The 70,506-nt window shown below is 37.5% G+C and overlaps 5 protein-coding genes, 3 long non-coding RNA genes and 1 pseudogene across 18 annotated transcripts in view; 6 read left to right on the top strand and 3 right to left on the bottom strand.

Annotated features, from left to right (window-relative positions):
• The window catches only part of LOC140805777 (uncharacterized), a 3,389-nt gene extending 1,144 nt beyond the window's left edge, over positions 1-2,245 (top strand). For 2 of the 5 annotated variants that reach the window (XR_012112332.1, XR_012112331.1), the window contains exon 4: positions 1,100-2,245. Coding sequence is in view for 3 of the 5 variants with exons in the window: in XM_073162082.1 (XP_073018183.1) it covers positions 162-306; positions 1,100-1,359 (405 nt within the window). In the remaining 2 variants the exon portion in view is untranslated. Of the gene's footprint in view, positions 1-161; positions 307-1,099 lie in introns of all 5 variants that reach the window. The other 3 variants (XM_073162083.1, XM_073162082.1, XM_073162084.1) reach the window with 3 other exon arrangements.
• Positions 2,246-4,149: 1,904 nt separating this feature from the next.
• LOC140805778 (uncharacterized) lies at positions 4,150-5,696 on the top strand. 2 transcript variants are annotated; one of them, XM_073162086.1, is made up of 4 exons: positions 4,150-4,307; positions 4,552-4,650; positions 4,740-5,169; positions 5,489-5,696. In XM_073162086.1, exons 3-4 carry the CDS (start codon positions 4,771-4,773, stop codon positions 5,600-5,602), a joined length of 513 nt encoding a protein of 170 aa, XP_073018187.1. In that variant the 5' UTR covers positions 4,150-4,307; positions 4,552-4,650; positions 4,740-4,770; the 3' UTR covers positions 5,603-5,696. The 2 variants fall into 2 exon arrangements, with proteins under 2 accessions (XP_073018187.1, XP_073018186.1); XM_073162085.1 differs by having other exon boundaries at positions 5,480-5,602.
• An 8,484-nt stretch (positions 5,697-14,180) lies between these two features.
• LOC140805780 (uncharacterized) lies at positions 14,181-15,923 on the top strand. 2 transcript variants are annotated; one of them, XR_012112333.1, is made up of 3 exons: positions 14,181-14,382; positions 14,760-15,343; positions 15,526-15,923. It is a non-coding gene; the product is annotated as an uncharacterized lncRNA (long non-coding RNA). The 2 variants fall into 2 exon arrangements; XR_012112334.1 differs by having other exon boundaries at positions 14,362-14,480.
• Positions 15,924-36,702: 20,779 nt separating this feature from the next.
• Positions 36,703-39,787, top strand: LOC140805776 (glyceraldehyde-3-phosphate dehydrogenase, cytosolic-like). The gene is made up of 12 exons (XM_073162081.1): positions 36,703-36,798; positions 36,911-36,934; positions 37,022-37,122; positions 37,493-37,608; positions 37,701-37,800; positions 38,186-38,332; positions 38,422-38,482; positions 38,558-38,655; positions 38,786-38,928; positions 39,050-39,133; positions 39,273-39,362; positions 39,478-39,787. Exons 1-12 carry the CDS (start codon positions 36,795-36,797, stop codon positions 39,521-39,523), a joined length of 1,014 nt encoding a protein of 337 aa, XP_073018182.1. The 5' UTR covers positions 36,703-36,794; the 3' UTR covers positions 39,524-39,787.
• Positions 39,788-43,635: 3,848 nt separating this feature from the next.
• Positions 43,636-45,150, top strand: LOC140806113 (uncharacterized). Its single transcript, XR_012112450.1, has 2 exons — positions 43,636-44,963; positions 45,077-45,150. It is a non-coding gene; the product is annotated as an uncharacterized lncRNA (long non-coding RNA).
• A 2,513-nt stretch (positions 45,151-47,663) lies between these two features.
• Positions 47,664-50,406, bottom strand: LOC140804801 (uncharacterized). 2 transcript variants are annotated; one of them, XR_012112205.1, is made up of 4 exons: positions 49,986-50,406; positions 48,824-49,608; positions 48,599-48,740; positions 47,664-48,236 (listed from the first exon to the last, which is right to left on the bottom strand). It is a non-coding gene; the product is annotated as an uncharacterized lncRNA (long non-coding RNA). The 2 variants fall into 2 exon arrangements; XR_012112204.1 differs by having other exon boundaries at positions 48,599-49,608.
• A 357-nt stretch (positions 50,407-50,763) lies between these two features.
• Positions 50,764-56,399, top strand: LOC140805774 (uncharacterized). 4 transcript variants are annotated; one of them, XM_073162078.1, is made up of 8 exons: positions 50,764-51,516; positions 53,355-53,507; positions 53,723-53,830; positions 53,964-54,065; positions 54,180-54,296; positions 55,105-55,224; positions 55,316-55,648; positions 56,106-56,399. In XM_073162078.1, the coding sequence occupies exons 1-8, from the start codon at positions 50,989-50,991 to the stop codon at positions 56,352-56,354; spliced, it is 1,710 nt and encodes a 569-aa protein (XP_073018179.1). In that variant the 5' UTR covers positions 50,764-50,988; the 3' UTR covers positions 56,355-56,399. The 4 variants fall into 4 exon arrangements, with proteins under 4 accessions (XP_073018179.1, XP_073018177.1, XP_073018178.1 ...); XM_073162076.1 differs by having other exon boundaries at positions 50,765-51,516; positions 55,087-55,224; XM_073162077.1 differs by having other exon boundaries at positions 50,766-51,516; positions 53,732-53,830; positions 55,087-55,224.
• A 2,394-nt stretch (positions 56,400-58,793) lies between these two features.
• Positions 58,794-64,139, bottom strand: LOC140805773 (transcription factor GTE8-like). The gene is made up of 10 exons (XM_073162075.1): positions 62,286-64,139; positions 62,001-62,049; positions 61,770-61,892; positions 60,331-60,404; positions 60,110-60,170; positions 59,953-60,027; positions 59,759-59,874; positions 59,598-59,664; positions 59,336-59,466; positions 58,794-59,247 (listed from the first exon to the last, which is right to left on the bottom strand). The coding sequence occupies exons 1-10, from the start codon at positions 63,537-63,539 to the stop codon at positions 58,978-58,980; spliced, it is 2,220 nt and encodes a 739-aa protein (XP_073018176.1). The 5' UTR covers positions 63,540-64,139; the 3' UTR covers positions 58,794-58,977.
• A 1,807-nt stretch (positions 64,140-65,946) lies between these two features.
• LOC140805775 (mitochondrial pyruvate carrier 1-like) lies at positions 65,947-70,306 on the bottom strand (annotated as a pseudogene).
• Between the last annotated feature and the right edge of the window lie 200 nt (positions 70,307-70,506).

Raw genomic sequence — 70,506 nt, 5'->3', positions numbered from 1 at the left:
TTTTCTGACTGGAAATTTAACCCACAGTTAAAACTGCCTTGTCAGTCGTCAAGTTTGAATATGCTCGACCTGCATTATCTCTCTTCTAGATTTCTGTTATACTTCATTTTGCTATGATGTGGCTTTAGTCGATCTCCAAAAGATATTGTGATTTCATATAGACGTGGCTTCCAATTGGCTGGCATGCTTCCCGACTTCTACAAGGAAACACTCATATGATGTATTTTTTGTTAACGGCTGTGCTGCTGAGGTGGTTCCTTTTATACAGCAGATTGGAATTGGTAGTCATGATTCAAATGCTGAGAGGTGATAAGTTAAAAATTTATTTGAATTACAACATTTCTAATCTTTTGATGTTATAGTTGTTCACATTTTATTGTGCTTTGCACATTTCTTTTCTTCCTTGCTTTTCTTAGCTTAAAATCATCAAACAAGTTTTACAAGAACTTCTTTCTATTTTATATGACTCTAATCCAAACTTACGAGTATTGAAGTCATTAATTTTTTTTGCAGATTCCTACTGGATTCTGTCTATTAATTGAGTTACCCTAATAAATTTCTTTTTTGTTGATTGAGGAAATTATGGATTAAGATTAGATTGTTTTGATATTTATATAATGTCTTTCTGTGGTGTGTGTGGTTGATATACTCACTCACTTGAGCAATTATATTTGGATGGTTAATAAATTGAGTGATTATGATCCAAATTCCATCATTGATCTTATGTGGATCTTGGGCAGCCGATTTAGTTAAAACTATTTACCTAATTTCTATGCTCAATTGAGCATTTGTTGCATAGGGCTTTTAATTTTACTGGGTATAGTATGGTTCACAACTTTGATGTGTGACACATAAATCATAATTTTTCTAGCTGTTTGTTTAGAAGGGCTGAACGGCAATTTTTGTCGTATTAAAGAGCAATTATGTTGGGGTGGGTTTTTGTTTCACCTTGTTTGTATATTAGCTACCAGTTATGTATGTCTTACATGTGTAGATTACTCCACATTACTCGTTTTTATTCCTTCACGAGTATGTTTGGGTGATGGAATTCTCTCTAGAAAGCATATACAGATACTCTTGCTCACATATTGTGAAATAGATTGCTTGTTGTTTGCTTGCTGGAGATTAATGGGGTGCTTCAGATGGTTAGAGATTTCTGTGGTGGTTGTCGATTTGAAGATCTTGGCCAAGATCAACTCAAGCAGGTTATTTCTAGGGTCTCCCAGCTTATTACATCTAGATCTTATAAAGCAAGACAAAGGTGCTCCAACTTCACTTTCAACTCGGTATCCTCGTCGTTACAAACTTAAGACGGCTTCATGTTTGTTTATCCACAAAATGTGTCCTGTGTTCACATAGACTGAAGTTTGCTTTCATGAGTAGAGATTTTGAGATTTTTTTTTGGATGAAGCACATGGAACATGTGTCTGCATTGTGCTACACCTATAATTGAGGATCACTTTAGACCTTTGATTTTGTTCACTAGGGAAAATCACTTACTTGTTAGAAAGGAGCATGAGAACACCTGAACGTCTATGATAAATCTTTAGTTTTTGCTGCCCTTGCAATTCTCATTAAACTTTGAGTGGTGGCAGTCAGTGGTGGAACATAAATAAGAATACAAATTTTAGACTTCTTAAATGGATTTAGACTTCTTAAATGGATAATTTCGTATCTTCATGACTATATAGTAATTTGTCCATGCTCTTCTTGTTCTTTTTTATCCTTTACTTGAGATTCCAGTTTGTTCTTTAAAAGAATCACGACCCACCTTTTCCATGGAATGGTGGAATGGGATGATAAGTTAGTTGAGGTGTCGTATTTTGCAAATGACATCCAGAAGAATAGTGGTATTCTTTTTGTTGGAGAAGCAATTGCCCGTATTTGTCGTAGAGGGTATACTGGTATTTTGAAACTAGATTGGGGAAGTTAAAAATAATATGGAATGCTTAGGCTCGTTAAATTGCAAATTTTTACACTTTTCAGGTGAGCTATTACGTTATGTTATTCCATTGATCCTTGGAGATATTCGAATTGTCTTAAAATCAAGCTCTGGGGTGGCCATCGATGAGTTTTTTGCGTCAAAACCAGGTGTCCGTTTCTGGTTGAAACTCATGGAGGCAGTGAACGATTCCCATTCTGTTGAAAGAATAGCCGAAGAACTCTTGCATCAGTTAGCTGTTCAAAATGTCAACAATGTCGAGGGTTATTGGTTTTTGTGGATACTTTTTGGTCGGGTCTATAAGTGTCACGCCCCGATACCGGGGTTAGTCGACACCGGCGTTGTTCAACAATCACATAATCGTCAAACAACAAGTCTCGTAGTTCAGTATAAACCAAAACCAGTCTATTTCATAAATAACTCAAAATAATCTTGTCTTACAGTAATAAATCCAAAACGAAATAAAATGTGCGGAAGCAGTGTACAACTTGAATCGAAACTTAGGAAGAACATAAGCGAGAAATCTTCATATCTCCAAACTTTTTCACCAACTCCAAAGCATGTCTTATTTCATCCCCGTCTACTTGATCTTCATTCTTATCTGAGGAGAAATGTAAGGGGTGAGTGTTCCACTCAGCAAGTGGGGGCCGATCGATTACCACAAATACATATAAATATAATTTAAAACCCATATTGCAAACCGATTTTTCAAAACATAGTGTCTTATAGCATATCAAATCGGAATCGAAATCGAAATGTGAAACAGAGATTATCACACAATTCAGTACAGAACGAATCAGAACAAACGAAAACACTGTTATTCATCTCGTTTTCCATGGTCAAATTGTCCCAATATGTTAGTTCTCTAAGAGGTGAGGCCAAAACACAGTTTTATACCCACTGATGGAGGCCGGAACACAATTTTATACCCACTGATGGGGGCCGAAACACAGTTTTATACCCACTGATGGGGGCCATATAAATTTACAATTGTCGTTCCATATCTCACTCGAATCATAACAGTGCACTACAGAATCAGATGTATCAAACAACACTTATCGGAATTTTTGAATGAACTCAGCAGAATCAAAGAACATCGGAAATAGAAGAACATATTGTACATCGATCGAGATTTTATAAAATATAGCATTTTCCGAAAATGATTTGACACGCATAGACGCATGTCATGAAATACTTATACAAAATTTAAGTTACAAAGAAATACATAGCAAAAGCCCACTTACCTTATTTCGTTTGGATTAAGGTGCTAGAAAGACATGCTAAAAGAACTTCGTTCGAACAAGGTTGCGGTAGATATTCGACTAGGCTGCTACAATTGCTAAATTTCGAATTCTTGAAGTTATGGGGAGGGAGTTTGCTTCTTATATATGCTTGAATAATCGACTATAAAGGTAAGCGCGTATCACTCCAAGAATGTCGCTGATTGCTTAATCAACGTGATGATTGCACTTTTCTCTCCCGAATGAACGTGGCCTCTTCTTGATTCAAGATACACACCCGAGATTCATGAGTGATTTTGGTCTTCTTTAAGTGCAAATGGAGAGTGATTTTGGCTTCATGAATCTCTTCCAAGATTGATGCACTTCCATATAGTGATAAATGGTCAGTAATGAAGGGACAATGATTATTCATATTTTCATGATTATGATTGTATGGAACTACAAAAATGTTGTGCCAAAAATGAGCTGAAATTTCCTGTGACATTTATAGATTTTCTCGTTGCAAGATTTTGGGTCTTCACAATAAGAGCCCACCTTCAGTCAGGTAATAAAGATTTATATGGCTTGCAGGATCCTTGTAAATACGAAGTCTGTTTCTGTCTTTCTCCGATGATTTCTCACGTTAAATACTGACTTCAAGGAACCAAGGAAAGATAAATTACTAACTGTGTTAACATTACTCTTACAAAACCTGAATGAAATTTGGACGATCTTGACTGAGAAACAAGTTTTACTTTCTCTTGTTTTGAGCTGATCATGGTGAATGTGCAAGGGCATGCTTTAACATCAATCATGCAGCTCAATATTAAAATTTGGATGTGGATAGTTTTCATTTTTCCGGTGACTCGTGATTTATGCTTATCCACGAAGGTGTGATGATATTTCTACCTTTTGCTGCTCTCAGGGTTGCTTTTCGAGAGAAGTTCTTAATCTGGAAAGTTATTCCTACCTGTTGCTTAGGATGGATTCTTCACTTTGCTGTACTTGAATGCGCCCCGCCCCCGATAATGCTTTATCAATAAAATCTCTTAATACTCGGGTTCTCTCAGAGATAGTGCAGCGCCTTGTGGCAGCATGGTCAAAAAGTGGGTTTGTGCAATCAGCTCCAATTGAGCGACAAGTCTGTATCCTTATAATCTATTATTGACTAATAACCAAAAGGGTGATCGTTGTGGAGTCTGCAATTTGTAAAAACCAGACTTCTTCATAAAATCAGCCACTCTATCTTCAGTTCAAGACCCACTTTGATAGTTGGATCATTGAATTGCACGTGCTTCGGTGACATTTTCTTCTAAACGATGTTAAAGAGTGTACTTTTTATTTACTGTCATGACATTGTTCATATTACTTCCTTAACATGAGATACAGATGTAACTACTGCTTTAGGCCTTTGCCTGGAGAAGATGGGTAAAGAAGATCTGGATACTACAAAGGATGAACTGCCAACAATTCTACAGTGGATCAGCTGTAGGTTTTGGGTCTTTTCTCTCGATTGGAATGCTTGTGAATGGGTGACCTATTGTGATCCTACTAAAATTCATGTTGCTGCCAGGTAGGCTGGAGAGCCCTGAGTATTTGGTTCGTAAAATGGCGAGCAGTATTGCTTTTGTCTTTTCTAAGGTTGTAGACCCCAAAAATCCTCTGTATCTTGACGATAGTTGCTGGGAAGAGACCATAGATTGGGAGTTTCGGATAGCAACCCCAATCAAAGGGCCTTCAACCGCAATAGTGCTCGAAGTGAATGAAAATTCTGACAGAGTCCAATTTAATTTAGTTGACCCTGATGAAGTAATTTATCCGGCGACATTAATTGATGATTCAGCCTTTGATGAAGATGACGGTGACAATGGAAGTGAGGATTCTGGTACCTCATGTGACTCACTGAAACCATATGACTTAACAGACGATGACGCTGATTTAACAAGAAAGTTCTCGCAGTTGGCTGATGTGATCGTAACGCTAAGAAAATCAGATGATTCAGAGGGTGTAAGTTCAAGGATATTTTTAACATCCCGACGTGCTTTATTTTTACAGTACATCACTTTATAGTTTTCTGTCAACATAATTATGGTTGTGCTGTTAGTTGTCACACAAAAGAGCAAAAAGTATTTCAACATGTGTTACTACTGTCTTTTATTTTGTTACTAATGTTCACCCCTGATGCACCAAGAACTGGTCTATTATTTGGAGTAGTCTGATGTGTATTATTCCAAGTATCTTATATAATTATTTATGGGGTTAATTGTGAAGTGCTCCATAAGCACATTCCTTAATGAGGAATTTTACCCATATGCAGGTTGAGAAGGCCCTTAATGTTGCTGAGAAGCTAGTCAGAGCATCACCAGACGAGCTAAAATATGTGGCTGGTGATTTGGCTAGAACACTTCTAATGGTTCGTTGCTCTGACTTGACTATGTAAGGAGAAGAAGCATCAGTTGAAGAAAAACGACAAAGGGCACTGGTTGCATTGATGGTCACCTGTCCTCATGAATCTCTTGATAGTCTAAACAAGCTACTGTATTCGCCTAATGTAGACATTGGTCAGCGGAGTATCATCTTGGATGTCATGTCAGATGCTGCCCAAGAACTTGCAAGTGCAAGAATCCTGAAATCTGAACAGCCGAAGTCCCTTATAACACAAACTTCAGATCAACCATGATATGTACCAAGAAATGGAGGTCCTCAAAAAGCAGGGTCCTGGAAGGAAATCTCATCCGCAGGAACTCCATTAAACTGGTCTTACTTCCATCCAAAGCAGGTCAGATCAAGAGAGGGAAGACCCGCCGCCGGAGCCTTCGATCAGCAGTTCAAGATAACCAGACAGAGCTCGCGGATAACAGGTTTCCACAATATGCATCTGCATTTATGCTTCCAGCTATGCAGGGCTATGACAAAAAGAGCCACGGTATCTATTTATTGGGGAGGGATTTTATTGTCTGGGGGAAATTCATCCACTTGCTTGGTGTATGTATGAAGTGTGCAGCAATGCATCCAGAAGCTTCTGTTTGGCATCCCCTCTCTTGGATATGTTACGATACAGGTATTGACATTTAACAAATGTCGTGAGTATGGCCGTTGTGTTTATTTGGGTGGAAAATTTTTCACGATGTTATTATTATTTTTAAAAGAATTTGGCAATTTCATTTTTTATCAAATTATTTAAATCGACAATTTTCTGGGTGGATGCTTATGATTCAGACCTCTGGCTTACTTTAAACTGTTAGCCAATATCGAGAGGATCGGATCACAAAAATTAATTTCTCGTGATTTCAATCTTCTCCTTTTTCACATGATCGATTGTTCTACGTATTTAACACGAATTGATTAATTACAACACACAAGAATTTAGAGATTACCCTTGAAGCGTGTTAACGATCTTCCTCTGCACTGGATCTACGCTTCAAACCTCCAAGCCTTCTCTGTTGTTCTCTCAAACTCTAAACGTAGGATTGTGTTGTGTGTGGTCACAAGTTACAATATCACATATATATAAAATATATTTGTGATATCTTGTAACAAAAAGATAATGACAGTATCTTTTTAATTATAAATTTAAATGGACAGAATATATTATACCATATCTAGAAGATTATATGATAAACTTCAATGTGATATTTTGTCCAGATAAATTTATCCCACATATACCATAAATTATAACTCATATAATTTATCCGAGTTTATATTAGAGCCACCAAAGGGACCTGGTCGGATTCAATTAATTTAAGCTCCAATAAATTAATTTGATCCAATCAACTCATGATTTATCAAAACAATTTATTAATCTTATTCTACTCCACTAAAAGGATAAAATTGCACTCTCAAATTAATTGATATTACTGAAGCGAAAAATCAATAATTACATCCTCTGATTTATCGACCCAACATATCACCCCTGTCGATCAATCAGAACATCTAAAACATGGTATCCAGACCATATAACCCATATTAGATATTCATAGCTTCTCAACCCTCATCTTCTCTTTGACAGTCCCATGTGATCACATCACATAATTAATTCAACAAGAATGTTGAACTACTGAGCTCAGATTTTACTGTCTTCTAGAAGAACTTGTGAGTTTATGATCATACCTATTGACTAGGTGACAGATTCCATATTACGAATATATGTTCTTTGTTATTTCGCTTTGATTCCCAAAACATCGAGATATTGACCAATAGTTTGGTCTCACTCATTGATGCATCAAAGAACTTCAAGTTAGTAATCAAAGTTCATTATCCGCTCAGGATTAAGGTGTTATGTACGACAATCAAGTGATTTTGAATTAGTATGGTCAAATCAAATTCAAATCTCACGTGGTCCAGTCCAATACAACAAAATGTATCCTTAATTTTATTACCAAACCAAAGATAGGCTTCAATAAAATTGAGACGATCTTATCAAAATAATTTGTCCTTATTTATTTACCGATCGTGGACAATAATACTTGAATCTTTCTGTGTTTAACAGCTTAAACACTCAAATTATAATTATACAACAATCCAATGGACATATGCATTGCTCAAAAATAAATTTATTTAAACAAATAAATGAACATTATTCTAATTTCAAAATGTCATCAACATATAACAAAAGTACTCAATGGGCATCATACTATCGAACATCCTCCCACTTGCCCTAGAGTAAATGAGTCATGTCTAGTATACCCATATTTTGAATATGTTCCTCAAAAGCTCTAGCAGTTAAGCTTTTGGTGAAACGATCAACAAGATTTTCAGCAGATGCTATCTTGCACACTGTCATGTCTCCTCTTTGAACAATATCCCTCAGTAGGTGATATTTTCGTTCAATATGTTTTCCACGCTGATGGTTTCTTGGTTCTTTTGCATTTGCCACCGCACCACTGTTATCACAATATAAAGTAATGGCATTTGATGCAGCAGGAACAACCTCAAGGCTTAGCAAAAACTTTTTCAGCCAAACGGCTTCTTTTGCTGCTTCACAAGCCGCTACATACTCCGCTTCCATTGTGGAATCAGCAATACATGATTGCTTGTTATTCCTCCAAACAACGGCACCACCACCCAATGTGAACACAGATCCTGATGTGGATTTACGAGAATCTCTATCAGCTTGAAAATCAGAATCAGTATAACCCACAGGTGCCAACTCTGAAGCCGAGTAAACCAACATATACCCCCTAGTTCTGCGAAGATACTTGAGAATATGCTTTCAGCAATCCAGTGCTCTGGTCCTGGGTTTGACTGATAGATACTAACAATCCCAACAGCATAACAAATATCTGGTCGAGTGCATAGCATAGCATACATAAGACTTCCTACAGCCGAAGCATAGGGAACTTTTTTCATGTATTCCACTTCACTTGGATTCTTTGGATTGTGGTCCTTTGACAAGTGAATTCCATGTCTAAAAGGTGTTTGACCTCTCTTGGAATTTTGCATTGCATACCTCACCAATATTTTATCAATATATGAAGATTGAGATAAAGCAATCCGTTTGTTCTTCCTATCCCGAAGGATTTGGATACCTAGAACATAACTTGCTTCTCCCAAGTCTTTCATGTCAAACTGTTGAGACAACCAATTTTTGGTAGATGTCATCACCCCTACATTATTCCCAATAAGTAGGATGTCATCCACATAGAGCACAAGAAAAATCACCTTGTCATCCAAAATTTTCTTATAGACACAAGGCTCATCAAGATTTTGATCGAAACCATAATCTTTCACAGATTGATCAAATTTGATGTTCCAAGACCTTGACGCCTGCTTAAGTCCATAAATAGACTTTTTCAGTTTGCATACTTTATGCTCTTGACCGTTGTGAATAAAACCGTCTGGTTGTACCATATAAATGGTTTCGTCAAGATTTCCATTAAGAAATGCTGTATTGACATCCATTTGCCACACCTCATAATCAAAATGAGCTGCAATGGATAAGAGGATCCGAATAGACTTTATCATAGCCACAGGTGAGAAGGTTTCATCGTAATCGATTCCTTCTCTTTGGCTAAAACCTTTGGCTACCAATCTAGCCTTAAAGGTCTCTATTTTTCCGTCTATTCCTCTCTTTCTCTTGTAGACCCACTTACACCCTATATGTCTCACACATTCAGGAATGTCTACAAGAACCCAGACGGAGTTAGTGTACATGGATCTCATTTCTGATTCCATGGCACTCCTCCATTGGTCAGCGTCAACATCCTCCATAGCTTCTTTGTACGTGATGGGATCCTCCTCTTGTTCAATGGGAACCGCATCAAACGATTCTCCATAGAGCAAGTATCTAGAAGGTTGTCGAATGACCCTCCCACTACGTCTAAGTTGTGGAGGTTCTTGATTGATTGGAATTGATTGTCGTTGTCTTAAGTTCTCTTCTTGATCGTCTCCTTCATTCTCCATTTGGATATGATGGGGTGACCGATCATTGGAACCAATGTTTTCTACCACTTCATTTGTTTGGAACCCAGTGGTTAATGGTGGTAGAAATGTGAATTCAAACTGAGTAGGTTCAGTGCGGATCTCTGGAGTAGAAGATTCAGTAATCTCTTCCAAAAGAACCTTACTCTTTGATTTACTCTCTTCTATGTGCTTGTCCTCTAAGAAGGTTGCATTTGTACTAACAAATACCTTCTTGTCTTGAGGACTATAGAAGTAATATCCTCTTGTTCCCTTAGGATATCCAACAAACATGCATAATTCTGATCTAGGTTCCATTTTATCCATCTTTCTCTTTAGCACATAAGCATGACATCCCCATATCCGAATATGTCTTAGATTAGGCACGCGCCCATTCCACAATTCAAGAGGTGTTTTAGAGACAAACTTAGAAGGAACCATGTTCAATAAGTATATTGCAGTTTGGATAGCATATCCCCAAAAAGATGTACTGAGCTTAGAGAAACTTAGCATAGACCTGACCATGTCCAACAAGGTCCTATTTCTCCTTTCAGAGACACCATTCTGCTGAGGTGTAGCTGGTGCGCTTAATTGGGATATTATCCCATTATCTGATAAGTATGTTCTAAAGTCACTGGATAGATACTCCCCACCTCTGTCTGATCGAAGTGTTTTTATGCTCTTACCTAATTGTTTTTCCACTTCATTTCTGAATTCCTTGAACTTTTCAAAAGATTCAGATTTGTGGGACATTAGGTAAACATAACCGTATCTAGAGTAATCATCAGTGAAGGTGATGAAATACTCAAATCCACCTTTAGCTTGTACACTAATTGGTCCACATACATCAGTGTGCACTAATTCCAAAACTTCATTGGCTCTATGTCCTTTAGATTTAAAAGACCTCTTAGTCATTTTACCTTCTAAACAGAATTCACATACAGGCAAGGATTCCACCTTTAAATTACTTAAAGGACCATCATTTACCAACCGTTGAATTCTATTAAGGTTGATATGACCAAGTCTCAAGTGCCACAAATAAGTTTCATTAGTGGGAGACAATTTAATTCGTTTGTTGGAATCAATGTGATGCAAAGAGCTGTCATCATGTTTTAAGACATATAAATCGTTATTCAAATGTCCCTTGCAAATAAGAGCTTTATTCAAGGTAATATCAACCACCATTTGTGAAAAATGGACATAATATCCTTGTCTAAACAATAAAGCAACAGAAATCAAATTTCTAGTAATATCCGGAACATAATAACAATGTCTTAAAACCAAATGTTTATTATTCGAAAAATAAAGATAAACAATTCCAACAGCTTTTGCAGACACCACTGCCTCTGTGCCAACTCTTAGAGTATGCTCCCCTTCATTGAGTTTTCTGGTTACTTGGAACCCCTGCAAAGTATTGCATATATGATTAGTGGCTCCAGAATCTACAATCCAAGTATAAGTAGAATCAACCACAAAACAAGACTCAATAAAAGATAACTCACCACTAGCTTGCTTCTTGGAAGCTAGGTATTCTTGGTAGTTTCTTTTCCAATGACCCTTTTCTCCACAGTGGAAACATTTTCCCTTAGGCTTGCCATCCACCTTGACCTTCTTTTCATTTTGTTGTGGACCTTTCTTGTTGGGCTTCTTCCTCTTATTCCCATTTTTACCTTTCGGCTTGGAATAAGACGGCCCAGCAGAAGCAACAACAAATGCATCACCAGTTTTAGTCTTAAGAACACTTTCAGCATTTTGGAGTTCCTTCATCAGCTCAGTCAGGGACATGTTTAGCTTATTCATGTTATAGCTAACCTTAAACTGTGAGAACATCTCAGGGAGAGTCTCAAGTGCCATGTCAACCTGAGTCTCTGATTTGATTTCAGCCCCTAACACCTCAGCCACGTTAAACTGAGCGATCAATGCAAGCATATGATCTCTCACGGGCGTCCCAAGTTTCATGCGCATGTTCATAATGGTTCTAATGGCTGCTTGTCGTGCCTGACGTCCTTGATGCTCAAACATTTCTTGGAGGCTTTCCATGATTTTTGTAGCAGTGTCCATGTTCTGATGTTTCTGTTGCAGCACATTTGAGATGGATCCCAAAATGTAGCAACGGGCCATCTCATCAGAACTGATCCACTTATCATAAGCCTGCTTTTGAGCTACTGTGGACTCCGTCGTAGGCACCGATGGACAGGGTTCATGGAGCACAAACTTGTGTTTCTTCGCAATTAAGACAATCAATAAATTATGTTTCCAATCAATGTAATTTTCTCCGACTAGTTGGTTGTTGTTTAATATCATAGGCAGTGAATTTCCAGATATTTTTCTGAAATTAAAATAAATTTAAATGAGCAATGCAATAAAATTACGTGTTATGCATGAAATGCATTTGTAGATCCCAAAAACTACTACAACACAGCAATTTACCTAAAACTCCAAAATACATAATTTTTTCTTTAGGAAAAAACATGTTATTTATAGCTAGGCTGGGACCCTCCCACTAAATTCAATATATCTAGCAACTCATGCAATATTAATTTAGTATTGCTTGATTTTGGCCATCAAAAGATATTGTAAAAATATTTTATAGGAAATTCTCACAATATCATTACTTAAGTGTATACCCTTAAATTAATTATTTATCAAGTATCAAATTAATTATGTCACATATAGGGTGGTCACAATTAATTTTACTATAAAATAATTATGGGTCCAATCAAGTAACCAAAACAATGTTGCCCTCCTATAGGGAGACTAATAAAATTGGCACGAGGCATACATATATTCTTACTAATGGACTAATAAGGGAGACCGTGGGTTTATTTAAAATATACTCTCTCACACTTAATATTTAAATTTAATTTTTGGGTTTTATCCGATTAATAAAATCATGACTATTTTAACTCTTAAAATAGTTTAATTATTAATCAAAATATTTATTCTCTAAAAATAGAATAAATAAAATTTTATGCATTACAATATGTTACCTAAAGCGGTGTTTACATGGCATGATCATGAATGACAATTAATTTCGTAATTAAAGCAATAATTGACCAAGAACAAATTTATGGCCCATCCTAGACACAATAAAATTAAAGATCTAATTAAGCTCAAAAATGGCCCATTACTTCAATAAAAATTCCAGCCCAAGTAGTAAGCCCAGCAATCTGGTTTGGCCCATGGATAATTTTTCTGATCCGACCCGAACCCGCGAACCATCATCAACCCGACAGAAAAATCGCAGCCGCCGCCCCGCCGCTGGAATCGCCGGGAACCTGCGAACATGAAATTTTTCGCCGCGCCGGTCACTGGGAAACCATCGTGACACCATATCTATTTTGAAAACGAAAATCGGTGCTCGATTTTTCCAGATCCAGCGCCTAAAATCGTGGTGATTTTCGCACCTCTTCCGCGCCGCTCCACCGTGAAGAACGACGCGTGAGAAGGACCGGAAATCACCTTCACATTCATCCCTCATCCTCGCGGCCGCGGCGCTCTAGATTTCTCGATCCAGATTTGCATTCCATGGTGGTTTTCGGAAATTACAGAACAGGTCCCTGACGAATTGAAGAAGGTGCACTCCGGTCCCTGGAACCCTTTGGAAGAAAGGTCCTTGTAGTTTTAATTGAATTGCATCCGGCCCTCCAGTTCTTTAAACAGTAACAGAAAAGCCCAAATCCAAAAAAAAAAAAAATACAACAAAATTGCACGAAAATAACAAGGGGAAACATGGAGTCGTAATCCAACCCCTTGGTTACAGACTCGAAAATACGAAATACAATTTCACCAAAAAACTAAGGCCATAAACTGTTCAAAAATTAAATAAATCCATCCATTCAAACCATAATCACATAAATCTAACACCGCTTTAAACTAAAACATTCATAAATAATTAATTAATTCGAAATACGCAAAACAATATCAAAACCCGTGGCTTTGATACCTTATGTTAGCCAATATCGAGAGGATCGGATCACAAAAATTAATTTCTTGTGATTTCAATCTTCTCTTTTTTCACAGGATCGATTGTTCTACGTATTTAACACGAATTGATTAATTACAACACACAAGAATTTAGATATTATCCTTGAAGCGTGTTAACGATCTTCCTCTGCACTGGATCTACGCTTCAAACCTCCAAGCCTTCTCTGGTGTTCTCTCAAACTCTAAACGTAGGCTTGTGTTGTGTGTGGTCACAAGTTACAATATCACATATATATAAAATATATTGTGATATCTTGTAACAAAAAGATAATGACAGTATCTTTTTAATTATAAATTTAAATGGACAGAATATATTGTACCATATCTAGAAGATTATATGATAAACTTCAATGTGATATTTTGTCCAGATAAATTTATCTCACATATACCATAAATTATAACTCATATAATTTATCCGAGTTTATATTAGAGCCACCAAAAAGACCTGGTCGGATTCAATTAATTTAAGCTCCAATAAATTAATTTGATCCAATCAACTCATGATTTATCAAAATAATTTATTAATCTTATTCTACTCCACTGAAAGGATAAGATTACACTCTCAAATTAATTGATATCACTGAAGCACAAAATCAATAATTACATCCTCTGATTTATCGACCCAACATAAACATGGAGGTATCACATCATGCAGAATCGTACATGAGGAGATCTGTCCTGTTACTGCTTTGTGTGTATTGTTGGCCTTGCATCCATCATTTGTTGCATCTGCCCTGGTTGATGGAAATATTGAGATCTCTGAAGAGCTTGAGTGGGTTCGGACATGGGCCAGTGCAGGTGGCTGAATCAGACACAGACAAAGATTGCTACACGGTATGCGAAAAAGACTGTTTCCTAGAAGCTGAAGTTTCGTATCCTCATTCTTCCCATCTATCTTCTGTGCTCAGTTAGACTAGTGCAATCATGAGATGGTCTTGTTAATCCTTACAATTTTTACTTCACAAAAAAATGTTGTTGATTGTTCTAATGGATTTTCTTGAAGCTTGTTTTTTGTATTTTTAACTGATCTGGGTCCATTTTCATCCCATAATCCCTATCAGGTTTTTTGATTGTTTCCTTTGTTAAGACCTTCAATCTCTTTTACGGTCAACTTAGTTTTCTAGGATTTGATCTGAACGTGGCTGCCTGAATTGGATAAAAAATTTTGTCCCTTTAGTGTATATAATCATATTTTTGGCTTTAAACTGCAGCTCGCTATGGTGTGTCTGCAACTCCATGCAGAGATGGCACTGCAAGCTTCTCGAGCTCTTGAATCCACAAAATATACATCAAAACCGAAGAGCATTAGTATATTCCCTACTGTGTCGAATGGATCAATCAAACTCCCTTTTTAGATTCCGGAGATCAGTGTTTTGCCACTCCTGTACATTATTTTCAGATGTAGCCAGTTATCTTTTCGAGAGACTCGACACAGGTAGCCATGTGGTCTATTGTTTTTCCATGCGTGTATGTGCTTGCACTCTTCTGTTTATAATACAGATATTGTGGTGCAAATCCTATGATACACTTGTTCGATTTCTTAGCATCCAAAGAGGAATTCATCATATGCACAATTGTATTAAAAGATGGATACAAAATTAATATTTGAAGTGCAATTAAATTGAATCGCGTTAATGATCACTGTGGATTCCTTATGGATTTTAAATGAGGATTCTGGAAATATGGCTGCTGCGTGTATGGGAACTCGAGTTGCTAACGAGATGTTTAATTTGGACCAAGGTGCTTGACTTGATGCATGCCAGAATCAAGGAGAATAGAAAAAGCTTGATGAAAAGTAAGATGCGTCCTGCATATTTTGAGTTTACTTTTCAGCATTCGCTTGAGTTTCTGTGGGTGGCATTATGAGATTTGTGTGATTTAAGGATTTATCGATTCGAGACCACATTAGATGCTTTTGGTATTGTGTTATGTTTTACCCTACACAATGGTTTATTCACTTCTTGAATCATACTGCAGGGTGCAGTAAATGTTATAGAAGTTAAGACTCTTTAGAGCTGCAGAAATCAGTGATAAAAGCTTGGAGTACCCATTTGACCATAAGCTCGTGCAAGTCATTGGTCCTAGTTACCGAGTGTGGGTCGATTGAGGTTAATGAAGTTTGGTTCGGACAACGGTTAAAGGGCAGTGACTCTTTCTACTCTCTGGAATGGAACAGTTTCGGGAAAGCTGGATCGGGGAATCAACAGCAGGGCAATGGCTAGATAAACCAGAAACCACAAGTTGGACTGTGTCCTTTTGATTTTGCATTGATGATTCTTTGATCAAACTTTATTTGATGGAAAGTTCAAACGATCTTGCTTGTCTGATATTCAAATGCAAGGTATTGTATGGGCTATAGAAGATTTCAAGAGATCTTTCTTGATACCCCTAGTAGGATCCGGGTCATAGTCAGGGTCGATTTCAGGAGTATCCGGGTATAACTCCTCTTCCCGGATGGTATAACTCCTCTTCCCGGATGGATTGGTGTTGTACGCAATTCTTTATTATTTACCCGGGCCCTCATAGAGTTGGTCGGGTGCTTCTCCCCTGACCGGGTAGTGTTTCCCAGTTGCATATCCACTTTGGCAACCTCGAAAATAGCGTTACCTCGACAAGTGAGCCACACTTGAGTATAATCATTACATGCCATCTAATCTGCCAGAGCAACTTGGGTTTGGAGTGTCCGAGAAGTCATCAGAAGCTAGGATGGTAAACCGACTTAGTAGATGTCACGGAAATCGAGGTAACTACCCATTCCTCCCCTATAAATAGCCGGTATTAAATTCATTTAAAAGGAGAGAGACTCTTTGAACTAAAAAGTATTGTTCACATATATTCGCATATATATTGCTTAATTTCTTCTTTGCCTGCTGATTTAAGCATCGGAGTGGTCACGTCGGACACCCCTCCGGCGCCCATTCACGAGTTCATCTTCTTGTTTGCAGGTCAAGACTGAAGCCATATACCTTGTTCATTTTCCTAAACAACACTACAAATACTTGATTCGATCCGGTGGAGCACCCGACCCTGCTCATCTATTTCGCCTGGATCGCATCATTGGCGCCGTCTGTGGGAAATATACTGAATTCAAGACGTTGATATGGCTCGTACAAGAAGAACCGATCAGGGTGATCCTCATGCCCAGGGGGATGGGGGACAGACTTCGAGACAAGCCAATGTCAATAATACTGGGCCAAACATTACCCTGACCCCTGAGGAGTTAAAAAGAATGATGGCTGATGCCGTCGCGTTATATGCAGCTGGAAAGGAGGTCTCTCGACCTGTTACACCACCCGGTGATAAACAAGGTGATAAACAAGGACATGAAGAGGAGCAAGAACAGGAGAGAAGGGAAAAAGAAGTAACAGGGGAAGATGAGGAGTCCAGCGCCGGATCCAAATCTCCTACCATGGCAGAGGAATTGTCAAATTTACGGCAGAAGATGAAGGTCCTCGAAGGACAGTTGGAAGAACGAAGCGTTGCCCGAACAATCTTGAGAGGATGTCCGTTCGCAGACATCATAGTCCGGGAACCTCTTCCCGGGAATTTCAAGTCCGCCAAAGTAAAAGATTATGATGGCAACGCTGACCCAGAGGAACACTTGGCCAGATTTGAAAATACGGCCATGTTGCATTGCTACACTGACCGAATTAAGTGTAAAGTATTCCTAACGACGTTGGTGGATTCAGCTCAGAGGTGGTTCGAAGGCCTGGCATCCCAGAGTATTAACTCCTTTCAGGATTTCCAGAGGGTGTTTTTACACCATTTCAGTAGCAGCAAGAAGTACAAAAAGACTGCTTTTAGTCTTTTTGAGGTGAAGCAGAGTCCCGAGGAGAGTTTGCGGGCTTACATCAAAAGGTTCAACAGAGTGGCTCTAGACGTCCCATCTTGTGCCACCGAGACCAAGACTACTGCCTTCACCCAGGGTCTGAGAGAGGGTGAATTCTTTAAATCGCTAACCAAAAAAGTGCCCGGGGATTTTGAGGACCTGTTATCCCGGGCAGAGAAGTACATAAATATGGAGGAAGCCCAGAAACAGAAGAGGGAAGCAGTGAGGAAAGAAAGGGGAGACCGGGTATCCAAACCCGAGGAGAGGGGACAGAAGAGGGGCAATCCAGGGCATTTCTCTCATCATGTGCCTCTGAAGATTGTCCGAGAGAGGGAGGTGCAGGAGTGTAGTAGGGATTTAGCTCCGGATCATCAACTGGCTCGGCCAGAGAAGACAGGATTTTGTGCGCTTCACAAATTAGGCTATCATAATACTGAGGATTGCAAAGTTCTAAAGGGAAATTATGTTGCGCCTTCCTTCCCAAAGCCCACTATCAATACTCAGATGTCTAGGGTGCCGCCGTGGACATCCCGACAGCCCGGATCTAGTTCTCAGAGAGGAGGTGTGAGAAACAACTCTAGAACCGAGCCCGGAAGAAGAAGGGGGCCTGAACCTGAGCAGAGAAAGAAGTCACCCCCCGTTGTAGGGACAATTAAAATGATATCCGGAGGCTCTACTGACGGAGACTCCAATCGGGCAAGGAAGTCAAGAAGTAGGAAAGAGTGCTTGGAGGTGGAAGGAATGAGGGGCAATGAGGCAGTCATCAGTTTCGGCCCGGAATACCTGAAAGGGGTGAATCTACCCCACAACGATGCCTTGGTGATCCAAGCCCGGGTGGCGAATTATGACATTCTGCGGGTTTTCGTAGATTCAGGCAGTTCTGTGAATGTAATTTTCCAAGATGCTTTTGAGCAGATGGATTTACAGGGCTATCACCTGGAAACAGTGGAAACTGCTCTTTTTGGTTTCGCCGGACACATGGTTTATCCAGAGGGGGAGATTATTTTGCCGCTGACTCTGGGCTCTCACGATCTAAAGAAAACAGTGATGACTTCTTTCACTGTGGTGAACTCCCCGTCATCATATAACATTATCCTGGGGAGGCCGGCTATGAATGAGTTAAGGGCTGTAGCGTCTACCTACCACCAGAAAATAAAATTTCCTGTGGGAGCAAGGGTAGGAGAAGTTCGGGGAGATCAACCCTCTTCTCGAAAGTGTTATGTAGAAGCGGTCCGGGCGGATCGGAGCAGATTTAAGAGGGAGGGGAAGAGGGTTAGGACAGGAGAAAGAATAGTGGAGGAAGGGGAGATCCACTTTGTGGCAGAAGAAGAGCAGGAGGCGGTGGAAGTGGGGCCGGGACAGCAAATCCGGGTGGCTCGGGATCTCAGCATGACCACCCGGGTAAGTTTAATTAAGTGTTTAAAAACTAACATTCATGTATTTGCCTGGTCCCAGCAGGAGCTTACGGGGATTTCTCCCCTTATATCGGAGCATCATTTGAACATCATCCCGGGATCTCACCCCGTGAAACAAAAAAAGAGGCATTTTGGTCCTGAAAAGGACAGGGTCATATCCGAACAAATAAAGGAGCTCCTGAAGGCAGGGCACATTCGGGAGATTCAATTCCCTACATGGCTTTCCAATGTGGTTTTAGTACCTAAATCCACTGGCAAATGGCGCATGTGCGTAGATTTTCGTGATCTAAACAAAGCATGCCCCAAAGATCATTATCCACTGCCCCGGATTGACCAGCTGGTAGATTCCACTTCTGGTTATGAGCTGCTGAGCTTTATGGATGCGTACCAGAGGTATCATCAAATTCCCCTGGCCAAAAAAGATCAAGATAAGGCCAGTTTCGTCACCTCGGGAGGTACATTTTGTTATGTTGTAATGCCTTTCGGGTTGAAAAATGCAGGGGCCACCTATCAGCGTCTTATGGATAAAGTATTCGAGAAGCAGCTGGGGCGGAACGTAGAGGTCTATGTGGATGATATCTTAAGCAAGACCCGGGAGGTCACTACTTTTATTGATGATCTGGAGGAAACTTTTGCCACCCTCATGCAATATGGGATCAAGCTTAACCCGGCCAAATGTATTTTTGGCGTAAAGAGTGGCAAATTCTTGGGATTCATGGTCACAGATCGGGGAATTGAGGTAAATCCAGAGAAGGTGAAGTCTGTCTTATGTATGCCTTCCCCCCAATCTGTAAAAGAAGTACAAAAACTGACAGGAAGGATTGCTTCCCTTTCTCGATTTATATCCCGATCAGCACACCGAAGTTATCCTTTCTTTCAAATCTTGAGAAAGGCCCAGCAATTCGGGTGGAACGATAAATGTGAACAAGCCTTCCAGGACTTGAAAGCCCATCTTGCAGAGCTCCCGGTATTAGTAAAGCCCGAGCCCGGGGAAAAATTATTCCTATATTTATCCTCTACAGAGCATGCTGTCAGTTCATTGTTGATCAAAGAGGAAGGCTCTGATCAGAAGCCTATTTATTACGTCAGCCACGCTCTAAGAGGGCCCGAACTCCGGTATACAGAGGTAGAGAAGATTGCATTGGCTTTAATCGTAACTTCCCGGAAGCTAAGACCGTACTTCTTATCACATCAAATAGTGGTTCTTACCAACAGCCCTCTTGGTAAAATCATGACTCATGCTGAGGTATCTGGGCGAATGATTAAGTGGACTGTGGAATTGGGGGAGTACGATATCGAATATAAACCACGAGTGGCTATCAAGGCACAAGCTTTGTCAGACTTCTTGTCTGAGATGATCCAGCCCAGTGAAGAGGAAGTGTGGAGAGTTTTTGTAGATGGGGCGTCTAGCCTGGCAGGGTGCGGAGTAGGAGTCGTGATGATATCTCCCCCGGGAGAAAAAATCAAATTGGCAATAAGGATTGATTCCCGAGTAACTAATAATGAGGCCGAGTACGAGGCTGTGCTAGCTGGAATTCGAGCTGCTCGGGAAGTCGGGGCTTCCCGAATAATTATATATTCTGATTCACAGCTTGTCACTCAGCAGATAAGGGGTGTCTACGAAGCCAAAGATGACAGGATGCTGAAATATTTACAGCTTATCAAAACACGAGCGGAGGGCTTTTCGGATTGGAGTATCGAACAGATACCCCGAGAGGAGAACAGCGAGGCGGATATTCTGGCAAAAATGGCTGCCTCCCTAAGTGAAGTAAGTACCCGAGAAGTGTTGCACGTCTCCCGTTTGATCCTCTCGACCGACGAAGGAAGAGCCCCCGATCCAGAAAACTCTTGGATGACGCCCTTAATCAGATTTATTGAAAAGGGTGCACTACCCGAGGACAGAGGTCAAGCCCAGAAGATTAAGAGACAGGCTTCCAGGTTTGTTTTCTTAAACTCAATCTTGTATAAAAGATCATTCCAGGGGCCTCTCTTAAAATGCTTACCTGAAGAGGAGGTAGATTATGTACTCCGGGAGATTCATGAAGGATGCTGCGCAGAGCACCTTGGAGGAATGTCTCTAGCTCGAAAAACCATGCTTGCCGGGTTTTGGTGGCCAACTCTTAACCGAGATGCCACCCGGATAGTTCAAGCTTGTCAGAGCTGTCAACATCACGCAAATTTTAAGCACAGCCCGGCCGCTCTCATGAAGCCCATCTGGGCATCTTGCCCTTTCGATCAATGGGGTATGGATATTGTGGGTCCCTTCCCAACTGCTCGGGCTCAGAAGAAATTTTTATTAGTAGCAGTGGATTACTTTTCCAAGTGGGTTGAAGCCGAGCCCTTAGCCCGAATTACCGAGCAGGAAGTGTTGAAATTTCTGTGGAAGAATATTGTATGTCGATTTGGGGTGCCCAGAAGACTAATCTCGGACAATGGCAGACAATTCCAGGGCAAAGAAATTATGTTGTGGTGCCAGGAAACGAAGATTATTCAATCTTTTACCTCTGTTGCATATCCACAAGCTAACGGTCAAACAGAGGTTGTCAATAGAATCATTGTGCAAGCACTAAAGACCAGATTACAAGGTAAAGGAAAAGATTGGGTGGAAGAATTGCCTAGTGTTCTCTGGGCTTATCGGACTACTCCCCGGGCACCTACTCAAGAAACTCCTTTCAGCTTAGTGTATGGTTCTGAGGCAGTCCTTCCCGTAGAGATCGGAATGACTTCTTCTCGGGTAGAAGCTTACCCAAGCAGCAATGATCAGGCCAGGGCTATGGAATTGGATCTGATAGAAGAAAAGAGAGATCGAGCATGCATCCGAATGGAAGCATATAAGAATCGGATTATGAAATCATATAACAAAAGGGTCCGGATCCGAAATTTCCAAATAGGAGATCTCGTCATGAAAAAGGTCAATCCTGCTGGGGAAGTCGGAAAGTTAGAAGCCAGGTGGGAAGGACCTTACAAGATTACTCGAAAAGTCAGTTCGGGATCTTTCTATTTAGAAGATGCACAAGGGCGTTCCCTCAAGAGACCTTGGAATGTATTTAATTTAAAACAGTATTATGCTTAAATGGATGTATTGATTGAAGATATAATGGAAGATATATTTTTCTCAGAAGTGTTCTATTATTTCTTGCATCTTAAGTTCGACGAGTACTAATCTTAAAAGCTCAGGGCACTACACCCTGGCTCGGGGCTACACACCTCGACCATTCCAAGTCCCGGGACATGCTCCCCGGCCCAAGGCTCCGCACCTTGGTTCTTAAAAGCCCAGGGCACTACACCCTGGCTCGGGGCTACACACCTCGACCATTCCATGTCCCGGGACATGCTCCCCGGCCCAAGGCTCCGCACCTTGGTTCTTAAAAGCCCAGGGCACTACACCCTGGCTCGGGGCTACACACCTCGACCATTCCAAGTCCCGGGACATGCTCCCCGGCCCAAGGCTCCGCACCTTGGTTCTAAAAAGCCCAGGGCACTACACCCTGGCTCGGGTCTACACACCTCGACCATTCAAAGTCCCGGGACATGCTCCCCGGCCCAAGGCTCCGCACCTTGGTTCTTAAAAGCCCAGGGCACTACACCCTGGCTCGGGGCTACACACCTCGACCATTCCAAGTCCCGGGACATGCTCCCCGGCCCAAGGCTCCGCACCTTGGTTCTTAAAAGCCCAGGGCACTACACCCTGGCTCGGGGCTACACACCTCGACCATTCCAAGTCCCGGGACATGCTCCCCGGCCCAAGGCTCCGCACCTTGGTTCTTAAAAGCCCAGGGCACTACACCCTGGCTCGGGGCTACACACCTCGACCATTCTAAGTCCCGGGACATGCTCCCCGGCCCAAGGCTCCGAACTTTGGCTCTTAAAAAGCCCAAATGACCATGAGGACCGGGTCTGGGAATACATATGTATTTCACATATCATTTAGTCACAAGGAAGAAAAGAAAGTTCTTCATTAAAGGGCTCGAAGGCCGGAAATTACAAAGAAAAAAGAGAGAAGGTAAACAATCCTACTCTAAAGGTGCAGTTTGATCCCCGGACTCCCCAGCCTCTTGGTCAGCATCACCATCTTTAGGAAGGGAGTTAATGGCTTTGTCAATATCCGGGAAGCCTTCTTTGTTAGCCGGGATTAAGTTTTCCTCTTCAAACTGTTCCCGGCATTTCTCAAAACCGACTTTGAAGTAGTTGTATGATCTATCTTCAACAGCCGCTTGGAAATCTGAGGATTGAAGGAAAATAGTCTTCCATTCCTCTTGAGTAAGCTGTAAGGATTTAAGCTTATCCTCAGCAGCCACGACTCGATGTTGTTGGCAAGTAGCTTCTTCCTCAAGGTAGCGGGTCCGGGATTCCAAGAAAGCAATCTGCCTTTGAGAGGCCTCTTCTCGGATTAAACTTTCATCCCGAGCACGCTGAGCGGAAGCCAAATGCTGGTTGGCCATTTCCAGGGAGGCCAGGAGACCGGTGACTTTCTCCTCATGCAGCTTGGTAGCCCGGGCAATATCTTCTCGAAGTTGATCATGAATTTCTTGAGCCGCCCGGGCTTGCCTATTCGTCTTGGTGGCTACTGCAGCCACCTCCTCAAAAGCAGACATTATCATTTGAGCAGCCTGAGCAAAAACAAAGAGCAAAAGTCATAAAGAATGTGTCAAAATATAAGTGTAATAAGGAGAAAAACTTACGGAATAGAGGCGGTTCGATCCTTCCAGAAATCTATTGCAGGCCGGAACACTTTTTAGAAAGGCCGCCTCAGAAAGACTGAGCATCTGCTTAAAGCGTTTCGCGCCACTAGAAGTAGGCCCTTCGAAAAAAATGTTAGTCGAAGGAAATTCGGAGCTGGAGGCTTCCTTGAACTGCGGAGGAGGAAGGGATTCGTGGGAACCAGAAGGACCCTGATCACCTGCAGGAGGATTATCCAAGATAATCAGTTCGGGCTCGACAGCCAAGATCCTTTGCCTTTTACTAAGAGGAACCAGATCTTCGGCCTCCTGTGAGGTCTCAACCACTACCCGAGGAGTATCATCCCGGGAAGGATTCTCTCGAGTAATTTCGATTCCCCGGGGCGTTTCCTCCATAGCACGTTGTTTTTCTGCTTCGGCCATTGCCCGGTTTGTTGCGAGTTCCTTTTCCCGGGCCGCCTTTTCGACTGCCCGTCTTTTAGCGAAAGCTGCTTGCATCTCGGAGTTATCTGGACAGAGGAGAAGTAAGTGTTGAGTAAATCAAGGAAAGAACAAGGGAGGGGGTGGCAAGAAAGAAGGGTGAATTACCGGGTTGAGGGCCCGAGCCCGCCACCTCATCAATCATGCGATCTTCGGGATCCTCACCCCGGGGACTCAACCCATATGTGATCAAATTATCATCAGAAATTAATGTGGAAGATGAGTATTTGCGCCCTTCCACCAAATCCTGGCTCACGATGAAGGGTTCTTCAAATTTATAGGTACCGGGAAGCGAAGGTTGTGTAGGCAGAGAAGAGAGAAAGCCAGACAAGCAGGGAAGATCTCCCGGAAGTCGAATAAAAAAGTATCTTCCTTTCCACCCTTTTTGAGAAGAGGGAATATCATCAAGGAAGCGAGCGTTATGCCGGGCAGTCAGGGATAAGGCATTATCCCCAAACCGGCAAGAAAAGTAATAGTGAAGAATGAGGGGGTTAATAAGAAAATTATTCATGTTAAAGAGGACATAAGTGGCAGCCATTATCCTAAAAGAATTAGGGTGAAATTGGTTAATGGGTACGCCAAAAAATTTGGCAACTGCAATGAAAAAGGGGTGAATCGGAAATCTAAGACCATTCTTAATTTGGTCCCGGAAAAAAGTAGTGTACCCTTGAGGGGGGTTTTTTGCCCTATCAGAGGACTCGGGTATTAAAATAGAAAGATTGGAAGGAATACTACCCAAGGTCCTAAGTTCTTCATCCGCCCCTGGGCGCAGGGTGCTACTCAAAGAGGAGAACCAGGGAAATCCAGGGGCCTCGACAGGAGGAGGGCTCACGGCCCGAGTTTTGCCCTTACCTTTTCTTTGGGCAAGAGTTCGGGAGGAATTAGGAATGGAGGGTTTAGAAGAAGATGGTTTAATTAAAGAGGCTACTGGTCTCTTAGCAGGTTGGGTGATAGAGCGTTGGGGTGGGGGAGATTGAGAAGCATCGGAGCGTAACGCAGCAGATTCGTCGCTAGGAGAGCCTCGCGCATTGGCTCCCGACGTTGAAGAAGTAGAGTTTGACATGATAAAAATAGAGAACTTACAGGTTTTGAAGAAGAGCTTCGGAAGTGGGTGATTTTTTGCACGGAAGAGCTTCGAGGAGCAATTTAAGCAGGGCTTCGCCGGAGATTCGAATTTGAAAGTGATATTTTCAAAATAATTTAGGCGCTACTTATAAGGAGAAGGACTCGATCTCTACCCTTGATTTACATCTGATCGGATGGACGAGATGATCCTTGGGAATCGGTAAGGACACGCGTAATCATTATGGTGTCAGACTTATCAACGCCTCGAAATTCGAAACGTTGATAACCGTTGAAGCAAGAAAGGTACGTACTATCACAGTACCTTTTGAATTACCCAGTTTTTGGTAGCCCGGGGGGTTTAAGGCCCCGGCATGTTATTTGGGAGCCCGGGAGGTTTAAGGCCCCGGCATGTTATTTTATAAATCGGGAGGTTTGAGGCCTCGATATGTTATATGTTATGTTAAACCGGGGAGATTTTAAATCCCGGTTTTTACTTGGAAACACGTAAATTTGAGGGAAGTACACAAGCAAAATGCGCGAAGTAAAAGGCGAGGCCCCCGACAACTTGTTCGATAGCCCGGAAATTTAATTACCCGGGATTGTGTTTTTAGTCCAGGAAGAAGGATATCGCACTCCGGAATAGATTCCCAGACAGGTATATCGCGGAGACGTTTTCAGTTTTATAATTCGAATTATTACGATTGGTTGAGCATCTATTGTTGCGACGCACGTAAATTTATATAGATTTTCTGGAAAAGAGGCAATAAAGCAATAAAAAGCAATAAATTTCTCATTACATAAAGAAGCGGCGAGCAATTATGTCATCCATTACAACAGACACAGAATCTCGCCATTCTGTTATCCAGTTAGTCAGCTCGTGGATTCGAAGATTGACAAAGGTTTCGTTGTGCATTATCTTGGTTAGCGCATGCCATTCTTTCCGCAGCATCATGTGTAGTAGAACCTGGTCATTAACCAGGTCTGTAATCCGGGCCACTGCAAATTCTCGGATATACTTCCTCGCTCTTGCTCTTTGTGCTCGAGTAAGAACGAGACTGTTGCGGTAGGAAAAATCCAGATCGTGGGCCTTATCTCGTACGGTCATAACTTTCCTCCACACGCTCTCCTCGATGCCTCTCTTTAGCTCCTCTAGATGAGGACGCATTGCCGGGGTCACCAAGACGTGTGTGCTGCTGCAAGCACTGGAACCGCCTGAACTCGACATGGTATAATGGGAAATTGTTTTTTGTGTTCACCCTCTTACTTATAGGCAAACGTCCTTAAATGTGGGGGAAATCCAAGAGTCTCAGCCATGCGAAGCGTCTCCTTTATTATTCAAAGGCAAGAGTTGATCATAGCCATCAGATTTGGACAGGTGTATGGTCAGGATGTCCCTCGTAAAGTGCGCGGAGCAGACGAAAGGATCTGAACAGTTATCAAAACGTCAAATCGGAGGTGCCTCGAAATACGGAACGTTTTTGTTTGGCAGGAGTTCAATAAATCTCATATTATTATGGCACCACGTCAGCAGACCGGGGGATTCTTGGTCCCTGTTTATTCTTTCTCTCGAACTACAAACTCGAGATCTCAACATAACAAACTGATAAATGCTATCACGAAAACAAAAGGACATTTCATTATTAAAAATGAGCACGAATTACACGGAGATGTTCATCCTCTACAACAACCCTCCATTTGTGCAGCCAACCGCTGAGACCTCCGGTAGCGGTCTTGCCAAAGCTATCTGACCCGGCTATGTCTTCCAGGATCTTCAACTCCTTCTCTAGCATTAGTGCGTAGACACCATGGTGAGTAAATATGTCCACATACTCCGCAACACAAAGACGTTCACGATACTTCTGCATACGAGCCACGTTCTCAGGAGCAGGAGCCCCTTCTGCGTACTGAGAAGATTCCAGCTCGTACAATTTTTCCCAAAATAGGAGTATTTTGTGGAAAACTTCGTCTTCCAAATCAGTCTTCCGTCTCTCTGTGGCCGCACGCATAAATTCCCCCGCCATATCAGGAGCTTTCGAATTGCTTGAGCTTGCCATTGCATTGATAAGATGGAAGGATAAGCAAGGTCTCTATTTATAGGGTAGAGCGTTCATCTCTACCTTCGATTCAAATTTAATCGGACGATCGCAGGACGCTTAGGAAATCGTGCGTACAAGTGAAGAGACGTGTGCAGTTATTGAGAGTATAGACTCATCATTACCTTGAAAAACGAGCAATTTTCAGTAGCATCCTCATTAATGTATTCGATCGATTCTCTTGAGAATAGTGATTATCAGACATCGAGGAGTCAAGGATATGGGATACGAGACACTCCAAAAGTTCCCTTGTTTAAATATTTGTTCACAATTGCAAAGAGTGCAGAAAGGATCAAATCGGGACAGCGAGTCAAGCTCTAGCCCGACTATTTTAGGGATGGGTGGTGATACCCCTAGTAGGATCCGGGTCATAGTCAGGGTCGATTTCAGGAGTATCCGGGTATAACTCCTCTTCCCGGATGGTATAACTCCTCTTCTCGGATGGATTGGTGTTGTACGCAATTCTTTATTATTTACCCGGGCCCTCATAGAGTTGGTCGGGTGCTTCTCCCCTGACCGGGTAGTGTTTCCCAGTTGCATATCCACTTTGGCAACCTCGAAAATAGCGTTACCTCGACAAGTGAGCCACACTTGAGTATAATCATTACATGCCATCTAATCTGCCAGAGCAACTTGGGTTTGGAGTGTCCGAGAAGTCATCAGAAGCTAGGATGGTAAACCGACTTAGTAGATGTCACGGAAATCGAGGTAACTACCCATTCCTCCCCTATAAATAGCCGGTATTAAATTCATTTAAAAGGAGAGAGACTCTTTGAACTAAAAAGTATTGTTCACATATATTCGCATATATATTGCTTAATTTCTTCTTTGCCTGCTGATTTAAGCATCGGAGTGGTCACGTCGGACACCCCTCCGGCGCCCATTCACGAGTTCATCTTCTTGTTTGCAGGTCAAGACTGAAGCCATATACCTTGTTTATTTTCCTAAACAACACTACAAATACTTGATTCGATCCGGTGGAGCACCCGACCCTGCTCATCTATTTCACCTGGATCGCATCATTTCTTATTTATAGTTGTAGTTTATATGTCAAATGGAAAAATGCTGTGTTTGTTGTCCTTTTTTCCTTCATTTTAGTGCAGTGCTACTGATGGACATATACCGCTGGTCTCCAAAAGAATATAAATCGAGAGGCGCACGGAAACTCCTGCACCAAAATTTAGTGCAGAGTGAGAGGACTCTATTTTGGTCCAAAAGATAGCCCTGTAAATTATACAGGAATTTCAGTAGCTTCCTAAAAATTTGACAAACGTTGTTAATCGTAAGCTACTTTAAAGAAGTCGTCAACCACTATCATTTTAGTGGTATAATGATATAAAGTAGATCTCTTACGAAACGGTTTCACGAATCTTTATATGTGAGATTGGTCAACTTTAAAGATATAGACATAAAAAGTAATATTTTTTCATGGATAACTCAAATAAGGTATATGTCTCACAAAATACGACCCGTGAGATCGTCTCACACAAATTTTTGTCAGTGATCATAAACCTTGCAAATAACAAAGAGTATCCCAAAAAACCACCTCTTAACCTTTTTTTTTGGGTATTATGGTAAATTACTTTTCAAAAATTATTCTACATGGATTTCATGACCATTTGTAGAATGATTAATTAATAAATTTCGCCTGCCCTTTCACAAACTAGTTCTCGCTTTTAGGTTATTCTTTTGGATTATGATCAGTGATCTAATTACTATTATATTAGACTATAATTTGGAAGAGTTTTTTTTATAATTTCAAAATTTTTTTTTTTTAATGAGACTTTAAAATAATTTATGGGGAAAAAAATCCTCACCAAATTGACAATGTTGTGAAAAAAAATTCGTTCATGTCAAAGCAATTATTAGTACTTAAATTAGTTCAACATTTAATTAATGTTATTCAAGTTGACAACGAATCGGATGCTTCGTGCTTGACGCACAAACGCATGCCTCTTGTAAGTCGATGTTGTCATAAAACACACTCATTGTAATAATAATTTAGTAAATAAAAAACACTTTAAAAATTGAAAATTAATTTTTATTGTATAATAAATAATATTATTATTTGGAAGAGCATCTTTAGATTATTTTTGTGAAAAAGGCAAAAAGTACTCTGAATCTTTCCTCTTTGTTTTATTTGTAATAAATTACTGGGCACATGCGTTATGACATCATTAATAAAATAATCTAACTCTTCGGGGAAAAAAAACTTATCAAAATTTAAATGACTACACAACCTCTTAAGTAATCGAACTAGTTTGAGTTCGTTTGTTAATCATATCAAATCAAGTTCGAGCTTGATTAAGAACTCGAAAATTCAATCAAATCAAGCTCAAGCTTGAGGATATTCGATTCGTGAGCTCGCATATATGGAAGTTCAATTTAAATTCTCACTCGTGTGTTTAGTCCGTGCTGATGATTTATAGAAGATATATCCAACATAGACAAAGAAAATGAAGTTCAATCAACATATAGGAACATCGATAACCTGTCACATGATATATGAATATAAAGATAATGGAACATATGTCCATTTTCAAATTTCTTTATGCTTTAACATTTGTTAAAAAGCGGGGAGATTGGCATTTCCATGCTGCAGTCTGCACGCACCTAATCATAACAAATGAATATATATGGTAGTTGTAGTTCATCGATTAACATCAATAGAATGCATTGATGGTAATAATATATTGTCATACCTAGAGGTGAGCAAGATTTCGGTTAAACCGAATTAACCGATCAAACCGAGTCAATTCGGAAATTCGGTTCGGTTATTTCGGAAATTCGGTTTTCAAATTAAAAAAATTCGGTTATATCGGTTAATTCGGTTCGGTTATGGTTTTCAAAATTTTGAAATCACCTAAATATTTCGGTTCGGTTCGGTTCGGTTATGACTAATTTGGTTCGGTCGGTAACCGAATTAACCGAATACTCACCCCTAGTCATACCTATTCTATCTTTCTTTTAGTTCAAAATAATATGCATTAATAGTGGGGGTTCTGAACCGTAATATCATTGTTATATCTTATTTACAATAGCGAAAATATGTACAATCATTGACTTTACAAAAATAACATAATTCAACAAAAAGTCATGGTCTTGTTAAACAAACATTTTTATTCTCAACTCCCATCCTTTTCAAAGTTTTATAATCATGTATATGAAATTTACAATAAATAGAATGAAAATAAAGGTTAAGTCTTTGAGAACTTATTGAAAGAATAAATTGGGTTCATATATAGTTACCAAATCAAACGATAATATATCAATGTACTAATTCAATGTAAGATGATATATGTCAATAATAACATATTTATATGGATATATCTTATCAAGTGAAATACAATGAATGTTCGGGAATCTGAAATAAATATCGTAAGATAAAGAGGTGGTTCTCACCAACATTCTGTGTAGCACTTTTCCCCACGTACTCAAGAAGCATCCGTACGAGCCAATATGAATTAATATTTCCGAACCGAAGTCAAGTTGTTCGGATAACCATATACCAGTATTTAAACTCGTTATTTATTGGACTCACATTTCCAGGTTGAAGCCATGTTGTCCAGTGGACTAGCAGCCCGGTATACAGACCGATGTCCAGACTCAATTCATTCAGTTATTCATTCATTCTATCATTCAATCATTAATAGCCGGTCGGTTACCAGTCAAGAACCAACAAATCCAGAAATCCAATATGAAGTACTATGACTAATCGATTAAGAAATGCACAATATGATGCAATACATAAATAAATTAGTAGTTATGAAACTTTACTGTAAATTCCAAGTTAAATGCCTAATTCTATTATTGAAAAAATCTGGTAAGAGAGCACTCTTTATCAAGATAGATAAAAGACTGTAAAGAAAAAGATTCTTTTTGTAACACTTAAATATATAGTTCATAAAAATGATGATTTCGTCCAATTTGATCTCAATTGATTCCTCGTACTGATCCTTTGAGTCGTAAAAGGCAAGAATGACATGATTTGAACCCATGACATTTTGTACCCAAAACAAACGCGCTACCAAACTGCGTCACATCCCTTCAATTGTTCTATATTGTCATTGTAGAGAATTCCTGTCTTTTTTCCATATCCAGAGTTCTTGCAATGAGAAACACAAATTTCTGCTCATCTCGTCTTTTTAGTTTCATTTAACATATAATAATAATAATAATAATAAAAGAAAACTTTATGAATCATTGTACATTTCAATTTGAATCAGGGATTTCGTGTACAACTAAGTGACACTTAACTACATATACATCTGATATATATGTATTATCTTTATATTATGTATTACAATAAATAAAAAGGAGGTTTTCAATGCGATTTCTAAAAACATATCTCTTCGTGGCCCCAGTACTAAGTACGCTATGGTTCGGGGCTTTAGCAAGTCTATTGATAGAGATTAATAGTTTTTTTCTGGATGCGTTGACATTCCCTTTTTTTCTTTCTAGTTATTGACATCGAAATGAGTGAAGAAGATTGTAGATAATATCAAATATATGACACTAATCCTTACCCCTCTTTTTTTTTTCTCTATTTTCCATTTATTTCATATTTTTAGAATAAAAGACGAAACAGAAAGAATAAATGTGTATTCAACGTAGGGATGAGAAAAAATACCGAAATACCGAAAAAATACCGAACTTACCGAAAAAATCGGTATACCGAAAATTTCGGTATGGTATGATACCGTACCAAAATTTCAGTATCGGTACGGAATATTTTTTTTCGGTATTTCGGTATCGGTATATACCGAAATATCGAAAATAATTTATTATTATTTTTTTTAAATATAAGTTCGGTATAACGAAAACCGACAAAAATTTCGGTGTCGGTACAGTACCGGTATTAACTTTTTTCATACCGAATGTGCGGTATACCGAATTTCTGTATCGGTCTACGGTACCGTACCCACCCTTATTTTCGGTACGGTACGGTGTACCGTACCCACCCCTAATTCAACGTCTGTGAGACTCGGGTTTAGGTTCGAATTAAATAAATTAATAGAGGAACATGGGTGGGGTAGAGTTGAAAATGCGGGTCTAGGATAAAAATACACGATCTTTAACTGCAATACCGTGTTGAGATTAAAATATAGCTTCACATAATCTTACATCTTTTTTACTACAGCTTTTGATTTATTATTATTTAAATTAAATTTATTTTTCTTTTAATATTGGATTTCAAGTTAGTAACTTCTTTTTTTTTTTTTCCTTCTTTCTTTTTTCTTCCTTTCGAATGAAAAAAAATTAAATCTACACATAGTAGATTACTTTTTCATCTTTATTTCAATCTCAAGCAGATATAATTTCCTATAAATATAATTGAGTTATTTTACATTTGTTAGGATTGGTGGAAGGCGTTGAAAGCTTAAAAATCAATTTTTTTTACAAAACTTGTACATAATAATTTTATGTAGTTTTAAAAATTCATATTAATTAAAATACACGTCCAAAAATCACCAAACTTTGCAGGAATGCCTACAAATATTACAGAAATAGTCGGCAATAGGAAACTGCATGATTCTCGTCGACACGCACCACCTTGCCGGCCAGTGGCCAAGCTCCAGCCTCCACGTGTGGTGGTAAATTTTAAAGAAGATGCATCTTATAATTTCCTACAACTATCATGTTGATTTTTTTTTTTTCCAAAATACAGAATGTATAGATAACAGATTTGGGAAAACAAGAATGAATGTCAAACTTGTTTCGAACAAAAAAAAAAAAAAAAAAAACAACACTTTTGTCAACGGTTAGGATAATTGGTATGTATAAAATATTTTGAACACTTTTTATTCTTAAAAAAAATCGTTCAAGAAGCAGGGATAAATCGAGCTTGAAGTGGCTACTTGAATCACAAGTTTTTTGGAATTTTTTCAGAAACTGTTTTTCGTAATTCTTGATTTTCTGGCTAAAATCGGTCGCTGATATTAATACACCCTATACACTTTGGTTTTTGGATAGACATGGGGTGTTGTGTAAATTTTTCGAATTTTTTGGAGATGAATTGCTAATTTTTCCTAGTTTTCTTTTATTTTTGACTATTTTTGTTTCCCCTTCAAACTCACTATTTTATAGCTAAAAACCCACGAAATTTGGTCATTTAATCTGATGAAAATTTTCAAATAAGACCTATTTATAGCAAAAAATTGGAATGAGTGAGTCAGTATGTTCTAACAAGTGTCAAGTTCATCCCTTGAAACACACGTAAGTCTCATTTTTTGACACATGCAAAAGTCCAAGGCAAAAATTTGTGTGAGACGGTCTCACGGGTCTTATTTGTGAGACGGATATCTTATTTGGGTCACCCATGAAAAAATATCACTTTTTATGCTAAGAATATTACTTTTTGTTGTGAATATGAGTAGGGTTGACCCGTCTCACGGATTATTATCCGTGAGACGGTCTCACATGAGACTCACTCAAAGTCCAAAACTTGGAAAATATTACCATTTGAATTAATTAATATTTTATTATGGAAGTGTTCACCTAAATTGGTGGAACATATTAACCGTTGAATTTAATAATTAATAGACCATTTGAATTAAGTATTATTTTATTAAGTTTTATTTATTTAAGTTATATTATTTTGGAAGTATATTTTATGCGTTTTTAATATTCAATATACATTATTAATTTTTTTTTGTAGAATAAAAAATTATTAATATTATTTATATACATTTTTATTTATTTCATTCAAATTCTTTTAGCTATTAAGTAAATTAATGTGTATGTAAATAATTTATCTATGTCAAACTTCGTGCTAGAATAAATATTTTTATTGATTTATTTATTATTATCATTATCATTATTATTAATTTAAATTTATTAATTAAATTTTAATAAAATACCTTAAAATTTTTGGAGTGATTTAAATAGTACTAAGATAGTGTTTGCAACCTTTTAAAAAATAACTATTATTATTTTTTACCAATTTTAAAAAAATATAATAATCACTTTATTTTAGATTGTATAGGCACTCTTAATAGATGTATATTTGTAAAGTAATAATGATCACTATTGCTCACCTAATGTCAATTATTTTCAAACTTTAATAAGCTAAATTTTTGAATATTTATGATATTCTTACAACCATTTATTTATATCGAAGTTAAACATTATCATATGTTTAGAATTAATTTAATTTTTTAAACGAGAATATCATGAATAAAAAGAAGTCAAATAACATTAAAAATATATAAAATTAATAAAAAAATAGTAGTTGATGAAACCCATCTTGAAGAATATTTGGTTATTATTTTATTTTCTAAAAAAATGTAAAACTTGTTTAGTTTCCACTGGGTAGTTTATAGGCAAACATTTTATCAAATAGGATTAAACCAGTTTCAAATTGTGGAGTAATGGAATCGGACCGATCCTACACGATATCACTGTTAGCCAATAATAGTAGTTCTAAAAAGAGAAATAAAATATTATATAAATTTTTGAAAATACAGAAATCTGAACATAAATTAATAAACAATATCGTGAGAAAATATAGGAAGTAAAACTAAAACAGTAGACCAAACTGATGCTTGTAAAGCCAAGTGAAAGGTCACATCTAAATAGATCTAAAGATAATTTATTCGAAAATAAAAATTTAGGAAAATAGCAGGTGAACCTTGGCGGGAATTTTGCCTTGATTGGTGTCCGACATTCGACGCCGCTTAAGTCGTACTCGAATGCTTGCACACAAGTCAAGCTTCTGCAAGCGTGTGCGAGAAAATCTCTTGATCAATAATTTTTACGCTTTCACAAAGTGTGATATAATATAACTTCACTCATGTTAATATTATTTTTCAATACGAAACATTTTACATTCCATGCTTATCATCCACTTATCAAAGTTATAAGATGCTTAAGCAATTTCTTTACAAATTGGAAAAAGCTCGATAAACAAAAATACAAAGTCCAACAATCACGATATCAGATTAATCGATTCTTAATTTATCTGATTCTGATGATAACTCATATTCGACAAACAAATTTTTTTTTTTTGAGAATACAAGTATGATATTGTTTCAGATTACAAATATATAATATAACTGCCCATGCTACTTGAACGTCGACCTGAGACTTCAACCTTAACTATTAGTCTCACATTCAATTCTCGTTGATTGGGGGTATTTTTCTTAATTTATTTAGATAGATTTAGTTTTTTTTTTTTTTGTATTTTCTTTGCTCGAGATAAGTCTCGGATCAACGCTCAAGACCTCACCGATAATTTTTTTGGATGATACCTCATCGACATATTCACCGATAATTGAATTGAAAAATTCATATACATACATATATATAATATGATAAGTTTGGGACGAGAAACATGTTGTCCACTTGTGGCGAGAGTCAATTTGTATCTGCCCCACAATGGCTACCCAATAAGAGACACGAAATCCCGTGATCTCCATAAAATATAGTAATTTTTTATTTATTTATTATTTATTTTGATAACAATATGTGCTCGGTTCTTCAATGGGTTCGTATAATACCAGCCTGACCACGGACCCATCTAATAATAAATATAATACTTGGTCCTTGGACATACTTAAATTTCTTATTTAAAAATTAATTTAAACACAAAATTATATGATTTTATGTATATTTTTGTTTTTTAAATACATATAATTTTGTACTCGACAGATGATACGATGATTTGAATATGGATAAAATTTACACGAGATTAAAAGAAAGTCTGTTTTTTTATTTAAAATATATATATAATTTTTGAAAGAGGATCAATTTGAATTGACAAAAACTTGTGAGACTGTCTCATGGTCGTATTTTGTGAGACGAATATCTTATTTGAGTTATCCATAAAAAAATATTAATTTTTATGCTAAGAGTATTATTTTTTATTGTGAATATCGATAGGGTTTACTTGTTTGACAGATAAAGTTTCGTGAAACGGTCTCATAAGAGTCATTCGAAATTGGGCAAAATTTATATAAAATTAAAAAAAAAGTTTTTTTCCCTTCAATATATCATTTCCTTAATAAACAATATCTGACATGATTACTTTAAATTTGGATAATTTTTTTATAAGATTTAAAAAAAGTTGTGTTTGACGCTAAATTTACGATAATAGATTTTTTTATTGAATAACAAATGTTGAATAAAAACAGAGTAAATTTTGATATTGAATAAAAAAGCGGATTATGACATCAAGTTTGTTCGTATATATCATTGATGGATAGAACATTTAACACCAAAATCTCATATGTGAGATGAGATTTCAAGTTAGAATGCTGATTTTAATAAATTCTCTCTCAAGCCAAAAAGAAATTATTATTCTTAATTTCACTACTATCTATTGTAATTTTATTTCTAATTATCTAATTTAGGCTTTATCAATGAATTAATTAAAAAAATTATTAAATTAATAACTAATATTAATTTAATAATTAATAAATAAATTAAAAAATATTTGAAATGCTTGTGTGGATTAAAAAATATACACATGGGATTCAGATTTTACACACACCTTCCACAAACCAAATCATCCCCACCGTACAATCGTACAGCCAATAAACACATTAGTTATTCAATCCAACGCTCCCAATTCAATCCATTTTTATATATAAACCCCCCAAATGACACACCTTCGTGGCACTCAATACGCACTCCTTTTCAGACACGAAACCCTATTTTCCTGCATTTCCGATTCTCTCTCTAGAAGATGGGTATCGATTTCACTTTCAATGATTTTATCGTAGTTATTTCTTCGTTTTTTTGCTTCAATATGATGGATCTGCAGTTTAATTTTTACTTTTCTGTTTTTTTTTTCATGTGCAGCCAAGATTAAGATTGGAATCAATGGTACTGGATCTGATTTTTGATTTTGTGTTTTTCATTAAAGTGATTTTTTCTCTGGTTATTGATGGAAGAGTATTGTTGCTGTTTTAGGGTTTGGAAGAATCGGCCGGTTGGTGGCCAGAGTGGCTCTTCAGAGAGACGATGTTGAGCTTGTTGCTGTCAACGATCCCTTTATTACCATTGACTACATGGTATTTTTATTTGAATTTTCTTATCATTTTTTTTTTCTTTCGCTGGATCTGATTCGACAGTGGAGGAGGGATTATTTTTGTTTGATAATTAGTATGTGACAGTATTTGCGTGCCTCTATGCTTGGAGTAGCTGGAAACTTTTACTTTGATGTTAGAAATGTTAGAACCGTTGATGCTTCTTGTTATGTCATTTGTGTTGAGGCTCAAGGCTGTGTGTAGAGTTGTGAAAATGGGGTGGTTGGAAGAGTTCGTTAGGAAAGGAGTTGTGTTCTTTTTGCGTTGTTTCTGAGTTGATATTCTCAAACGTGGGCTTTCTGGATGTGGGGCTTGTTTGAACTTTGTTACATGTGAAATCTTTGTGTTACTGCAGACCTATATGTTCAAGTATGATAGTGTTCATGGACAATGGAAGCACAACGAGATCACTGTTAAGGATGAGAAAACCCTTCTCTTTGGGGGGAAGCCTGTTGCAGTATATGGCATTAAGTACGCTCATTCGTTTTTGTGTATATTTGGTTGATGATTATTTATGTTTTGTATAGACTGGTAATTGAAATTTTAATTTGGTGATTTTGAAGGAACCCTGAGGAGATTCCTTGGGCTGACAGTGGTGCGGAGTATGTTGTGGAGTCAACTGGAGTATTCACCGACAAGGACAAGGCTGCGGCCCATTTAAAGGTATGGGATTCTTTGATAGACATCACCGCCGTCTCCATTAGTTTTTGTGTTTGCCATTCTTGAAGCCACTGTGTTGTATGTTGGTTCCTTATATTATCCTCCTCCAATTTTTTTCGTTCGTTCGGGTTGATGTATATGGATATGATGGTGTAAAGGATAAGGATGTGACCGTCCCTTGCAAATTGGTAGAAGATGTAAAAACATGTATCCGAGAAATTGCCTTCTATGTTTTAATCAATATTCACGTACTTCCAAAATCTGAGCATGCGTGATGAATCTTTTTGAGAGTTTATTGGCAGAACATTTTTCCCGGCAACTTCAGTGTAAATGCCTTAACTTGTTGTACCCTGCTAGTGATGTCTCCTGTAATTTTGTGTTTCACCAGGGGGGTGCAAAGAAAGTTGTTATTTCCGCTCCAAGCAAAGATGCACCCATGTTTGTTGTTGGTGTCAATGAGAAGGAATACACACCGGATCTCAATATTGTTTCCAATGCTAGCTGCACCACAAACTGTCTTGCTCCTTTGGCCAAGGTTTGTTGACTCTGTTTTTTGGCGTGTTTTCATGTTTCTATTTTGAAATGTCTACCATGTTTTACATTTTGTGCTAAATGAACCTGCAGGTTATCAATGATAGGTTTGGTATTGTAGAAGGACTTATGACCACCGTCCACGCAATTACAGGTTGGTTTAATAAATTGTTTTCTTTCAATTTTCAATATGTCTCTCGCTGCTGATGGTGCTTTGACTTTCACTTAGCCACTCAAAAGACTGTTGATGGACCATCTGCAAAGGACTGGAGGGGTGGGAGAGCTGCTTCTTTCAACATCATTCCCAGCAGCACTGGAGCAGCAAAGGTATATAGCCTTTGGCCATACTTGTGCAGTTGTGCTATGTTCTTACTTTGGATGAATAGAAAGTGGTTATTCTCCGCTCATAAAGCTATTAATACCTCCTTTGCTATTTTTTGTTTTTAATTATTATAAGGCTGTCGGCAAAGTTCTTCCTGCTCTCAACGGGAAATTGACTGGTATGTCTTTCCGTGTCCCAACTGTTGATGTCTCTGTGGTTGATCTAACCGTGAGGTTGGAGAAAAAGGCTACATATGAGCAAATCAAGACAGCTATTAAGTAAGAACATCAACTTTATTAAGCGTATGCATTTATAGGCTTTCCTGCTCATAATATTGTATTTTTTCTTGAGTGTGTTGCCATTGGCCTGTTTTAATAATTGTGCCTGTGACTTTGTTAGGGAGGAGTCCGAGGGGAATTTGAAAGGGATCTTGGGCTACACTGATGAGCATGTTGTATCGACTGACTTTGTGGGTGACAGCAGGTTGGCTTCGAAGTCACATACGCGGACTATCAATCTACCATTTTGAATGTTGTGGACTCGCTGTTGCTGTGACCAAATAGTTAAATATATCTGGATTTGCTTTTAGAATCTAATAACATCGGCAACTGTTGAATTGCAGGTCAAGTATCTTTGATGCTCAAGCAGGGATTGCATTGAACGAAAATTTTGTCAAGCTCGTCTCTTGGTATGACAACGAATGGGGTTACAGGTAACTCTAATTCACCCTTTTGCAGTGGTTCACATAGGGAATCTATGTATTCAAACAATCTCTGAGTAGCTTTTGCCAATTTTGCGTGGCTGATTGGTTTCCTCTTTTCCTGCAGCACACGGGTGGTCGATTTGATCAGGCACATTGCGTCTGTTAAGTAATTCCAATTTCTCTGGAGTACTCATCGTGGTGGCACATTTGCTAGGGGTGGTACCATGTCATTCTAGTTTTAATAAAATGAGCTCTGCTCGCAACAGTTATTCTCAACTAGTGCACCTGCTTGGTTTTTACCTCTCATGTTTTGAAGAATTTTGTGGTGATCATAGATTGGTCCTGATGTGTAATAATGTTAAAATACTCGTATTTTCCTCCTCCATTGTACGTGCTTCTTCTATGATATAAAATTGTTCTCCACTTTGTGCGTAGTGAGATTCTGTGACCCTTTATGGTCCGAAAGGGTGACGATAATATCGCTGTATTAGTTTGGACGGATGCTGCAGTGCATCAAGTTTTATGTCATTGTCACTTTTCCATTGTGTGTTGCTCTCGTGATATGCATTTATCAACGGGCAGCTGTCGAGTGTCTTTTTGAAGATCACATTTTTTTTATAAAGTCGCGGTCTTACTTTCTGACAACCTTGGGTAAGGGGGCAAATGAGTATTTATTAATATTGGTGTAACGTTTCAAAATTTTGACAGTTAACGTGAAACATATGTACGGAAGTTATTATTATTTTTATATATTTTAATTAAATGATTTTAATTGCATGAATTAAATATGATGTGCATGTTTACATATTTAAAATGTATTTTTTTACAAGGATGTATAAAATCGTATTTTAAAAGTTATTCGAAATGAGTGTTGAAAAAAGAAAAATATTTTTATTAAATAATTGTTCTTAATAATTTAAAATAAGGTTTGTTTTATGATGTTTTTAAGAATAAAGAATTTTGAGGTGATTTTATACGATCAGTTGTAATTTTTAACGGTATTATATTTTCAACGAAAATAGAAACTTTTTGAGAAATCGGATAATAATTTCACAAAATTTCCTAAACAAAATATTTTAAATAATAACTACTAGGTTTAATAGGCCTATTATACTTGACTAATGGACTCAAGTTTATACCATGAGTTTTAACTAGGAATAAAAAGCTAATGACCCTCCCCAACTACGGCACAACTCACGTCCCCTCGCCCCCAAAACAAACTAGGACTCTTCCTAGCAAAACACACACACACACACACCACACGGATTTTGAAAGGAAAGCCATGAAAAGCTTGAGGAAAAATTCAGCAAGGTTCTCTCTGTCGACGTCCCTCGAATCACCAAAACGTTTTCGTGCGTAATGTATGCAAAGACATGTCTTAATCTCTTTTTTCTCATCTTTTACACCATATATTTTCGTTTTTATGGCTATACATGCACAAAACTAGTGTTCTCATCTTTTAAAACTCTTCCTAATGATGCATCAAGGGGCTGTCATGGTAGAGGAACTTGAAGGGATGTTTTTCCAGATGTTTAAGGGTCCATAGATGCATGTTAAAGGGGCTGGACAGTAGGGGTGCCATTATGAACACAAATAATAGTCCTAGGGCTAAGGAGTCTTTGGCTAGGAGTCCTTGTTGTTTACGGTTTCTAGCTACTGTTAGAGCATGACTAGGAGACCTAAGAGGGCTGCTTGAGGGTCCTAAGATGGCTGCACGAGAGTTGGCTCGAAGGGCAAGGGGGATCGCATGATGTGAGGGAGCCGTGAGCATGTTAGTAGACGAGTTGAGGGGCTGGGCTTCTAGGGCTTCTAGGCTCGGTCTAGGAGGGTCCAGCAGAGTCCATAGGGGTTGAGTCATGGTCCTAGACGGCTCAAGGGGAGGCTGGTGCGAAGCCTAGGGAAGTATCGCAAAAAAGAGGTCATGCTTGGCTTTCTTGTTGTAGGCGAAGGGCTGGTCATGTTAGGGTTGGTTAGGCTCGGTCCAGTAGGGTCTATTTGGGTCCAGTAGAGTCATAGGAGGGTGGTCTAGGGTCTGGTCATGGAGAAGAGGGGTTAGGGCCGAAGGTGCCAAGGAAAGAAGCATATGGTTTTCGAAAATAAGGGCTGAATTCAGTAGGAGTCATAGACTTGATCGAGGTTCTTAATTGGCTTGAATATGGTTTAGTTAGGTGTTATTAAGCTTTGGTTCAAGTTTGGTAAAGTTTCGAGTCAATACAAGTCAAAATCAGGATGTACGTGTAAGCTTTAAAAACGATTTGGGAAACTAGTCGAGGGGCATAAGTTTACGTCCAAGGAATATTTATGGAAGTCTTATAAGGTTATATGTTAAGTTTGGAATGATTTGGGACGTCATTTCGAGGTCTAAGGATAAATACGAAAAGTTATGCTTCTAGGGGTAAAACGATCATTTTACACCTGTATAATGTTAGACGTCCTGGCAGTGTCCTGAATGCTGTAAAATATGTTAATACGTTTATTTCAAATGTTTATGGAATTTTATGATGAAACATTAATGCTAAAAGATATGTTGCACGATTGGTTTAAAAGAAAAATGATGTATATATGCATGAGTTTTTATAAGTGATGGAAATATGAAAAATTGAAGGAGGTGAATTGATTGTGACTAATAAGATGATACGGTGATATGATTGGAGATATCGTGAGGGAAAAGGCCCAAAGAGAGCCCGTTTACAGGAAAAGGCTTAGAGGGAGCCCGACGATTGTATTTCTATTGACATGATATGATTGGCCAATGCTCAGTTGATGAGTGAGAGTGTTGCTGATGTCCCCGCCGCCCAGTACTGTAGATACACGTAGATGGATTAATCGACCTATCGCTAATACAAAAGTCACAATTGAAAATCTGAATTCAACAAAAAGATAAACGTGTATGTGTATGTGTATGATGAAAGGAAAAAATATGATATGTTATGTTTATGATGAAAAGAAAAATGTTTAAGTTTATTCATGTTCATGAAATGTTATTTTAAGTAAAAAAAAATTCATTGTTGTATGTGATTGTATATGTATTACTTGCTATCAAGATTATGGTTTGCCGAGTCATTAGACTCACTAAGTGTGACATATGCAGTGAGCATGATATTAATGTAGAGGGAAGTCTTGATGGTTGATCTTTTTGGACTGAAAGTGCATATAACCCGAGGACCAGCGCTTGTTATCCGAATTTATGTTTATGATTTATGCTAATGATTTAAGTTACTTTTAAGATTTTAATGTCTATGATGCTTTGAGTGGTTTTGAGAGGATTTAAAGAATTTATGCTTTATGTTGGCCCCTGGTGTTCGAGAACTTTATCGGGCTGCCTATTTTAAACACGATTTTAGGCCGTTCGGTGAGACGAATATTATAATACTTTTAACATTTTTTTTAATATTTGAATTGGTTAAACTGGGAAATAAACATAGAGAATAGAAATAAAATTTTAACTTAAAACCGATTAATCGTGGTTTAATTTTTTGTACATTTTTTAATCATTTATTATCGGATCGTATTTTTGAGTGGACCAATATTTTCCATCGACAAGCATTGGGTCAATCTTTCGAATAATAATACTCCAACGCAAATTTAAATCGAATGCCGACGATGGAACCTACTGTTTCATAATTTAACGTAATCCTATGATTCTCAAATAACATGACTAACTTGGACTTCTAGTCCAAACTCGATCTTTTCAAACCCAAAAGTATTTGGATAAAAGATATTTAAATAAAAAATAAATTGAATATGTAAATCAAATTAATTGTCGTTTTATTGAAGTTCTGACTTGTATGGAATTCAATTTCATTCTTTGCAATTTTTGAGACCATTTTTTTGTTTTTATTGATTTTAATACATATATCAATTATCCTGAATCAGATGAGATTCAACAAATCACTTCATTAAATGCAAGTCATTCAACTAGAGATGTACATGTGATATGAGACGAGTCATGGGATTATTTTATGATATTTCTCTTCTTAGTCTAATGTTAGTCATTGGATCATCAACATTGAGATTCATAAAATATAATGATAATGGAACACGGAGAGAAATACTCATAAGTTAACACCGAGTCATGAGACAAGGAGAAGAGGCGGAACTAGGATGAAACTCCTCCTCTGAAATGAATCCACACAATTTAAATGTAATTGAATTCCATATTTTTAAATTCATTCGAACCCCTTTGAAATTAGAGTAGGTATCTTGTGAGACGGTCTCACGAATATTTATCTGTGAGACGGGTCAATCCTACCGATATTCACAATAAAAAATAATACTCTTAGGCCTTGCTTGGTTGGGTGGATAAAATAGGTTTGGGTTTTTTCCCTAGCTAATCCGACGTTTGGTACGTTTGTAATTAAACCCATCTAATCTAGTGTTCAGTGGACTATGTTGTATTAGGCTGGTTAATTTAAACTCATCGCATGGCCCAGAATTATTAGTCCTTCTATCTATCCAACGTCTGTTTTCCTATTATACCCTTTTCTATCAAAAGAAGGCCCACAAAAGACCCTTCCTCTAACAAAACAAGAGCGTACAACGGAAGAAAGGGGAGTCGCTTAGGTCTGCGCTGTCTTCGGCCAAATCTTCCTAAATCAGGTAAACAATGTTTAAATTCTTGGATATTTACTTGAATTTGCAGAAGCTTTTGTAAAAATGAATTTTTGTAAAGTACCTGCCCATTTCTTACTGCTATTTAATTGAATCTTTCGTTTCTGATATTTTTCCTGTGCCGAGCTTTTGTTTAGATGTCATCAATTTCATTTCATTTCAAGCGAACACGAACTCTGAGTAACCAACTGTCCATTTCTTACTTCAGACTCTATGCTAGATGTGCTTCAAGAAATCAATTTTGAAATACTCATGGTTTGGTTAATAGTAATAATAAATACTGCGCTTACTCCGGACTTCAAATATATGTTCATTTTATGATGTGATGTGTTTTGTAATAAGCCCTTGAAAATTAAAAATCTGGTGTTCACCCTACTGTGTTTTTTGACAATGTATGAAATTGTACGGGGTATTTGTGAATGCATTTTTAAATACATGTTAAATTATATTTTTTTTTTGAAGTATTTTCTATAGATGACCATTATGCGTAGACACATTCTACTTTTTGTGATTCTTCACCAAATCATGTTTCGATCCTTCTTGATTATGTTACTTTTGAGACGTCATCGATTGAAGTTACGTGCGAAACGACTTTGCAAGACGCGTAGACCAACAACCTCCTACAGCATGACAGAAAGATTATATGTGCAAATTAACCATTTGCACCGGATTATTGAAATGGGAGATGTTCAATGTGTGGTGAACTTGCGAATGAATAGGAATGCATTTGCACGATTGTGTTACTTGCTAACTAATGTTGGAGGTCTGGTGGAGTCTCCATATGTGCGAATTGAAGAGAAGGTCACCATGTTCCTGTCTATATTAGCGCACCACAAGAAAACTCGAGTTGTTGGTCATGACTACGTACGGAGTGGCCATACAATAAGCACTCATTTCTATCAAGTGCTCCGAGCAATTCTAATGTTATATCCTATACTACTGGTGAAACTGTCCCCTGTCGATGACGCTTGCAGCAGCGAATCTTGGAAATGTTTCAAGGTAAGCTCAATCCATTGTTAAATACTTGTACAATATTAACATACACGAACTACTCATGTATGAAAAATTTGCTAGTTACATTGATGCTGCTCTTTTATTGTTAAATTGTACAGGGATGTCTTGGTGCTTTGGACGAAACCTACATAAGTGTACGTGTACCAACACTGGAGAAGGCCCGATATAGAACCAATTTGTTTAATCGATACAAATTGTGCAAGAAAATGCACTATTGCAGTCAACGTTCTTGGTTTGCGACCGGGACATGAAGTTTATATATGCACTTACGGGGTGAGAGGGCTCTGCAGCAGATGCTCGAGTTCTTAAATATGCATTGACTCGTGACGAGACATTGAAAATTCCAAGAGGTTTTCTTACTAATTTTTTTTTATTACTAACTGTTACGTCTATGTTTTATTGCTTACATAATTTTACTCACTCGTGACTCAAGATGCAAACATTGTTATTTATTTCTTCATAAATTTACTGCTTACATAATGATACTAACATAATAACAAATTTAATATTTTTAGGTTGTTATTACCTGTGTGACAATGGATATGCAAATGTAGAGGGATTCTTGACTCCGTACAGGCGAGTACGCTATCATAGAGATGCTTGGGGAAACCGTTTAAATGGCCCATAGAATTATAAGGAGTTATTTAATTGGAAACACTCGCATGCCCGCAACGTAGTTGAGAGAGCCTTTGGTTTGTTGAAAAAAAGATGGGTCATACTTCGAAGTCCATCGCTCTATCCAATAAAGACAAAAAACAGAATCATAATGGCATGTATGTTGTTGCATAACTTCATCAGGTCTGAAATGCCCGATGATCCGATTGAGGAATTGAATGATGATGTCGTAAGTCCGTCAAATGAGACACAAGATGATTTCATCAACAGCTTCGAGTCATCGGATGAGTGGGATATGTGGAGGGAGAACCTCGCAATGTCGATGTGGAACAATTTTAACTAAAAAATTCGGAATTTTGTATTCTGTGTCGTTTGAAGTTTTGCGGTTATGTAGTTGTGGCATTTTATGTTCATTAGCTTTAAATGTTGAGAACGTGATTGAACTTTCTGTTTTTCTGTTTTTATTAATTCTTCCTTTATTATGTAGTCTATTTACGTTATTACATATGTGATGGTCACTCATTTAACTTCTTCTGACATGCTTAACGAGATGTATGTAGTATTTGCAGGAAAAGCAGAACGGCAGTACAAACATCGTAGATATGGAAAGTGGAGCAACTTCCGAGAATTGTGTTGGGAAATTCAAGAAAGCTGATAAGACAAGACGTAGTTGGAGTGAACGTGAAGAAGAGTTGCTCATACAAGCACTGAAAGAGGCTTCCATTCAAGGTTGGAAGAGCGGCAATGGATTTCGTCCAGGCTATTTATCTTTCCTTGAAAATCGTATGAAAGTTGCACTGCCTAACGCAAACTTACGTGGCAACCCACATATTAACTCCAAAAATTTCATGTGTGGAAGAAATTGTACGGATCTCTGGTGACAATATTAGGTAGAAGTGGCGTCGGATGGAACGACACAGAGAAGACCATTGAAGCTTCAAACGACATATGTGAAGCATTAATTAAGGTACTTTTGGGTTCAACATACTCTACAATTTTGTTGTCTACCAATGTTATGTTGATACTGTAGATATGAGCGTCGATGATTTGTTCTCTGTTGACGAGGGAGCTGCTGAGTCAATGTCACAGTCTCTTACACCATCATCGCGACCTACATTGACTGCAAACTCGAAAGGTAAGAAAAGGAAGCAGGTGGATGATGATGATGGTGCGATAGTGGAAGCCATAAATAATTTCGCCATCATCACGAAAGATACAATCACCGACCTTATCAAACAATTGGCTACAGAGAAAGAAGCACGAGAAGATGCGCAATGCACAGGAAAATCTGTTAACGGTAATGGCTACAATTCACGAGTTGAGCGAGGACGAGAAAGTGGTAGTTATTGAGTTACTGGTGGACAACCCTACCAAGCTGTCACTGTTTTTGCGTTTGGGTGCTGCCGGAAGATTGAGCTTAGCGAGACGGTTGCTAAGGTCAAGTTGAAACTCTGCCTTTAAATGCAGCACTTTTGGGGTAATGTTTAGTTTCCATGCAATGCTCTTTTGTCAAGTACTGAAATTGTGTGAATGTAAAACTTTCGTTAACCTTTGTTCACTCATTTGTTGTTGTGAATGTGCGTCAATGAAGAAGTTGTATTTTGGAGTTTCACAAGCTGTCACAAATTTGTTATTTCGGCAATAATTGTCGAAAGCAATTATTGTTATTATTAAAAATTTCTGATGCAAACGAGTAATAAATAAATGTGTGTGGAATTTGAAGTTTGAAATTGGAATTTTGATTCTTTAAAATTTCGTTTGATAGTTGGAAACTCCAAATGATTATTCTACTACTCCATTTGAACTTCCCAAACATCGGTTGTACCAAATGATTAGTGAAATACTAATTCTTGTACTCCATTTGAACTTCCAAAAATCAGAGATATCTGCAAAATATAAAATATTAATTATCTATTATTTTCGTTGTGTAAATTGATTAGTGAAAAATTATTTTTATATTAAAAAGTGTTATAGGAAAAGTGGTTTAATTTTTTACAACAACCACTCGTGCAACAAACACATATGTTGATTTCGAAATCTGCTAAGTACACAAAATGCTTCAAGCTATATACTTAAACAGCATAACTTCAACACAAGTTAATGAAGTTTCAGCATACAAACGTAGTACTAATACGTGCATACACAATCGATTGTCACACACCATTATCACAAACAACTCTTGCCCACCTAACCTTCAACTACATATCTACAACGATAATACAATCCAAAATAAACAAAAGGGTGGTTACAAGACCGCGACACTTACTGATTAGGGGAACATGTTTGTCCACGCGTGTCGTCCGATGATTCGATAATGACAACCGGTACACAATTATCTGTACCAACACGCTTCTTCATCGAGCTTGTCTCTGCAATACAACCACGCTTCTTGGTGGTTAAATTCTTCGTTTGTTCTTCGTAGTACCTATGCGCAACCTGGTCAAAACTCTTTGTTCTGCCTCCTCTTTTCTTCAACGAAAGTGTAGGAGTTGGTGCCTCCATTTTTTGGTTCTTCGCTGCATCTGCAAGTTGATCAGCACCCTCTATCTCTTCATCTGATAGTGGGGATATCACTGGTACTACATATTTGCTGGTAACAGAAGGCTGAGAGTAGCTAGGGAAAATCACAGACATTTTTTTTTCCTACAAACACAAGGGGATGTGTTATTCTCGGCTGAATGAGTTGCACACAGGAGTTGACAGTACATCACTCCCTTAAGTACACAACAAATTGCAATTTTTTACACAACAACCTACCACATTAAATGTCATATCCTCTGAAGATATCAAATTTGAGTTATTTTACATTGTAGGCAATATAGGTCAAACTCTATTCATAGACATTAATTTATATTCAGTATATGACAACTCATAAGAATGACAGACGAAAGTTGACATAAACTAATTAAATAATTTTCAGAAGTGCATTTAAACCTTACCCAATCAATCTGCCCACATGTTCGTCAATGAACATGACAAGTGTGAAAAAAACATTTACACCTAACTGACCTTGGGCTGCAGATAGAAGTTTTGTTCAGTTCACTTTAATTGTTAAAAAAATTGCCTCGCACTGAGTAAGCAGAAATCATCAAATAGTCTTGCACCTTAATCTGTGGCCCTTATTCGTCCTCTTCAGCATGGAAATTCCTGTAAAAACATTTTCTTAAATAAGTTTATGTTAAATTTGAGAAAATTAAAAACATCTCAAAATGGGAGAATGGGTTTCTTACAATCATCTTACCATGGCTTCGTTGCATTCGGTACATGGCCTTACTGTTGAAGCTAAATTCATTGATGAAGGTAAGAAGACAAATGTAATGTTGAAAGTAGATGGTAAATTATATTGAACATTAGAGTAGAAACTAACATAAAATATAGGATTAACATTAGGTGAATGAAAACAGCAAAAAATTACAACACTATATCACATATTCGACACAACACATCAAAATGTTATCCATTTGGCAACAAGATATTACAAAATAACAAACCTACACACAACATATTACTTACTTAGAAATAATAATCACAAGCATGAAAAACATCATTACACAAAATAATGTGCAAAAGCAACCAAAACAACAACAAACTTGTTCCACAGAAAAATGTGTGTGCTCCACTGCATTGCTGGGTGTCCCGGATGTGGTGGATGGCATGTTCGACTTAGTTTCAACGTGGTGTTTCGTGTCAATTGTGTCGGCATTCTTCAGAGTAGAAGAGTGTGAACTACAAGCTGCATTGCATGCTTGTGTGTGCCTACGAATTGTAGAAGGACAATTTGGATTTCGTGACGAAGTTGAACCCATTTCGAATTCTGTGGATGTTACGTCATTGTTCCCAGAAACTTTTTCAACATTCAACTCATCGTACCAAATGAATCTGTTCCGATGTTTCAATCCGGCGGGACATTTAAAGTAATATTGGCCCAGTCGGGTGGAATATTGACATGCTTCACGTAATAGCATATACCCATTGCCGCACTCACATTGTGGTGGTGTCTTGACATCCATGAAAGCTATGACCAAGATTAATTGAATGAATTTGAAAATGAGTGACATAGATACAGATATGTCGTTGGAATAAAGTTTTACACAAAACTTTTTCGACAACTACAAAAAGTTTTGTAAACCTAAAAACTTGTCAACTAGTTATCACCTTCCCCAGAAGATTTGAAAATTACATCATAACCAAAGAAAACCAGATAAATAAGAGTTCATTAAGCTGTCAACCGTACACCCATAGAAGTTGCAAAATTGACTACCAGCTTCAAGACTTACACAACACGAACTGTACAACAAATAAAGCAGCTTCATAAAAGAAAATCTAAAATTTTGTCTAAAATACTCACTTTCACGGCCTGTAAGAAGCTTTATTTGTTGTACAGTTCGTCACTTTCACGGCCTGTAAGAAGCTTGGACCTGTCATCTACTTCGGCTGTGGGCTTCACCTGCAATTTCGTCTAAAATATTGCGATGTCGATCGAATCTGAACCTGGACACTACAATTTCACTCCTTCGGCTCTCGGATTCACCTAGAACACATCAAGATCCAGACATTTTCAAGAATAATTCACGAATCTATGCGGAGCTTTTACGGTGTTGTCGGATAGGGTTTCAATCGAAGATATTGTGCGGCGGATATGAGTAGAAGGAAATGTGCGGATAGGTAAATTAAAGATCAAGGTGGCCTTAGTAATAAATGAATAAGTCAAAGGGTAGTTTGGGTAATACATGTTAAGTCAGTATTTAATCACACTTTTAAGAATCTCACCAAACACACCACCACCTTACATCATATATTACATTTCAATCACAATCATTTTTTTTATCATTTACGTACTAATCATTCGTTTATTTTATCCTTGTACCAAACGCAACCTTAACATAAAAAGTAGTACTCTTAGCATAAAAAGTAATACATTTTCGTGCATGACCCAAATAAGAGATCTGTCTCACAAAATACGACATGTGAGACCGTCTCACATAAATTTTTAACTTGAAATTATTACTTTGGAAAAAAAGGTCAGGCCTTTGTTTAGTTTTATTTTAAGCGCGGTGGAAGATTTTTTTAAAAAAAAAAAAATTTAAGGTCAAATTTTTTGTTTTATCTTTTCTTGAAAATCTTTTAATGAAATAAATTTATAATTACAACTTTTAATTTAAATATTTCCCCATTCTTCGATCCCTCCGCTAAAGTTTCCTCTCCTCCCTTCTTAAACCCATTGTCCAGGAATCAATCCCTGTCTCACATTCGTGCTCCGTACCAAATTCCTCTCAAAATTCGAAGTAATTCTCCTCAAGAGCCTAGAATTTCGTTGATGGGATTTGTGCGTACGTCTGTGTAAGTATCATGGCAGCTGAGTTTTTTGGTCAGTGAATCGTTTTGACAAGAAACAATGGCGACTTCTGCATTCAAATCAACGACCAAGAGAACTCCGATACGAGGTAACTCAAGCTCCGAAGACTCCAGCAGCGGTAGCCGCTCTCTCCGCCGTTCTCGGAGTCTCAGCCGATTTTCCCGGCCGGTCCATCCGGAGTGTGAGACTGAACGGCCTGTGTCTGATTACAACAAGACCGGGTCTAGGGGGAAGTTCGTCAACACACTGAGGGGGTCGGCGGCGTTTCCGGAGATCAGCTTAGATGATCTCGCTCTTGAGTTCTTCGGTTCTTCTTCGAGGACTGAAAATGAGAGCGATGGAGGAGGGTTGAGGGAGAGAAAGGAGAGGGAGGGCCGTTCGGTTGAACGATGGGCGAGTGATACGGCGTCATCCAGAAGACGGGGGCGTTCCGTATCCAGGAGCCGTGGGGATAGCATTTTGAATAGCTCTGCTTTCGAGGGAAACAGAATTGTTTCTTCTTCCGATGCTGGTTCTCGTCGTCGAAGGTCTTTATCTGTGGCTCGCCATCAGATTAGCGATTCAGAGGTGACTGCATTTTCATGTTTTTGTTTTTTTGGCATGGTTTCAACTCAGAATTGCATGAGATATTGTTACTGCATTGGTTGCTCAAATTTGAATATTAAATGAAGAGAGATGACATACTTGGAATTCATTTGATAGCTCAAATTTTTTGAATGTTACTGATGCCAAAATAACGATTAAATTATATGGAAATTCAAAAACTTTAGCTAAACATAACCAAAGGAATCAATCATTGAGAGAAACCAAGTGTGAGATGTTTAAGAAGTTGATTTCATTGTGCATCATAATTCTATTTGTTATTTAAATATATCAATCGAATTTCTATTGTTCGTCTTTCATTTTTATTACAAGTTTGTCTAAATTTTGCCAAGTCACCCTTTTTTATTTGATTAATCATGTCTGAGGTCTAGTCTAATTAGATATTTAAATTACCAAAAACAGACGAACAATGATAGTTTAATGTCTGTGTTGGAATTTGACTCATTTATTAAGAAGGCTAACATGGCGTAGCAAGCGATATCTACTACAACCATGTCTCAAATAATCAGTCAATCAATGTTAGAGGTGACTGATCAATATATAAATGTACTATTTAAATAAGAAAATGAGCCTAGAAATCAAATTAATTGAGCCATTAATTCAAGAGATATAGTGTTGCGTGTGTTACATCAATTTACTTGTAAAAAAATTTGTTTATGGATGTAGTGAAAAAAGCAGTTGAGAGATAAAATAATGTTGAAAATAGTAGTAAACCCTTCCTCAGCATACTTGAATGTGATCTCCTAAAGAATATTAAAGAATGTAAAAAGAAATGCTATATCCTGCTAATATATATATTTTTGTTACTATGAGTAATATCTGTGATTGGAAGTTCTCTTTGTTGGCCAAAACCTCGTCCTATTTTGTTTAGGAGAACTATGTCTAATGGAATTGTTGCGTTATATAAATCGCACCACCCGGGCCGTGCAAGACATTCAAAATTTCAGCTGCTATTTCTGGCCTCCAGTTGGGCATTTGCCTGAACATCAGTATTACTCAATTTTGTTGTTCCCTGCATGTCTTCAATTTTTGTGTGACATGCTTAATCCTTTGACGTGGGGTCTATCCAGCATGCTACTCGTCATCGGACTAATCCAATATTTTCATCCTCTTGTCCAGCACTCTTGACAAGTGCAAAATTTGTTTCCTTGATTCTGTGTCCACCCATTTCATATATTTATTTTTTACCTCTGTAGCGATAAGTGATAACAAGTGCAAAAAAGTTTAAAGAACTAAACAAATCATGATATTATTTCATGTGTTAAACATAGGTTGCATCTTTCTATAAAAAAAAAAACATGGGTTGCATCTACAATCTGACAACTAGACAAAAAAATTCCACTTCATCAAGGGTTTGGGAGTGGTTATTAGGGACATAATGAGAAATCAAAATTAGTGACTTTTACTGTTCTTCCTGCTCCAGTGGTCAGGTCCATTCCATGATCTTGGCTCTATAAGACTTGAGCAAAGTACAACAAAACTCAAGCAAATGGATAATGATTTTGGTATACATCATGTACCTATATCAACACCGTGCCAGTCATGATTAACAACATTTGCACCAACAACAGTCTACATTCAAAAGGTTTTTAAGATAAACATACTGACATGAGAGCTAAAAACATCCACCACAATGTGTGATACTAATGTTGCCTGGCTTGTTTAACAATTTGCTCAGCCACTGCATATCGTGGATAAAGGCATCGATGCAAGATATTCTTTTGAACTTTCATACCTGAAATATGTATGAGGTTCTTTTTCTCAAAAGGGTCAGATAAGTTGCCGTTACATTTGAATGACAGAGCGAGGTTGATTATACTCGGAGTTCAAGAAAACATTCTAATGTGAAGGCTTCAATTGATGGGAACAACCAAATGCGTTTAAGTTCAAGCAACAGGCGACTTGGACGATCTCGGAGTCACAAAGATCTTTCTCTGTCACACGATGGTTACTCTGTAAGATCTTTATCCCTTGTCTATATGTTGTTTGCTATTGTGCTTCTTATGTTAATGTGATGGCTACTCTACATCTGTTCTTTCTCACGTATTTTTCAGTGAGCGTTTCTTGTCAATCTTGACCTCTTTTTCCCTTTATTGTGATTGCATTTCAAATTGAGCTTTGTTAAATTTATTATATCAAACTAAAACTCCAATTACGACTTTACACCGAGATCTGTCAGAGTCAAGTTTATGTCCTCACTGATGATGAATCAAAGGACACTCGTTTTGGGAGAAACGGAATTGAGAAGATAATCCACACAGTTTATGCTCAGAAAAAGGTTGATTTAACCTTTCTTGTTCGATTTAATTGCTATACATTTATGATATAAATTTTGTGGGTAAGATGGTAGACTATTGAAGTTCTATATCATGTTTTTTTAATATTTTCTTTTATATTTGTTCTTGCTTCAGGCTGAGCACCCTTCAGATGATGTTCCAAATGGTGGACTATATGAAGCAATGCGAAAAGAAGTGAGACATGCTGTTCAAGAAATCCGAACAGAACTAAATCAAGTGGGCTAAAAGAAATCAATTTTCTGAAATAATTCAAAATATCTGTTCTTAGATGGTTTTGTGAGGGTAAAACACTAATTGGTTCTTCTTATTTAACTATTTGTCTATGTAAAGGCAATGGGAAGAAATCAAGCAGCTTTAACTGGTGGCGACTCCTTACAATCAGACAATTCCGAGACCCTTCCAGATTTGTCTGTTCTCAAAAAAATATACGCAACGAAATTTGAGCAGGTGATAGCTCTCGTTTTTTACTTTAGACTCTTTCTGGTTAGGTTCCTGTTAGATAAGTGGTTTTTACTCTACCTTGTAAATTATGGGTAGGCAGAAGTTGGCTCTGGAAACTATCAAATACAGATCTAGAAGTGATTTGGCTCGCATAACATTGAAATGAGTTACAACTGTGAATTGTAGTTTCTTAAAAGCATATTGTCTGTTGTACATTTGTGTGCTTTCTTAGCACTCCATTGACTTGTTTGGATGTAGGCCTTCCAAAGAGAGCCCCCAAACCCAAAAGACTAGGTGGAAGTGTGAGATTGAAATAATTGGTTCAGTCTGACAGTTTAATTTCAAATCCTTGGAGCCTCTAATCCAAACACACAACCACAGTTTAATTTCAAATCCTTGGAGCCTTTAATCCAAACACTCAGGTTGTGTGATTGTATTCTAGAGAATCAAATGACAGTAGTTTCATAAAATATTCTGTTCAAATGGAAGAATGATGGTTCGCAAACTTGTGGATAAATTTCGCACTGTATGTTATTAGAACTAACTACTTAAAAATTCTGGGAAAAAAAACGAAGGAACCTAATTCTTAGGGTTGTTTCCTGGAATCAACTCTTCTGATAATTTTAAACAAACCTGAAGAACTAGAGTTCAAAATACTCTTTGTTTTTAACATAAAAGCATTGTTATCTGTAGGGTGTGTCAAAGTTATAAATTTAATAACTCATTATTGCGAGACAGAATAACTTTGCACTGAAATCCTAAAACAAGTGATTGAAGCATTCTCTCAAATTTATAGTTGGAAAAACGCAAACAGAATCTTTCGTCTGAAATATTGTTCGAGGAGCAACGAGATCGAGATGCCCATAAGATAGTCAAAGAACTTTATGATACAAGGACTTCAGCTGTAGAAGAGCAACATTTACAAGCCAGAAAGGTATTTCCGTCATGCGGTTTTAGTCCTATAAACTGTTTGGTTTTAGTCTAATTTTATCGTTTCTAACGGTCATGCTTTCTTGGTGTTGAAGAGGAGTAGCGACAGAAATTGGATGTCAAAACAATTAAGTGAAGAAGCGGAAAGATATTTCGAGGGCTTCATTTCTAATGTCGATACAGACATATCTTCATTGGATGGAGAGAGAAGCGACGGAGGTTCGACTTTAGGAGGGAAGGAAAGAGACGCCGCAATAAATAGGAATGGACCTTATAGTACTGTAGGATCTATTTCTAGTCCTATGGAAATGGACGGTGTTAATTTGCCTTGGTTGCTGTGGGAAACCGGTCATGATGCTTCTCACTCAGGCAAGAACAAGGCACAGACTCCTGTTACTCCAAAAATTCTGCATTGGAACTCAGAAAAGGTTAATTTTGTGTCTTGCTACTAATTTTTTTGATCGTGTTATTGATTTCAATTTATGCATCTCAGTGTTGTACTATCATAATTTCATTAACCTGATCTCAGTCATTCAAAACATATTATTGTAGTATCGTGAATTATGGAACACTTTAGTTGTGTTATACATATATGTAATTGGAAAACCATCTTTTTGACGGTCCAACTTACCTTGCCTATTAACAACTAAACCAGTGGAAGGTTTTGATTCTCTACGTTGTGAAGCCGATATTTTACCCTATTGACATTTTGGCCCTAAGCTTTACAAAAAAAAAATGAATGTTTCTTATAAAATTTTCAATGTTTTAACTTAATGATTCAATCTGCTGAGGTGAATTTCTGTTTTTTTTTTCCTTTTTCTTTTTGGATATCGATATGTTTTTCACATCCTTCATCAATTTTAACGAAATCAGTGTTTCATGCAGGACGTCGTCTTAAATGATCCCGGTAGTCATTCTGCTAGCAGTCAAGGAAGTTGGAGCCCAGGTCGTTTTTTCGGTGGGCTGACGAATAAAAGAGGTGACACAGGAAAAACTAGAAAAGTTGGTGACTCGCGCTTTGATATGGCCGAGTATGATAAACTTCCCCATAGTGAAATTCTGTTTGAAATGTATAGGCAGCAAAACAGAATCAATTCTGGTTGTCTATTTATTTGTTCTACTCAACTTCTGTAAACACTTGACTTCTGGATTGGGATAATTCCTATCTTATTTTTTCCATCAGAATCTCTTCTTTTTTGTTTTTGGAAAATTTGTTTCGATCTTGTTTTTGATTATCAAGTAATTAGTTGTCCATTTGAAAAATATTGTATCGAGTGATAATTGAGACTAACAGTTGCTTGTAAGTAATTTATTTATATATCATCATATCCAAAATTCTGCCACATACAATCCAAAGCATTAGCGAGCACAAGACATTAACGATATATTTGGGAGAGAATAGTTTGATCATCACTGCAATTCTGGTTATAATGAATTTATGAACAAGAGGATAAGATAATGACTTAGTTTTCAAAATCTATTTTTGGATATTATCAACAATACTGCACCATAAATTTTCCTGATTTTTTAGGATATTTAATTTACCCAAAAAAAATGAATATCGCCTCTGTTAAAATCCGTAAATCATTAAAAAGATTTGTTTCTTCAAAGCAAATCATTCATTAAATATCCTAAAAGTTAGGAAGATTTATAGTACATGTCTGTTAATATTATCTAAATATAGATTTGGAAAACTAACGTGCTTATATTATCTCTTATTCATTTTAATAGAAGTCTACTTACTTATTAGTCATAATTGTTCTATCAATAGAATGGCTGCCCTAGAAATCCAGGCTACGATCCCTTCCATGCCTGAAAAGCCATCCAAAAAACCCACCATGAAAGTAGTTATCATCGCCTATATCGCCGTGGCTTTGTGCTATTTCCCAGCTGCATTTGTCGGTTACGTCGTTTTTGGAAACAGCGTAGATGACAACGTGTTCGGCGCTCTAAAAAAACCCATATGACTTGTCATATATATATATATATATATATATATATATATATATATATATATATATATATATATATATATATATATATATATATACCGTACACACCTATGTGAGCACTGATGAGGTCTCACTCACCTATTGGATGTGATGAAATATAAAAAAATTGCGCATCCAATGGGTAAGTGACACGTCATCGATGCTCACATAAGTGTGCACGGTAAGTGTGCAGCATATCAAAACTATATATATATAAATATATATGTAAGATAGATTATTTAAAAAGGTCTCCTACAAATACTTATAATGAAATTCGGTCATACATTGAATGTCTTTAAAATTAGCCTCTAATCCCACTCAAAAAAAAAAAAAAACAACAAAACAACAAGAGAACTTGCTTTTAGTTATATTAACATTCAAGTATATCCTTTGGGTCATTTTTTAAATAGCACACATTAATCGAGTCAAATAAGATAAATTATCTTAAAATGTTCTTCAATGAATTAACATAATCAATTTTGGCCTTAGATTACTAATCAAATTTGCCATTCATTTTCCCTTGCTAACTTTTACATTATTCTGCATGATCACTAACAGAATTAGGGATGGCAATGGGTCGGGACGGAGGCGGGGTTGCCATTACCATCTCCATCTCCGAATTCCATCTCCACCCCATCCCTGCCCCGATCTCGCTTTTTCGAGTTTGGAGAATCCCCAAACCCGAAACTTCGGGGATCAACTTCCCATCCCTGTCCCCATCCTCGTTTCAAAACTATTAATATATCAAGACGATGATGAATTCGGAGATTTTCTCAAACCAAAAGTTATTATTATCTATTATTATTAGAGATAATATTAATATCAATATTAACAATAATAAGATTATTAATATTTTAAAAAATAATTTTATTATTATATTATTAATATTAATATACTATTATTTTATTATTGATATTATTTTCGGGACGAGTTCGGGGATTTCGGGGATGAGGATAGTAATCCATACCCACCCATAAATTATATCGGGGATTTAAAAAAATCCCCGAACCCGAACCCAAACCCGAAAAAATCGGGATCCTCATCCCCGTTTCGGGTTTTCCCCACGGAGCCATCCCTAAACATAATTAACCATACCGCATGTTACTAAAATGTTTTTACAAATTGTATGTATATACATAGCCATTGTTTATTAAATTAAACTTTTATAATTCTCGGCAAAAAGACATCTAAATATTTATAGATGTTGAAATTTGTAGCAGTCAAATTTTTTAACTATAAATGAAATGATATTGATTATAACCTGCAATGCTCGCATAAGATAAAATCAACTCACAAAATTTAATGCATCCGATTTTCAGGACTTAAAAATAAACGAGCTTCAAAGTAATCTATCTTTCTGGGAGAAATACGTATGGTGGTTGTTTCAAATGTGATGCAGAGTAAAAAATCTACTCTCATGCTCCACAAAAGCGTGCACATTATAACCCAAAACCAGTTGTAACCTACGTGCGCTGCGTTAGCTGATAAATCTACATTACCCATTGTGCGCACACGTTCACGAAGACGACGAGCCAATCCACAATGGTGATCTTTCATGAAAAGAATTGCGAGAGACGGAACAGATACCAAATCATGTGATCTAGTAAATTAAGCACCAACTTGGACAGAAACAGAAACAAGGACACATTTGTTCATATATTGCATACCAACATGAATTTTCATGAAATCCAAGGGTTTTGTTGTATACCGAGCTTAAGTTCAAGTTCACTCCTCTGATCGAACCCTGAATAATTCAAAAAAATTGATCAATCAATCTCTCCTTCTTCTGGATCGTTTGGATTATCAGGAATGCTGTGGGGTTCAACTTCTTCATCCTCTTCATCGTTCTTCATGTACAATCCTAGTTGTTCCAATGGATTACAACTCGACTGAAATTTGAAACTACCGCGGCAGTTTTCAGAATTTTCAGGGCTCTCCTCCGAAAAGTTCTGCAGGTGCTCGTCAGGTGCAGCCCTAAACATTTCGAGATCTTCCATAAACCGGCTATTCTCATTGATTTCAACAGTCCGCTCCATCTGTTGAGAGCTCAAGGATTAAATAAAAGAATATGAAACAGTGGATTTTCCATAATTTTTCAAATTATGAGGAACTATCTACTATAACCTTTTGCAGAGCCTGACGTGCAGCTTCCCTGTCAAGTTCTATTTTCTTTCTAGCTTCTGCAGCAGCTTCTGCTTCAGCTTTTCTTCGAGCCAATTCTGCAGCCTTAGCTTCAGCTTGCAAGCGTGCTTTCTCTGGTAATACAAAAACTCCACAACACCATTTCATGAGCAAATTTAATGACAAACATTCCAATTTCATGCACCAAGCAAGAATACAACTCAATCACATATATTCATTCACATAATTGCTTTTTGACTCTGACCTTCTCTTCTACGCCTCTCAAGCTCCTCCCTCTCAAGCTTTAGCTTCTCTGGATCTGGCTTTTCTCCCTGAAATTTTTTAGCTACTATTAGTAATACTGCTGGAGAAGGATAGAATGCAGCAGGCTGCAATTTCACAAATCTATGAAATCCGCATGCATACTTTTTCAACGGAATTCTCTTGGGCTTTAATAATAATGTCAGCAAATCGGCTTCTCAATATAGCAGCACGATAAAGCTTATCAGGGGAGACTTGCCTCTCTGGTGGAGCACTCTCCCCTAAAATTATACAGCTGGTTGGTGAGATGATGCTGCACTGTAATAGCATACATTTCCTCATGGTTTTTCATTGCTTACCCTCTTGCAAACAATTAGGCCCGGTAGGGGAAGATCTCAAACATAAGTTATGCTCATTTTGCCTGTCCGAAAAATCTGCAGATAACTCAAAATATATGTTAAATTTAGAATGAAAACAGAACTTTTTGAAAAAAATTCAAAAACGAAAAGTGACTACCTCCATCGTTGAGAAAACCAACGTTGTTTTCCTTCTCATCTACATTCACTTCTACATTTTCCTGGCGTTATGAATGGATAGGAAGAAAATAAGAGTCACAAGCCAATAAAAGTTCAAAAGGTAACTGCATCATAATTCATAATGGCAGTTACAAGAAAAATTAAACAAAAGGAAAACAGGAGAAGGAAGCAATTGGAATACACAGGCAACTGAAAACTAACATTAGCAGTACTTGAAGGAATTGCTTCCTTTGCCACATGTAATTCACCAGGAGCAGAGCTTTCAGAATCTGTATCTGAACGAACAAAAACCTAGAGATATTAGATTCATACATAATAGATTCACATCATCGTTTTGTTCTCTACCTTCCATTGCATGTGTCACTACGAGTAAATTACCTCCACAGAGAACATTAGTACCTCTAACAATTAAGTTCTATGTAGAAATTAAAAGCACAAACCTCTATAAAGTTGTGTTAATACTACATGGTGACACATCGTAACATCATAACATATCATAACTGTTCAAATTGTGAACTGATTCAGCAAATGTTTACAAACAAGAATTGAACAGCCTGCTACGTTAATTGTGCTGAGAACAACTATGAGGCTTTAGACAAACCAAGGGTGAAGGTATAAATTCACAAAGTCAAATACTCTAGCTCATACTTAAATTCACGTCCCAAAGCATGCATATTATTTTTCTTCCTATTCTAGGTTTTATAAAAAAACCGCAACGTATTTAAGATGATACAATGTTATGGTCCTTCAAATAAGAAAAATAATAATTAGGAAATAATGGAATGGAAACAAAGGGAATATCCACTATCTCGAAAACAGAACATTGTTCAGACCAAAAAATGGGGAAATTTTCACTAGGATAGATTTAAATGCTAGTCCATTAAAAATCATTTTCCCAAACATGTTTCAATCAGATACCAAATCAGAAAGTTACTTGACAGTTGCAGGTAAAGCTATGAATAGCATATAGCAAACCACTCTTCTTAACATGATAAGCGCCGAATACCTTTTTAAGATTGTTAAAGGAAAATCAGCAGTGTCGAAATTCAGCATTCCACGGGTATGGCACAAAATATCTTTAAGGTGGTTAGACATGTGCTGATTAAATGTGAAAAAAACTGACAACCATAATACGCAATATGCTTAGCAAATAAAAGTCCAACATAGTGACTACTGACTCGTGATGCTTTATATTCTTCTCTCATGTTTAATCGGTTTTACTTCTTTCTTTCACATACTAATCTATGATCAAAGCCTTAGGACCATTAACGAGATTCACTCTTACAATGCTAGGGATGCAACTGTGTTCATCATTTTCAAAAGGCCTTTGAGCAATTGGATATGAGAAAGGGAGTGTGTCCACTAATGTGTTCTTCGCCAAAATTTCAATGCAAGTTCCAGGCCTTAAGGTATAGTAAAATGCAGCAGATGTTAATTTCAAATTACAGATACACCAATAGTCAGTTGTATAAAAGATCTCCTGCCGGCTGTCTGAAGGGAAATTATGATGTCTATCATTCATGATGCATCCAAAAATAGTAAGGCGGACATTGAAATTTCATGTGACACCAAACAAGATAGAAAAAACTTATAAACTGATGGGATAAAACAGTGTGCAAAGGGTTCATAATAGCACAAACCACTGGATGAGGAGCCTAGCTCACTACTGGAGCTTCTCGAGTTACTGTATCTACTGACATCGGTTCTGGCAGCATCCTTATCAATCCCCATTGCAGGAGAACCCGACAAAGGTGGCCCATTGTCTGATATTTGTTAGGGAAAGCAAAGGGAAAAAACAATGATGTTAAACCAAGAATATATGAAAGCTAAACTCCAGGATCAAATGCAACATTGTCCAGAAGAAAAATTACCCTTGCACGGCTGTACAGATAAATCACTAAATCCTGAATGGTTGCGCATCTGTAATGATACACTGAAAAGTGGTCAAGAACAAATCATATTCATGCATTGTGGAGATAATAATAAGTGCATGAGATTATAAAACTTGTACCCAGATGCAAAAGCACTTGTACATTTGTAATGATACACTTAAAAGTGGTCAAGAACAAATCATATGCATGCATTGTGGAGATAATAATAAGTGCGTCAGATTATAAAACTTGTATCCAGATGCAAAAGCACTTGTACATAAGCACCTCGATTTCACATTGCTCTACTTTTGCCTGATTTTTCTGTTTCTGTAGTAGATAAGCATCCAGAAGCTTCCTCAACATGAATAGCGTCTCATCACCAAGAGTGTCAATGTCAATTTCAATCTCATCCTCATTCACTTGATTCCCATTCATCGTACTCTCTTTCAAGAAGTCGATTATATTGTCGGGCAGTTCTGCCAACAAGGTCTCCAACTCTGCACCCAGTTTTTGTTTCTCAAGATTACTCATTAATGGCCTATCAATTTCTTTATTGACCTGGTTTTTTAAAGAAGTGGTTTTCTGCTTCTTAGAAGCCGGCACATGCAGTTCAATCATAACAATGGATTTTGAAGCCCTGGATTCACTTTCCGCGGCTGGAATTTTCTTCTCAATTGCTTTCCACCTCATTTCAAAGAATCTACTCAGCTCCTCCGCCATACGATGGACTTCAGTCCCACGTGCATTGTAAATCAAAGCATTTGCGAAGGTAAGCCTCACATCTGCTGTAAACTCCATTGGACTGGAATACTGATTAGCGCACAACTTGCCTTTTATTGTACCCAAATCCATAGGATGCCTGATAATGCTACGATAATCAGGTATATTCAGTTTTACAACATCAACTGGCTCATTGAAGACCCATGCATGCTTTTGTGCCATCAAACGATTTAACAATGTCTCACACTGTTTCATCAACATAATGCATTTAGTATCCTGTGTTACACCCTGCTTTGCTATCTCATTTCTTGCAGATGCCACAGCTCCACCTTTTGCATGAACGCCGTTTTTACCAGAAGGTGCTTTTTTTTCCCCTGATGGTATAACCATTTCATTCATAGAGGATGGCTTTTTTTCCTCCGTAGCACTTCTAACTGACTCACGTTCATAAATATAGTTATCAGTTTTGGGTTCATAAACCATGGCACCTATTCCATACGAATCTATCTTCATCCGAAGCATCCTAACTTTTTCAAGATCATTTTTCAGCCTGACCTTCAAATCTTTCCTCTCCGAACTAGACATCTTAGACACCGACAACACCTGCATTTGCAGACCCAACCTATCACAAGTATCCATATTCAAGTTTATGTGTTTTCTTTTTGGAGTAGAAGACTCCTCTGATGCAGTGAACTCCGCAGCAACCTGACCTGAGCTACCAAAGCCTTCTGATTCAGCCACTGCCTCCACTGCTTGTCGATGATCTGGAACGGGCCTGGAGGAATAACCCTTGGAAATTTTCCATGTATTCCCATTCATGTCAGCTGACACAGTCTTTGGACACTTCTTTGAGAATTCAAGTTATATCTCACTCGGAGCCAACGAGAGACCAACCTTTAGGAACTCCACAAAGTACAATAATTTCAAATTTCAAAACGAAAAACGTGTAAAGATTTCGGCTTTTCAATCACCCACAACGTGATTAATTTCATATCCAGAAAGATTACTTGGAATCCTTCTGAATGCAAGATTAACAGCAAAAGATTGATCAAATCAAGACAACACAGACGCCACAACCAAGCCCTAAATCCAACTATCTTAGTTTGACCCGAGGACACAAAACATCACAACGAAGCCCAAGAAAGTAAAAATCACGAAAGTAACCAAGTAAAATGCCTCCAAATCGCAAAAGCTGGGGTTTAGAATAGAGATCAAACAACGTACTCAGGGCCGAAACAGTGTGTGAAAAAAGTGTTCGGTGGGTCCGACAGATTCCGCATGAAACAAATAGACGAAACCCAAAAAAAAACCCTAGAAATTACTAAATCTATAGATACAAAACAATTTCTATAGAGAGAGGAGAGGGAGAATGCTTACGATTTTGGAGTTGGGATCTGTGATGCGCTCAGGGCTCGGTGGATCTCCTCAACTTTAAAGGCGATGTTGCATTGAATCTAGCCGTTGATCTGATTGCGGCTGAATCCAACGGGTACCGTTGATCGCGTCAAATAATTCCTGTATCTTTAAAAAAACAATATTCAAGTCCTTAAATAAAAAAAAATCGTCTGATAATTTAAATTTTATTTCACTATATACTTTTATATAATAGTAAATAAACTAACCCTTTACGCTACGTTTGATTTGCCGGATCAAGCGTGATACATTATTTTATCATATTTTATCTAATGTTTGATATTATTTTTATTTAACCAGCTCAATCTCTCATATAAATGATTAGGTTGTATTACGTTTGATTTCCAATTTTACCCTTCCTCCTTCACCGCTGTTGAACCATCTTGGCTGTCGGACCGCCGCACGGTCCGCCGCCGTCGCCGTCGCCGCCGTACCGCTGTCGCTTCCGGATTGTCCACGGACCGCCGTCGCACAAAAGTCGTCAGACCACCGCAACCACCTCGGCTGTCGGACGTCGCCGGACCACCGTCGCACCGCTGTCAACGCCACCTCGATCATTAGGGATGTAAACGAACCAAACCGTTTGTGAGCTATTCGAAGCTCGATTCGATAAAAGCTCGTTTGAGCTCGTTTAATAAGGCTCGTTAAGATAAACAAACCAAACTCAAGCTTTACAGTATTCGGCTTGTTAGCTCGTGAACATGTTCGTTGGTAAGTTAATGAGTAATCTTTTAGAAGAAAAAATAATAGTTTTGATATTTGATTTTACATATTATTTATGATATATATAGAAAAATCTAATAAATTTACAAATTTCAATAAGAATAATATATTTTTCTTTAGATATATAATTTACTTTTTAATTAATTTAATGAAAATTTAAATGTATAATTCATATTTATTAAGCTAGTTTAGACTCGATAAAGGCTTGAATAAGCTCGTGAGTCATGCATATATTCGTTAAATAAATCTCGACTCGATAAACGAACCAAGCTCAAACATTCAAGAGTGCGGCTCGACTCGACTCGATTATATCCCTATGACGACCGCCGGATCGTCTGCCGGACCGCCGCAGCCGAAGTGGAAGAAGGAAAAAAAAAGAGCAATTTTGTCCTTTCATCAAAAAATTCAAAATTATCCTACTTAAAAATCTTACCAAACATAATATTATTTTACACTATATATTACATATCCACGAAAATCATTTTCTTTATCATTACATACTAATCATTAGTTTATTTTATCATTCAACCAAAAGGTAACGTAGTATTTTTAAGTGTATGGATTAACAAAACCTTTTGTATTTTAACTAATAAGAATTAACAAAAATATATAGTGGTATATTACCTGAATTTGTTCAATTAGCTAAACATGCATTTATTTAAAGCTAATTACGTTACTAATTATTTGAATTTGAATGTTGTGTCATTTAGCTAGTATAAAAATTGTCTCCGTGTGTTGGAGAAAGGTAAAGAATACAAAAATCAGGCCGGAAATTGAAAGGAAAAATTGAACATGCAAACTACTACCAAAACCATATGAAAATTTTGGGGAAAAAAACCATTTAGCTCCACTGGTTCTGGTTCTGAGTAGGGAATCTCAATGGGGATGTTCTGCTAAGCAGTCGTGCCACAACCAGGAGCTTTTCAAGACAAAATATATATCATTGGTTCTCAAGGAGCAAAATCTTTAGAACAACACAGCATTTTGTACACAACTGGTTAGAAATAAGAAAATGAGGGTGAAAATTTTATCAAACAGAGACTAAGATGATCTACGGCTGTTCGATGCGCCTACTTGTGCAGCTCTGTTAATCAATTTGAATGACAGGGTAACCGGGGGTTTGTTTTCATCGTTCCGAAAAAGTAAACAGAAATGCAGTGTGTCCATCCACGTAGATGAAACTGCTTCTTTCTTCTCTTTTCCCAAGTACCTAAGAAGAATATAAGAAAATTGCTTAAATTTCTTCTGCAGAGTTTCACCATTATTGCATAAACGATGAAACTTGAGCAAGGGAAAAAAGTAATGAAAAATTAACAGGAAGAAATGAAAAGGAAACCGGGAGGGGAACCAAAAGGGGTTTGCAATATTCTAAATATCTGGAGATATAGAACCACGTGCCACAAGTGAAAGTTTCACCATGTATTAAGATTACCAAAGAAACCAACCAAACAGAAAATGTATCGGTAAAAAAATTAAATGGAGCAAGAAACTGGTGCGTACATGGGTAGATTCATTTAGATTATGCAGAGGGGAAACAACAACAAGACTTGGCAAATTACAATTCAGGAAAATTACCCTTGACCATTAGCCCAACGAGATAGTTGATAGAGTTGAACCGACTCGTTAAAGGCATGGCAGGCAAGTAGCAGATAGTTGCGAGGCTGTACCATCCATGTAAACCTCATGAACAAAGCAGAATATATACACATTGCTGTATCATAAAAGCAAAAAAGTAAGATAGAATTGAAATTTTTTAAAAAATAATCAGATTATGAAAGTTCACTTCTAACCTCCAGTCATGTTGCCGGATATCATTTCTGGAAGTTCTTCATGTCTAGCAGCCCCTGCAAAACAAGTTTGCCAATATTTTAGAGAAAAGTTGCACTGATTCTGTAATAGCCGAGTCCGGTGTACGGTACGGTTTAAGCTTTATTGTGTTTATTGGGTTTTATGATTTAGATGTTTAGAGTTGTGTTTTGGGCCATAGTATTATTGGTTATTGTTGTCTTGAGGTATTAGATGTTGTTGGTTGTTCGTTTCAGTGTTTCGGTTCGATTTTCAGTTGCCTTGGTTGTTCTTGGCCGAAGTGGTACCGCACCCGCACCCTTGCAAGGACCGCACCCGCGGTCATTTATGTTGTCGCACCCACGGTGTAAGTATGGGCGAGATATTTAGTACCTTTTTGATTGAGTTGACTTCATTTCTACCTTATCTTCCCCTTTCATTTCGAGATTTCCTCTCATTTCTTAGGGTTTTCTACCATTTCTTTCATTTCCTATCTTCAATCCAAGCTTCTTTTTGACGATTCGACTTGAGATCGACGTTCTCCGTGGTATAAGGAAGCTTAGGTAAGTTTTTGGTGCGATTCTATCATGGTTTTTGGAGATGAGTTGTTATAGGGTGTTGTTATTGTTGGTTTAATGGGATATTTGACTTGTATTTTTGGATATAGAGTTGATTTTGGTGTTGTTTATGGATTATTGTTGTAGGTGGTGTACCAAGAGCTAAGTTTGAGGTGTTCTATTGGTTTGTAAGTGGAATTTCATCCTTTTGCTCACATGATGATATATGTATTGTGTTTTAAAGGTTTCAAAGTGTTATTCCCTTCCATTGATCCATTGTTATGTATTGATTTCATTGATTATCTATTGGAGGCATTGTATGTCTCACTATTGTTAAAAAGGGAATACAAAAGATAGTGATTGCGAAACGACGGCTTTAAAAGATATTCAGAGTTCAAATGTTTTATTGGATTGATTAATCATAGTCAGAGCATTGCATGCAATTAGTTGATCAACGACCATAGGCTTTTATCCCTCACAGTTATCGATTTATATCGATGGGATATTTGCAACCACAGACAGAGATATTATTGATATCAATCCAACCAGAGAAAAGAGAATACCATCTTATTGCTATCTTATTGATATGCTATTGCTACAGTTATTGCTACAGTATTCATGTTTCAGAGTTGATGGTATTTATGATTTCAAAGTCATGTTTTACAGAGTATACTATGTATCATTGCTATGTTAAGAGTTCCACTTGCTGAGATTTATTCTCATTTCAGTTATTTTCATGTGATGCAGATCAGAGTGGAGGCCCTGGACGTTGACTGTGGATAGGGGTCATATGCATACACCGTTGGAAGAAAGATTATTTTGCAAATATTTTTGGGACATGATCATAAGAATGATTGTTTTGTATTTTGTATGTCATTTGAATGATCATGTATTTATTTTGTAAACATTTTTATGAAATGTATTTTGAAACTCCTTCCATATTTTAAAGAAAATTTTATTTCCGCTGCGTATTTTTATTGTTACGGGTCAGGGTGTCACAGATTCTAAATTTGAAGCGCGGTAAAAGAAGCATACGGCAAGGACAAATCCCCAGTTAGCTACAGGGCCCCAAAAGTGAGTTGTTTTTGGACCAACAGGGCTGTTCAAAAATGCTTTGAAGGAAGCCATAGCTGAGTACGTAGACAACCTGCATATTCATTGAACATCATTATCATTTAGAGAGAATCAAATTGAACTAATTGGATTCTTGGCAATTACGAGAGTATGGCAAATTAGGATCTTTGGAAGGCCATTTTTTAAAATGGCCAGACAATACAGCTGTGTTAAGCATCACCGGGTAGAGATGGTTGCTATTTGTTAGAGGTGTAAATCGGCAATGAATCAAGACTTTTAGGAAGACGGGTAGTTCATGCTCTATAACATCAAGAATCATACCTCGATAGATAGTAAAAATAGGATAAAGTGGGGTAAAGCAAAAACCTTTTATAGTTTATTCATGAAACCGAAAGAGATAACAAGAGAGTAGATATACTAATTTGGTAGTTTGCATGTATAAACCTACAAAAAGACTGCAGTTTAGGACCAAACGGAAGCCATTATACCAAAAAAATAATATACTGGTAACAGCACAATTCACCGTGCATCTATATACAGCCACACATTACAATAGAGGCAACTCATAAGAATCGAACATGTCACCTCTCATGTATCAACCACTCGACTGAACACTTACAACAATACCAAAAATTATAATTTTCATGTGACATATCCAGTGGTTTATGCCCTTTAAAACGTCGCATGGAAAATTTATCGATCTTAATTCTTCATTCTCCCATTCTAATGTTCATATTTTATACTTAAGACAATGGTTTGACTCAGTTTAACACTGATCCATGACAGGCGCAGAAACCGAGATCGTTGTCCAGTCAGTCCAGCTGACTAGAACCAGTATGATCCAGTGGGAATCAAGATAGAATATGTTCTTTTCATCCCTGCACTTGAACCAGTTAAGAACTTGTCCAACATGGACCAGTAGCATGCCTAAAAATAGGCTCCAAATTATGGTGAGAAGAATTCAGTGAGGAGTGAATTGACAAGCTTACACACCACTGAGAAGACAAATGCTAACACAAAGACCGAATAAACCAGATAACTGCATCAAAATTCAGACGGAAAAACAACATTGTAGTTAATTTAAACAACTTATGAATAGCATAAACGATTTGAACATTGAGGAGTGAACCAACTGCAAAAGACATAATCTGTTACACGTATATTTAGCCTGTAGCTGTTATCTATGATAAAAATATTGAAGTCAAAAGCAACTACTCTTAGATGCCGACAACTCTTTCTGCAAACAACATTTTCATCCCCTAGTATGCAAAACAAAACCCGGAGTTTTACTCAGAGACCAAACTGACCAAACCAAACTAATGGCTTCTGAAAATTTCACGGATTAAGTTTTAGGGACAAGGGATCCTTTCATTTGAGAATATTCAGTTCGTCGTATACAGTAGATACACCAACTCTATGAAGAGCGACCAAAAGCCCTTATCAACTCAGGGGAAAAAACACAGAGAGTAAAAAGGAATAGGAAATTAATATCTTAACAATGTTATAAAATTATACAAGAACGCAACCAACATTAAAAAGTTAAATCATTGCACAGAATCTTAAAAGAAAATAATGAAGGGATTAATCAAATAAAAAGTAAAAACCAAAAAAAAAAACCCAGAACTTGGTCCGGACCTAGCTTCATTGTACGATTTAATAAGTTCCTATCGAATCAAAAGACAAGCTCACAAGCAATTCTTACAAAATAACAATAAGCTGCTTGCCAATAAAAGGATCGTAGTTCATCATCTATGCATCACCTCTCACAACCTCAATTTAATTCATTCGAACAATCCCATTCATGGGTGGAAGCAGAAATCACCTCAGCTTAAAGCCAAAAAAACAAGATTTTCAAAAATCATCTGTTAAAAATCGTATAGTTTCACTTTACCCCCACTAGCTTGTTTATTCACTTCAGTATCATACACAAATCTTGGTTGACCCACCAAATCCATGACATCCAACACAAAAAAAAAAAAAAAAAAAAAACCTCCAATCTGAACTAAATTGCAGAAATAATTTAAGACCCATCTCTGCAAGGGGACAATAAAAAATATACGACTCATTTTAAATTTAATTAAATAAAAGGGATTTTGACTTCTATAAATCAAAGAAAGGGAGTTGACTGTTGTTAGTTAGGTGAGTTCATTTATTAAGTTAAGTGAGATCATTTATTAGTTTATTAATTAATTAGTTATTAATATTTTATTTTTAAAAAAAATATTTTTTTATTG

This window comes from Primulina eburnea, chromosome 11 (assembly GCF_022965805.1).
Source record: "Primulina eburnea isolate SZY01 chromosome 11, ASM2296580v1, whole genome shotgun sequence".
Lineage (NCBI taxonomy): Eukaryota > Viridiplantae > Streptophyta > Magnoliopsida > Lamiales > Gesneriaceae > Primulina > Primulina eburnea.
The sequence above is the reverse complement of the archived record's forward strand: the minus strand, read 5'-3'. Positions and strand labels throughout refer to the sequence as shown.

Bases quoted from the DNA above. Each gene is read 5' to 3' on its own strand.
- LOC140805778 (XM_073162085.1), top strand. From the start codon at position 4,771: ATGGCGAGCAGTATTGCTTTTGTCTTTTCTAAGGTTGTAGACCCCAAA. The intron at 5,170-5,479 runs GTAAGTTCAAGG...ACCCATATGCAG, and splicing joins AATCAGATGATTCAGAGGGT to GTTGAGAAGGCCCTTAATGT.
- LOC140805776 (XM_073162081.1), top strand. The intron at 37,123-37,492 runs GTATTTTTATTT...GTGTTACTGCAG, and splicing joins TTATTACCATTGACTACATG to ACCTATATGTTCAAGTATGA. The intron at 39,134-39,272 runs GTTGGCTTCGAA...GTTGAATTGCAG, and splicing joins GACTTTGTGGGTGACAGCAG to GTCAAGTATCTTTGATGCTC.
- LOC140805774 (XM_073162076.1), top strand. From the start codon at position 50,989: ATGGCGACTTCTGCATTCAAATCAACGACCAAGAGAACTCCGATACGA. The intron at 51,517-53,354 runs GTGACTGCATTT...TTTGAATGACAG, and splicing joins ATCAGATTAGCGATTCAGAG to AGCGAGGTTGATTATACTCG. The intron at 53,508-53,722 runs GTAAGATCTTTA...CTTTACACCGAG, and splicing joins TGTCACACGATGGTTACTCT to ATCTGTCAGAGTCAAGTTTA.
- LOC140805773 (XM_073162075.1), bottom strand. From the start codon at position 63,539: ATGAATGGGAATACATGGAAAATTTCCAAGGGTTATTCCTCCAGGCCC. The intron at 60,171-60,330 runs GTTAGTTTTCAG...TCATAACGCCAG, and splicing joins TTCCTTCAAGTACTGCTAAT to GAAAATGTAGAAGTGAATGT. The intron at 59,248-59,335 runs GTTATAGTAGAT...AGCTCTCAACAG, and splicing joins CACGTCAGGCTCTGCAAAAG to ATGGAGCGGACTGTTGAAAT.